Raw genomic sequence first — 72,089 nt, forward strand, 5'->3', positions numbered from 1 at the left:
AAATGATTTGATTTGAAAATGTGGTCAAATAATTCTGAACATGTGTTTATTGTGAAATTGAATATTTATTAGTGAAAAGTGAATGGAATTATATTGAATTGAAAAAATATAATTAATTAATTAAAATATGAATTAATTGAAAACTAAAAAGTGAATTAAATACCTATTAACTAGCGGGCTAGTCGGATATAGTTGGCATGCCATAGGATATGAAAGAGTACGGGTTTTTCCGACTTCGATCGAGCACTTATGTGCCGACTCATCTTATTATTACGAATTCTTATTCTCGATTCGACACTTTGTGTGTCGGATATTATTCTTATTACTATTCTTATTCTTGTTTGATTTGTTCCAATGAGGTACTCTGTGTACCGTATTGTTACTGTTTCGGATTTATTCCGATGAGGTACTCTGTGTACCATATTGCTCTTTATTCTTTATTCTTTATCGTTCGGCTTGGGCGATAAGGCACTATGTGCCGTCTTGGTGTGTTGGTTGGATCCGTGTATCCGTCTGAGTCCGAGTCATGTTAATAGGGGTAAATAAAGGAACTGGAAAGATCGATTCTTGAATAATTTAATTGTTCTTGAATAACTTATTATTATTGAATAATTGATTGTTACCGAATAATCGATTATTCTTGAATAAATAATCGTTCGATTGATTTGGTTGTTAATGAATATTCTTGATTGATTAATTGCTATTGAAAAATAATAAATGATTTTGAATTTAAAGTAGACCAAAACATTGGTTGGAAAGTGAATGTTTGAATTCTCATTGAGTTTGAATAGTTCAATATATAAAAATTAATATGTTTTATAATTGTTTAAATGTTCGGATTATAGAAATACCACTGAGTGTATACTCAGCGTATGGTTTGTTTCCGTGCGCAGGTTAAGGTTAGACCGTTGAATCAGCATCCCAGGTCGATCCTGAATCCAATGAGGTAAAGTATGTTGAGTATTGCTAATGGCATGTACCTAGGATGTCTTATGAGAGTCATTTAGGTTGTGAAAGTATTGATAAAATAAGTAAATTATGGTTGGCAATGGTATATAGTATGAATTTGAAATTTGAAAGAAAATTCGTAATAATTCAAAATTAGTTCCGAATTGATTTTACTGTTCATATTAGACCGCGAGGGCCCATTAAAGGGATGACATCTTAAAATTATGATGAGTCTGAACATTTATATTTAATTAATGTCTGTATTGTACTGTACTGACTGGTAATATCTCATAACCCTATTTCGACGACGGTATGGGGTTAGGGCACGTTACAGTAATGGTATCAGAGCTATCAAGTTTAGCCAATTCTCAGACTAAATCGAGCTCGAAATTGAGTTTAGAGGTATATGCCATAATTGAGTTGAAATTGAATCGGTATCGGATGCTGTATATTTGTTTGTCTCTGTTTTGTAGTGAAAATGTTAGACAAAAATATTGATAGTATTGATCTTGAAATGTATACTGAAAATGAAAAACCTTGTGAATTAGATAAAAACTGAATTGACAACACTGAGTAATAACTTAATGAGTAATTAACCACCGAGTGTCCACTGAGTGTTGAATAATATAATAATAGAGAAAGAGATAATATGTAACTATTTAGAATTATAACCGATGCTCTTCAGTGAATAGAAGAAACTGTATCTGTTATGATATTTGTCCCTCCTGTTTCTCAATCGATTCCTAAAGTGCTTCAAGGTACCGAATTTGTCTGAACGGGTAAGATATCGGCCATTAATAATCTGTACATATAGTGTGGAAGAATTGAAAATTATAGCTGAAAATGATTTTGAAAGAAATGAAATCTGGTTAGAGAATATTATCAGGGCTACAAATGAATTGTTTTGTTCGCCGAATAAATGTTAGGAAGGTACGGTATTTCTACTAAAGATTCAATTTATTACTGGTGGAAAATATTGATTTACGACTATGAAAGGGTTATTTGAAATTTTCTGAAATGAGTCCTGAAAGAAATATACGTATATCAGTCAGAGATTTCTTGATCAGGGATGCAAAGGGATTCTTGAAGCTTAAACAGGGTCATATGATTGTAACTGAGTATGAAGGGAATTTTTTTAATTAAATAAGTATATCAGAGGGTATATTCCAATAGAAACTATAATGTACAAGTGGTTTGAAGATGGTTTAAATGAAGACATAAAGCTGAAGAATGTAGAATAAAGAGTGGAATATGTGATTAGATATGATTCTTCTGAATATTATTTTAGTGATTGCTAGAAGAAAGTTAAAAAGATATTATTCAGAATTCAAGACCAGTAACACAGCTATCAGAGGCAGATTACTCTGTAACTCCGGAAATACGGGTGATTGTCGAAGTGTGATAAAAGACTTCACTGAAAAATATGGAGCATGAACATCAGCCACAGCATATGTTAATCGTATAAAAGAATATATTTCTCTGTCGGATGTCATTACAGCATCCATTAAAGATTTGCCTATTGAGTTCGCTGAATTTTTGGTTGAAGTATCAAATTTTCAGGTCAGTATTTATTGATTAATAGAATCTGCATGAACTATCTGATAATGATACTAAGGTACTGTTTTCTGATCGATTTGATGTTATTATTGTTCGATGTGATTCTGAGAATGGAATGGTTAATTTTGCACGATGTTTGTGATAAATTATAAGCAGAAGTATAATATGTTGCAAGATCAGGATGATGAAATGTTTTGTTTTGAACAAGAGAAGATTGAATGATTTGTTTATTGTGATATTAATTATGTCAACATAGAAGTGTGCCAGAAAAAGGTTCATGGTATTTACCTTGTTTATGTATTGAATATTAAAGTATTTAAGTTAAGGTTTAAATCAGTGGCAATAGTGTGAGAGAATTCTGATGTGTTTCCAGAAGAGTTTCCTGAACTACTGTTGATTGAAGAAGTTGAATGTGCTATAGATTTTGTGACTGAGATGATAGTGAAAAATATATTTGAAATCAGAGGTTTTCTAAAACTAGTCGGTTATTACAGAAAGATGTGGAATTAGACTGATCTGATAGACGTTAGTAAGGTTACGATTAGTTGAAAGCTCGATTAATCAAGTACTAGTTCGTTCGATCGAAATCCGATAAAGAAACTTGTGATTTACTGAGGATAATGATGTTTTGATGCAAAAAAAAAGTAAACTAATGGTTTATGTTACGAAATGTTAGAATCACATGGGAAGAATTATTTGATACCTGATTCAGAAGTGGTAGTTATTGTTCTTGCATTAAAAGATCAAGATATGATAATTAATTATCATCTGAGAAAGACAAATGAATGTATGTATATTCAGAACTGAAAGCTTTGTTTTGTGTTATGAGCTATGAACATCTGACTGTTATCATCTGAAGATGGATCAATTTTGGTAGAGATAAAGGTTAAACTGATTTCTTTATAGCAGATCTGCGAAGCTCAGAAATGTGGTAATAAGTTATCGGTTAAATGGGTATAGTGTACAGATGATTTCTGACTAAACATTTCGGATTGGATATGATGGTTGTTTGCAATTTAGAAATAAAAGCTGAACAGAGGGATTCAGAACTTATACAGGAGAATTTACGTGAAATTAGAGTAGTACTATGTCTATGCATTCTGGAAGAATAAGATGTACAGTGATTTGAGACAGATGTGTTGAAGACTGGGAAAAGAAAAGCAATACTTTGAAATTGTATGTAAATGTTTATATCAGATACAGATACCTTCAGAACTGTTACAACTAGAAAGGATATCAAAATGGAAATGGGATATAATTTCTATGGGTTTTGAATTGGAATTATCTCGATCTTCAAAAAAAGAAAGACAGTATTTGAATAATCGTCGAAGGTATGGCAAAGTCTGCATATTCTATTCAGGTATGAATACATTTCTTACTTAATAATTGTCTAAAATATAGGTTTCTAAGATTATCAGATTACATGGTATGGTGGTTTCTATTATTTCTGATTGAGATACGTGGTTTATACTCTAATTATAGAACAAGTACAAGAAGTTCTGGGTACGTGATAACAATTTTTAGCACTGTATGAAGTTCTGAATGATTATGAATATAAAACTGCATGGGATCTGATTGAATACTATGATAAAAGATATACGGAGCTGGTTGATTCGTGAAACTAAAGAAAAATGAAAATAATTCGAGATAGTTTAAAAACAGTATTTGATTGTCGGAAATTCTATATGGAAATTGAACAAAAATGATTCGAGATAGACTGAAAGCAATTTTGTCAGTCAGAAATTATATATAGACTTGAAACATTGGGATATTGAGTATTTTGTTAGTGATATGGTATTTCTTAGAGATTCACCTTGGAAGAAAATTTTGAAGATCGGGTTGAAAGAGAAATTAAGTTCTTATTCTGTTGAGCTATGTGAAGTTGTAGAAAAGTCGAACTGGTAAAATATTGTTTGGTTTTGCTTCTGAAGTTAGAGAAAGTTTATGATAATTTTTCATGATTTGAAGCTCAGAAGATGATATAGATCAGATCTCTTGCATGTTATATCGACAAAGGATATTGAGATTTGATGTAATCTATAGTATGAAAAAGAGCTGGTTGAGATACTAGCCTGAGCGGTAATGTCATAATATTGAGGAAGCAATACGGGAATCGAGAGAAACAGCGAGATCTTTGTATTTATAACCCCATCTCTCTCAGGTAAATTTCGAGGACGAAATTTATAAAAGGGGGGGAGAAATGTAACGACTCGAATTTTAAGGTTATCAAAAAAATGTATTTTCAGGTTTCCGTTTCTAAAAAAAATGGATTAGTAAATAATTATTAAAAATATTTATGAAGTTAGTCGAGTGGTTAATTAGAGTTTAATGAAGTAAATTTAGCTTAATTAAGGATAAATGGATAAAATGATTAAATTGAATGAAGTGTGAAAGTTTAATTATAGAATAAAGAAAATTGAGGGATTAAATAAGCAAATAAGCCAAAGTGAATACCAAGTGTGTGATAAAATAAAATACATGTGTGATAAATAATGTACATACATTTGTAATACATGTATGTATTTACTTATTATTTAAGTAAGTATTAAAGTATTTATTATTATTAAATTGATATTATATGGTAAATAAATAAAAGAAAGACAAGTGTATGAAAATGATTTGATATAAGTGTATAAATAAAATATACACATTTGTAATACAAGTATTTGATAATAAATAGATATTTATTTAAATATTAAATTATTGCTATAATTATTAATTAATATTAATATTATATTATATTATGAAATAAATTAAAATAGTGACAAATGTGTGGTAATTATAAAATACATGTGTAATAAATTGAATACATACATTTGTAATATGTATATTTAATTATTAGTAGATATTTATTATTTATAAAAGATATTTATTAATTAAATATTTATATTATAAGATTTTATGTAATAAATATATTAAATTATGACAAGTGTGTGGATAATAAATGGATACAAATGTAAAATAAATATTTGATATTAATTAGATATTTATTAAGTTAACATATTATATATATATAAAGTAAAACAAAAGAAAAGAAATGAAAAAAAGATAGAAAAGAAACAGAATGAAACGAAACAGAGAGCAAGGAAGGAAAGAAAAGAAAGAAAGGGAGAAAAGGAAAATTTGAGATTTCAAGGTTTGAAAGTTTAATTGGTAAGTCAATTTAGCCCTTTTTACTTAATTTTGATGTTTTAGAAGCTTTGGAACAAGATTTTGATGAAATTAAGTTGATATTTTGAAAGTTATTAGATTTCTAGATAATGTTCATGTTGAGTAAAATGATGAATTACGGGCTAATTTGATAGAAATTCAAGTTAGAAATGATGAATTTGAAATTTGAAAGAAAAATTCGTAGTAATTCAAAATTAGTTTTGAAGTGATTTTACTATTCATATTAGACCGCGAAGGCCCATTAAAGGGACTACATCTTAAAATTTGATGAGTCTGAACGTTTATATTTAATTAATGTTTGTATTGTACTGTACTGACTGGTAATGTCTCGTAACCCTGTTCCGGTGACGGTATAGGGTTAGGGGACGTTACATCAAATCATAGCCATTTACCTAATACATCCCACTTATATATCATGCATTTCACTCAACAATAATATTCAACCACAATTTCACATCATACGAAATATATACCATACACATATACTTTAACATAACTTCATCACCATTAGAAAATATATCAACCATGATTCACATATAAATATATAATGGCCAAAACGTCAAAACCACAACCAAACATAACCATAATTTGTTCAAACCTTGAAATCGAACTTAACAAAATAAACAAGCCATTTTTGCATGGCTTATATATATACACATACCAAAATCAAACATATCCAAATAAATCTAGCCTATACATGCCATAGGTTCAAATTCAAACTTATAAGGTACCGAAAAGAGTCGGTAGTGGGATAAACTTCGCTGACGATCCCCGACCTCATAACTTGACTCTAAAATCTATAAAACAGAGGCAAACATACACACACAGTAAGCTATCATAGCTTAGCAAGTCATAAGCAAATAAATAACTCAAAGACAATATTAACTCAATTAACCAAACCAATTCATGCTATCATAATCACATTTAATTTCAAGCTTACAATTTCATATACAACATATACTTTCATATATAAATTTTACCTTGGCCTAATATACATATATCTATTATCAAAGTAATATTCAATTTCAAAACCATGGTACCATTACATAACCGAATATATATACAATCATAAGCATATACTTTTGAATCAAACTTTAATATCACATACTTATACATAACATGTGGCCTAATATACTTCACAAATACACATATATTTACATTAGCATCATGTATAATTTGCATCACATATCAAATAACTATCTTACCTTATTTCCAAATAAGTAATCAACTATCTCATACCTGATCACTTTAGCTCGATTTATACATTCGATCACAACTTATCATTGCCCGCTGAACCATTCAGAATTGAATAGGATACTCGGATAATCACACATATCGTACAATGCCAATGTCCCAGACGTGGTCTTACATGTAATCACATATCGATGCCAATGTACTAGACGTGGTCTTACTCACACACATATATCGGAATCACATATCGATGCCAACATATTAAACGTGCTCTTACTCACACACATATATCGGAATCACATATCGATGCCAACATATTAAACATGGTCTTACTCACACACATATATCAGAATCACATATCAATGCCAACGTATTAAACGTGTAACGCCCCAAAATCCTAAATAATTATTTTCGTATGTTTGTGACACAACTATGTATCTGCTTCAGTGGTTAAGTGTCCTGGGAAGAGTCTAAGAAGTCTTGGGTTCAAGTCTTGGCTTAAGCAAAAGTTTTATTTTTAGAAGAATAAACCCTGTCTCTAGTCAGTAGGTCTTTTAAATTAATGTGTTTATAACATGATAGAATGGGCTGCTGGTCTAGAGGATAAGTGGCGTGTGGTAGTTACTTGAGGTTTGAGGTTCGAATCCTGGTAGGCACAGTGGGGTGTTTATTTTGCTGTTGTGCCGTGTAAGAGGTTGAATGTTAGTGGAACTCTGATGCTAGTGGGCGGTTGGAGTGTTTGAAGGGTGTGGGGATTGTGTAGCTGAATTTTGGAAGGATATTGTAGAGGAAATTATGGGAAGTGAAAGGACAGGAAGTAGTGTACCGAATTTGAACTGTGGCACTCTAGACTTTCGGCTTTGGTGAGTTTGAGTACTCTATTTTGGGTTTTGTAAACATTTTGGTTCTTTTCTTTTGTTCTCTGGAGGCCGAATAGTGCTAGGAAAATTTGATAGTTGTAACACCCCTACCAGTGTCCAACGCCGGGACAAGATGCGAGGCATTACCGGACTTTAACGCAAACCATCATGCAATCCGAGCTATAAAGTTTCGTTCCAAATTAAAACCAATCGAATATATTCATAGTGTCCCTATTATGGGCCTACGAGGCCCATAACATGCATTTAAAATGGTCCGGCACTAAACCGAGAACTTTGAAAAGTTCTGGGAAAACTTAGAAATTTTTCTCATAAAATAGGGTCACACGACCGTGTGAACACAAGAGCACGCCCGTGTGTCATCAACACGCCCGTGTCATCAGGCCGTGTAACTCTCTGTTTATGACGTCAGCACACAATTTGAACCACACAGCCAGGCCACACGCCCAGGTCACTAGGCCGTGTCCTTCACACGGATGAGACACACGGTCGTGTCTCAACCCGTGTGGCCAACATTTAGGCTATTTTCCAAGCCTTCATGTTACCCACAATCCCTTACATCTTTATACACATCAGAAACACAATTCATAGCAACATTTTAATGATTAAAACATTCTTTATTAAGACACAACATGATGTTTTCGAGGCCTCATACACGTTTTACATATTCTCACATTATACTGATTCTAGACATACCAAATCTCATTTATTTGACCAAGTCAAATACTTTACCACTTATTCTCTTATACCATGATTATCAACTTATCCATCCAGCATTCACGTTTAAGGCATTATTATCTTACTTGCCTTATTATACATTAACCATGGTCATGACCACTTCGAATGGTCATGAAGTATTCATCACACATGCATGTTACAACTCCAATCATGCATGGCCAACCATCATGCTCACATCATTTAATCACAAACATTATGACATAGCATGGATAGATAGATTTACAAACCATACTCAATATGAGCCACACCTTATGGCCATATACAAATAAATAAAAATAGGCCAATACATTTGGCCAAATCATAGAACACATATCATAAAAACTAATCCCCATACATGCCACTCACTTGAAACTTCTCAACCTATGTATCAATATCCCAAGGTGATAGCTTGGTAGTGTGATGTTGTCTCTGACGTTCTCCAACCCCGAGCTGACCTGACTACACTAAAAGAAATGGAAAGGAGGGAGTAAGCTTTACGCTTAGTAAGCTCGCATGAAAATAATAAGCAAGGAATTAATATGCTATTTCAATTTCTCTCTATTTATTCAAAATCCAGTCAAGCTGTTTTCTTGAGTCACAGTCACTAAATCATTTATATCTGGAGCTATGGAACTCCAAATTAAGATCCATTAATTTTTACAAAAACTAGACTCACATATATGTTTATCATAAAATTTTCAGAATTTTTGGTTTAGCCAATAAGTACAGTTTATTCTTTAAAGTTTCCCCTATTTCACTATTTGGTAGTTCCGACCTCTCTTCACTAAGAATTAATTATCTAATAGTATGGAACTTGGATGATGCTTTTGTCTATTTCTTTTGAAAATACACTCATTAAGGATTTTAAAAATATAATTTATAACCCATAATAAATTTTTTACAATTTTAATGATTTTACAAAGTTAAGATAGGGGAGTCCGAGATCAGTCTGACCCTGTTTCACAAAAATTCAAATATCTCATAATAAGAGATTTCTTTTCTTACACCGTTTCCTCTATGTGAAACTAGACTCAATAAGATTTTATTTCATATTTAATTCAGCCTTTAATTCAATTTCTACAATTTTTGAGTGATTTTAAAATTTGGACCACTGCTATTGTCCTAATCTGTTTTAGTGCAACATAATGATGACTATCACAAATTTGTCATAGAAATTATTCTCATATGTATCACTCATTTATTTGCATTCTTACCGCAAGTTCATTTCATTTCACATTTCAAACACATGCTCATGGGTTTTGAGTGCATACCTGTGCTATCTCTTAGCACAACCACTCATCCAAACAGGACAATCATATACATCATACTAGTATCAACTAAGCATAGATGAATTTATCATTTCAAGTATTTCCATTCCATTTCTCATATTAATCCTGTTGAATTTCTCAGAATCTCGATGGATATCTATTTACCATCAAATCATGCAAGTGATCATTATCAAGTATGCACTCTCGCGAACCTCACTCTTACAGCGGGATTACCAGGCCAGGCTAAATCCCCTGTAACATAAACTCATAGAGCAACGTTGGGATTACCAGTCCAGGCTAAATCCCTTACAATGACATATACTCCTATGAGTTTGGATCTGAATTACCAGTCTAGGCTAAATTCAGATCCTAATCGGATTACCTGTTTGGGCTAAATCCATTTTAGCACACATGTTCTTCAGGAATCTTGATCGCTATAGGAACACCCGTCCTGGCTAGATCCTTTTTACCGTCAATTCATTTCTAGAAATCCATCAATTATCCTTTTTATTCAACCGGGATTTTCTATTTTCATCAAGTATATCAATATGCATAGATGATCATGCAATGTACATTCAAATCAACACATTTTCATGTTTATTTGAGCATAAATCCATACAATCAAAATAACATGTTACCTTATTTCTATACAAACTTACTCATTTCCTTTAAAATATCATATTCCATCCAATTTCCATTAACGTCAAATTCGATACAATCACAGTAAGATATATTTCATGTATGACAATAATAACATGAATAGGCTTATTAAATCACGCGAACTTACCTTGAATACGAAAACGACAAAATTACCATTTTAATCCGTCACCTTGTATTTTCCTGAAAAGCCCAAATCTTGATTTCCTTGATCTATCATTTCAAATATAGCCTATTTAGGACTCACATTATTCAAATTGACCCAAAAATCATATTTTGGAAAATTTACAATTTTCCCCTAAACTTTCACATATTTTCAATTTAGTCCCTAGGCTCGTAAAATGAAATGTGTTCAATTTCTTGATTACCCAAGCCTAGCCGAACCATATTCAAGCTTATGGAAGCCCACATTTCTCATTAAAATATATTTTTAGTTACCTATTTTACACCTTTTTCAATTTAGTCCTTTTTAGGTTTTTTCATGAAAAATCACTTAGTAAAAGTTGTTAAATACACTGCAATCTTTCATATTCTACCATTAGAAATTAAAATACTAGCATATCATGCATGGGTAAATTTTTAAACATAAACCCTAGTTCAAAATAATGGTAGAAATGAGTAAAGCATGTTACTGGGATTTCAAAAATACATAGAACGTTAAAAATAAGGCTCGGGATCACTTACTATTGAGCTTGAAAGCTTGGAAACCCTAGCCATGGCTCCCCTCTTGATAAACACGGCCATGGGACGAATTTGGACACATTTGGCTTTTAATTTTTGTCTTTTAATTCATTTTACCCTTAAATGACCAAAATGCCCTTTTTACTATTATTTCAAAATTTACCCTTCCAATCCCATTTTTGTCAAAATTTTTAGAACTTGGTCAAATTACTCTTTAAGGACCTCAAATTAATATTCTAATTCAATTTCATGCAAATTGATTCTAGAACACAAGTTTTACAAATTATTCGATTTAGTCCTTAAAGTCTAATTAAGCACGTTTCGCATAAAATTTCCTCATGAAATTTTTACACAAGCATAAGGACATATCATAGACCTTATAATAATCATAAAATAATTATTACCATCTCAGATTTGTGGTCTCGAAACAACTATTTTGACTAGGCCCTAATTCGAGATGTTACAATAGTACCTTTTTTTTTTGCTGATTTCGGATTTTCACTCCTTTTCAGGTCTCTCATTATCATATTTGCTCTTCTTCCCCTCTTCTCCTTAGCCAAATGCTCTCCTTCCCTCTCTCTCAATTCTTTTGAGTTTATCAAACCTTCTCTTTTGCATCTTATTGTTTGGTCAATTCTTCTTACTTGTTCCTCTCTTTGGCTCAGTTTCGTTGTGACCGAATACCTCCTCCCCTTGTAGCCGAACATTGCTTTTATCTCCTCTTTCTTTCATGTTGTACCCTTTTCAGTTTTTGGGACTTCTCAAGGAGTAGGGGATTTTACATTGTTAGTGAAGCGATCGAAATCTTTCCCTTATCACTCGATCGAAGGCAACTCTATTTGTAGTCATTGTGTTCAACTGGGGTATGTTGGCTTGCATTCCTTGGTGTTGGCCGAATGCTTCTTTCCCCTACTTTTTGGTTTTTTGTTTTCTATAAGTTAGTATATGTTGTTGCAAGCCAGGTGTATAAGCAATCATAATTAATGGATTTTGCTGGTAATGCAGATATTCGACAAGAAGCGTGTGGTTAATCTTAGTCAGCAGCTTAAGTGGGCTAAGCCACATTTTTTAATCAAGGCAAGTATTAATGATAAGTTGGGTTTAGTATTAAGAGACGTTGTTAACCCTATTGTTAATGTTTAATAGAATGCCTTGATTGAATGTAGGTTTTGGCGCTCGTGGGCTATTCGCACATTTTCGTAAACAAGGTGTGTAAAACACTGCTTTAATTGTAGATCGGCAAAAGCCGAAATCAGTGTTCATTGATGCTACACGGGCGTGCGCTCTCTCGTGTGGTGGTCTGAGTGCCTAAACACGGGAGTATAATCATTGAGGCCACCCATGAGTGATTTCATGGGCCGAGGTTGTTTTAGGCCATTTTGGGCCGAATTAAGCTGTGTGGGCCCCATGGGTACATGGACCCCACATGGGTAAACCACACGAACGTGTGGAGAATATTAAGCTAGGTTGTGTAATCCACACGGCCAAGACCATTTCTGGGCTATATGGGCCACACGGGCATGTGGGCCCCACATGGCCACGATATGAGCCATGGGCCCATTTTTATTGTTGGACTGTTAAGGTTGCACAGGTCACCCAAGACGACTGTGGAGCTACTGTTAGGTCTGTAAGTGTACCTAGACCCCCTAATTGATAAAATGACTGAAATACATGTACATGGTAAAATGACTGATATGCCCCTATGAGTGTATGACTATGTTTGAGCATGCTATTTTATATATATGCTGATCACACGTATGATATTATGACACGATGCATGACATATTGCATGGGGATGGCTTTATTATGATTGGAGGAAGTGTACTGTACTGACAGCTCTGCTGCAAATACTGTTTAGTGCCCCAATTGGTACTACCTGAAGTGTAGGGATGGGTGGGTTGATTTTTTCCCCACATGGAGTGTAGGGCTAGATGGAGATGGAGTGTGGAGGCTTTGTTAGGTAGGATCTATTGATTGCATATTTGTACTGTATTGTCACTGAGATGGGTTTAGGCCCACATTGATACTTACCAACTGAAACTGAATCGTTACTGAATTGGGCTCAGGCCCAAACTGTTTATGCTCTCTGATTGGTTATTTAATATGGGATTACACAATGAGTTTTCATAACTCACCCATCTATTTATCTGTACAGATAATCCCCAGGCTTAGACGGGTTGGAGCTGCGAGGGATTCGAAGGTGGCCACGCAACTGCACGGACTTTTTTATTGGGTTTTAAGTTATAAATAGTTTTATTTTGGGTTTTTTAAATGTAATAAGGCCTCTATAATTTCTAATATTTAATTTTGGGGTTTTATTTATTTTGATTTATATATGCTAGTATTAGGATACGGGTTTTTCAGAAAGACAAACATTTTTCAAATCACCACGTTTACGCAACATGTTTTGAGAAGCTTCCACAAGAAATAATGTTTTAAAATTAATAACAAATTCAATATGGTTAACTTTTTCAAATGGCTTAAGCTTTGAAACTAAACGGGATATCCTTAAATTTTCACTAAGATCACAAAGAGGTTAAATATAAAATGGGTTTTTCAATGAAGTTATGCTTTGCGATAAACACTACAATGTGATATCGCCAGATTCGGTCGTAACGTCTGGGCCAGGTTAGGGGTGTTACAAAATGTGGTCCTCCTCGCACACATATATCGATGCCATGTTCTTACTCACACATCACATATTGGAATCCTATGTCATGACATATATATCCTATCTATTCCTAAGGCTCATACGGGGCTTTCGGTTGTTGAAACTCAATCGAATCGAACTCGTAACCATTGCTCTAAAACATATATCATTTCGGCACATTCTCAAACATTTATAACAATTCAGTTCAACATTTATAATATGCATATATTGAAATTTACAACATCAATTTACCTATAAACTTACCTCGGACAATAATAATCAGAACGAAATGACTAATCGAAAACTTTGGTTTTCCCTCGATCCAAATCTGATTTCTTTGGTTCTTGATCTAAACATATTCAAATTAAACTCATTCAAACATAATTTCATTCAATTTAGTCCAAAAACACATAAATAGGAAAATTACCATTTTACCCCTGACATTTCACACTTTTTACAATTTAGTCCAAATTGCACAAAACACAAAACATGCAAAATTTGCACACACCATGCTTAGGCCGAATGTTACCCATGCTCATACAAGTCCCTAAATTTTATTTATTTCACATTTTAGTCCCTCAATTTATTATGTTTTTTGCAATTTAGCCCTAATTACTCAAATTCATCAAAAATTCCAATACAAAACATATTAATCCAAAACATATATTTCATAATTCATCAACTAACATCACAAATCTCAATTATTCATCAATAGTATAACTTAAAATATTCATCAAAATTAGAAATTCAAGCATGGGCTTTGTACATTACACTGCAACGATCTTGAAAATGTAAAAATTATCAAAAACTGAGCTAGTTACATACCTTAATCAAGCTCAAAAATGGCCGAATACCCTAAGCTTTATTTATTTTCTTTCTTTTTCAAGTTTCAATCAAAAAAATATGAAGACAAATACATGGCTTTTAATTATGTTTTACTATAACATATATTATTTAATAATTTACCATATTAACCTTTACAATTTAATATCATAACTTTATAATGGTTGTCCACAACCGTCCATGCTATAACTTAATGGCCTAATTTCATTTTAAGGCCTCCATAATAAAAGAACAATAACAATTTGGAACTTAAACAATTATCTAGTCACTTTTACATTTTATGTGATTAAGCCCTTTTTATCAAATTGGCATTCAAATGGCAAAATTAAAACATGAAAGTTTCACACATATAAATTCACACATAATAAACACAAAAAATAAATTTTAAATTTTTCTGACTCGAATTCATGGTCCCGAAACCACCGTTCTGAATTGGGTCTAAATCGGGCTGTTACAGATAGTATGTGTTATGTACATTTGTGTGTAAGTTAAATTTGAGACTTTACTACCCTCACCCCCTTATCAGTGAAATGTTAAAATGAAATATATAAGATTTCGTTAAAAAGTTCACGAGTGTGGAGTTACAGAAGTCCATGTTCGGAAGATTAATAATGTGGTCAGAAAAGTGAATGAATCAACAAATGAAGACAGTATTAAAAGAGATATTGGATAGTTCTGGAGACTATTCAGATTATGCGAAGACACTGTTACAGAAGAATTTAACTCTGATTAAATGTTCTATTCAGGTTTGTTTTCTAAAGAAAATATTAGCTAGAAGCTTTTCTAAATTAACTTCTATTAGTGAAGGGATAATGTGAAAACTTCTGATGACATAATTAAATAGTTGAATAATGATTGAATTGTATTAACTTCTATTAATGCCTCTTAACCCTAATCTGGTGTCGGATACGGGTTAAGGGTGTTATATTTACCACCAAAACTTGATCGAATTCATATTATTTTTCATGTGTCCATGCTATGGTGGTATCGATCCGATCCTTCACATGTTATCTCTCCAACAGAGGTAGAGATTCAGCCGATATGACATATAGTGAAGAGCCGATCAAAATCTTAGCTCGGGAAACAAAAGAGTTAAGAAATAAAAAGGTAGTTTTAGTAAAAGTTCTTTGGCAACAACATGATATTGAATAAGCTACTTGGGAACCGGAGGACTCTATGAGGAAGCATTACCTGAATCTTTTTACTAGTAAGATTTTGAGGACGTAAATCCTTAAGGGGGGAGAGTTGTAACAAACCACTTTTAGTGAAATTGGAACAGTGGTTTTGGGACCACAAATTTGACCCAAAAATAAAATTTATTTTTATTTTATTAGGTGGTCTGTATTATGATAGACATGTCGTGTGAAAATTTTGATATGAAAATTTTATCAATTAAGTGTTTAATTACGAGAAGGACTAAATAGCATGAAATACGAAAGTTGAATTCTAGTAACTATAAGGATTAAATATCTATGGAATTTAACACTAGAGGTCCTTATATGGTAATTAGATCATTAAAGAAAAGTACATAGATTTTTGGTGACTCGTCCATGGAAATTTAGAAAAAGGGCAAGGACTAAATTAGGATTTGAAAAATAAGTAATTAATTAAAATATGAAAAGAAAATATCATCTTATTTTCTCATCTTCTTCAACCTAAAATACATGGAAACCCTAGGAGATAGAGAAGAAACTTTCATGGCCTACTTGGGTAAGTTCCCTTGTCCCGTTTTTAGTAATTTTGATATTTTTGAAATCGAGATAGCTTAAACTATCTATTTGCGGGATTAATTTGAAAAGTTATCAAAGTATGAAAAATGGGTCATCGATGTATATGCCGAAAATTAGAAATTTATGGTAGAAAATGAAAGGTTCTTGATAGATAAACAACTTTTACAAAGTGATTTTTGATGAAAAATGATATAAAGACTAAAATGTAAACTTGTGAAATTGAAGAAAAGTTCTAAATTTTTATGAATACATGTGCTTTAAATTTTCTAATGGGATTTTGGTTAGGCTTGGAATAGGGAGTAAATTGCACAAGTTTCATTTTTTGAGCCTAAGGACGAAATTGGAATTTATGGAAAAGTTAGAGGCAAAATGGTAATTTTACCTAGGATGTAAATTGAGTCCAAATAAGTATGAAATATGTGAAATTGATAATTAAATCTATTTATATAGATCCGAACAACACAAATTCAAGGTTAGAACGAGGGAAAGAAAAGGTTCCGAATTAGTAGATTTTATACGCGAATAAATGTCGAGGTAAGTTTGTGTAACTTAATCGAGCATGTAAAGATGTTTAATTGAATGATGTGTTGTATGGAAAGTGAGTTATATTGATGTAAATTACTTGAATGCTATAATGAGAAATTTAATACATGCTTGATATGGTGAAACAGGGTTAAGTTCCGATTGAATATTGAATTCCGATGAATATATGCGCTTTCCCAACACGAATAAGGTCCTGCATTTGTTGCGGACGGGATTTAACTCAGACAAGCAATCCTATTTACCTTGTTATAGAAAGGATTTAGCCCAGATGGATAATCTTGATATAATACCTCTTGAGCTCTTTTGAGCTTACGTTATATAAAGGATTTAGCCTGGACTGGTAATCTTGTTATACGATATGTGGCTCGAGAGTGTGTTCCTTGATTAAGTGCCTTAATGAGTACCCTCGAATAAGAATTAACGGATTATTAAATTGTACACCCTGAGTTTACTACTTGAGTATCCATCATAATTTCAATAATTCAATGGACATAACACTCTGGCATGGCATGAGAAGTATGAGATGAAATGATAATTTCTTGAAAGAGTATTACACGATCAGCTCATCTATCCTTACTTGATGTATATGTAAACTTTGTGACTAACATGTTTGATTGGATGCATGTGTTTAGGCAATTTTGCCAAATGGATGGAAAACATATTATTGTATGCTTAGATTTAATAAATGGGATTGGTAAGTTTAGTTTCCATTATATGAACTTACTAAGCATGTGATGCTTACTCTGGATTATTTTTCCCCTGTTTTATAGTGCTCAGAAGCTCGTGAAGGTTGGAGATCATTAGAGCATCATCACACTATCATCTAGCTTATTTTGGGTATACTTAGTAAAATCATTTTAGTAACATGTATAGGACAACTTGACCATTTGTAGCTTGATAATGATGCTTGTAATCTAGCCGTTGGAATAGCTAGCAATGGTTGTTTTGATATACTTGTAATGTCATGTTATGGTAGTTAAATATATGTTAAGTAGTTGATCAAATAATGTCTAATATATGGATTGAATCAAGGTAAGATTGTAAGCATGTATGCATGTATTGGTATGCCATGATGAATGATGGAAATTGCTTAACTTGAATTCTTAGAAATGGTTGGAATGTGTTTGGTATGTTTTAGTACAGAAAAATGGTAAATTTGGGTGACAAATGAACCTAGGAAATGGCTTTATTTTGTCCACACGGGCAAACACACAGGCGTGTGTCTAGACCGCATGTGAATACGGCCTTGTAACATGGGCGTGTGGTTAGGTCGTGTGTCCTTTGCACCTTAATTTTGAGAAACAAAATGCTCAAAATTGAGCACATAAACAGAGGCATGTGTCTCAGCCATGTGTGCTACACGGCCTAGAACACGAGCGTGTGTCTTGGTCGTGTGAAACCTACACCTAATTTCGAATTGAATTAATTAACCACATAGCCTAGCACACGGACATGTGGCATGGCCGTGTGCACAAGTCAGAGAGTTACACGGGGTTGAACACGGCCTCCAGCATAGGCGTGTCCTAGGGTCACATGGGCGTGTCTCTTGGACCATACGGGCGTGTGAGCCCTACACATTGGAAAATTTTTGAAATTTTGCGAAAAATTCTTAGAGCACCCGATTAGGTTCCGACTCGATTCTAATGCTTGTATTAGGCCTCGAGAGTCCAATCAAGGGACATTTCGAATGATCTCGGTTAATGAATAGTAATTTACATAAATCATTTAAAAAATTGTTCTGAAAGTTCTGGTAATGCTCCGAAACCCTATTCTCACTATGGATATAGGTTAGGGGTGTTATAACACGGGAAGAGATAAGGGAATGTGTCTTGGCCGTGTGAGACACACGGCCAAGTTACATGGTCGTGTGTCCCCTAGTGTTGAATTAGAAATTAAGTCAGTATGCTCCACACGGCCTAGCACACAGGCATGTGAATTGGCCGTGTGGAATATGTCAGTATACCCTACAGGTTTGGCGAGGCCAAACACACGGCTTGGCACACGGGCGTGTGAGGCCATTTTGAAGGGCACACGGGCTGGTCATAGGGGCGTGTGGTTGGCCATGTGACCCAAGTCAGAGAGTTACACGGGGTCAGACACGGGCTGGGACATGGACATGTGATCCCATTTCGAATGTCCACACGGCCTGGGTCACGAGCGTGTCTTTGGGCATGTGAGACACACGATCAGGCCACACGGACTTGTGTCCCTTATTTTTTGTAAAATTTTCTAAGTTTTCCAGAAATTTCTTAAGTTATTGGTTTAGTCCCAAACCACCTCAAATGCATGTTTAGGGCCTCGTAGGCTCGTATTAGGGACAATGTGATTGTTTATGAATGATATTTGTATGGAAATGAAAAATGTATATGAAATGTATGTTTAATTGTATAATAAGTTCGGTAATACTTTGTAACCCTATTCTGGAGTTAAATACAGGTGAGGGGTGTTACAGTATGTGCGTTGAAAATGCTTGGGTGAACTTAGTAAAGGTTTTGTGCACACATGTACAAATTAATTACTGATGATTACCTAGATTTAGCATTTGTTGCAGACTCAAATATATATTTGACACAAGTTTAGCTTGGATTGGTAACCTGATGTCGTTTTAAAGGTTTAGCCTGGAATGATAACCTGACACAGATATATATATATTTAGTTTAGACGAGCAATTGATGTATCAAAAATACTTCTGACACAAGTTTAGCCTTGACTGGTAACCTGATGTCAATTTAAAGGTCTATCGTGGATAGGTAATTGGACATGTGCATATATATATATATTCTGCTCGGATAATTGGTGTCAAAGGTTACCTGTATATGATATGAATTTGATGTTCAAATGGTTAAATTTTGAATTGATCATGAATATGGTATTGAAAATTTGGTCATAGTGAATTAAAATGATATATGTTTGAATTACCATTTGGTGTGATTATATGTTAAACTCACCTTATTGATATGTGTTGCCATGTTTACGCAAATATGCCAAGCTAAGTAGCTTATTGTGATTAGTTGTAATGTGAGGTAAGTTTTGTTTAATGCCTATGAACTTAATAAGCATGCAATATGTTTACCCCATTTCTTTTCCCTTTCTCTATAGACATCAAGCGGATAGTACAAAGCTCACATTATCCATTCACTGAACCAGTAGCTATTTGGTTTTTTGATTCGGAGGTTGTGGATTGTATATAGGTTTCATAGAATGTATATTTTGATATGTGGAAAAGTATACTTATGGCAAGTCTATCCTAACTATTGCCTAATATGTTTGAAATGGTATTTGATTTATATATGGTAGTGAACCTACATGCTAAAGATATAATGTTGTAACAAATATATGAAATGACATGTTTGTACATTAATTGGCATAGGTGAGGTTAGGTATAACAATGGTTAGTTGATTGAATAGATGACATGTGTTTGAATGAATTGAATTGATATTTTTTATATTGGTTGAGTTCGTATAGGATTAGTCTTGGTTAGTAATGGTTAAGTGACCTTTTTTTTATATGATTTTGGTAAGCTATGAATTAGGTAAAATTAATGTTGTGCACAAATTGGATAGGTTGTTGAAGCATTGAAATAGATATCAAATGGTTCATTTTTATCAAAAATAGAGTCCATGTCTTGACGAGCAATCTTCCTTATCGCAATGTCAGTCGACAGAGAGTAACGTCGTGACGTCGAGTGGCCTGAGGTCACAATGTGACAAATTGTTTGGAGATGTCACGACATGGAGGAAGTGAAATCACGAAGTTGGCTTTAAATTTCCAAAAGCTTTGCAATTTGGTCTTATTTTGTCCTCAAGTCAACAAAAGAGCTTTCGTAAGCTCAATTAAGGCTCAGATTTGATTATTTAACATAATGTAAATGTATTTAACATATAATTGCATGTTTAGAATGATTATTTATGTATAAATAACAGTTGTTGCTCTGATAATGAATGTGACATCTTGTAGCTTAGACCCGACGATCGGGTCAAATGAAGGGTGTTATAAAGAGAGTCAATTTCTGATATCGAAACCGAACATAAACCTAATCCTTTTGAGGAATCCAAGCTTCTTCCTCCTTTTCAATGGGCTTCGTATTGGATTTGGTACCCTAAGTGTAGTATTTTCGTCTATGTACACTAATCTGTTTTAATCTGATACGTCAAATTAGGCTCTCTAATACAACATGATTAGGCTCTCCCATACACTCGGAAAGCTTATTCTCATGTAATTTAAATTTCTTTTATATGTTTTTATTGATTTTTAGTTTCGAGCCTTAATAAATGTTTTTGCTTAGTTTTGTCCCTTTGGAGACCCCAATTGGCCAAACGATGCCATGGGGAACCTAATGATGTGATTGAATTTGTGTAGAGAGATGATAATGGCCCAACCTCGAGGAAAACATCATTTAGAGTGGGTGTTGCGACATTGATGCCATAGAAGTTGCAACACCCAAACCTTTCGCCTTGAGGATGCAAAACTTCGATGGAAAACCAACATGGAGGCTTTCTTTTGTGAGAGACGCAATATCAAGGGATGGATGTCATGACACTGAGCCAACGTCACGGTATCGAGCCCCCGAAGTCTTGATATCCTTGAAAGTGTTGAAGTGGAGAAATTGAGGCCAACTCTAGTAATGTCGCGACACTGATGAGTGGATGTTGCGACACTGAGACCCTCAAGATACACAAGTTAGCTATTGCTTGGGGTGTCGCGGCACCGCTACCTTACGGATGAAAAGCTAAAGGGGCAATTTTGTGTCCAAACAAGCTTAAGTCTTTTTTCATTCAAGGGCATAATGGTCGGTGTCAGGTTAAATATTAGTAGACTATAAATAATACTTTATAAACTTTTGAAGACAGATTTTGGTGGCTAGACATTTGTTTTTCATAGTTTTATGTTAGGTTTTGTTTTCTTTTTCTTTTCTTTTATTTTTTAGGTTAATTTTTCTCTTTTCATTTTAGAATAAATTTTATTTTTGTTGTTTAATTTTGTAACCCCCTAAACCTGGCCTAGACGTTATGGCCAAGTTTCAAAAGCCACATTAATTCCAAAAAAAGCTTTTCTATTTAAAACAATTATGTTTGAATCGTTCTTATGAAAAATTTAATTATTTCAAAAATATATATATTATCATTGAAAAACATTAAATAAAACTTAATCAAGTAAATTCTCTTAATAAATCAGATCATCGCTTTTAATCGTTTGAAGAAGGAAATTGTAAATATCAATTTAAAAACATTACTTAAAAATATTAGATATTTAAACAATTTGCAATGGATTTAATATACTTTAGAAAAATTATATTTGAAATTACTTATAATCGGGTGAAAACATATTTAAGTTCTAAAAATAATATTTAAAACGTTTAAAAATTCATCGATTATGCATGCATATCAGTTATTGTATCAAAATTATAAATGACAAAAAAATAATCCAAAGTCCAACATCCAAAAACAAACCCAAAGAGTTTATAAAGTACTTTATTAAAATTAAATCCAAGAGACTTTTCCAAATGTTGCATCCAAGTCCTACACACGGGTATTTTCTGTAAATTTTATGAAAACTAAAGAGTGAGCTAATAAGCTCAATGTGAGTTTTATATCAAGCTATATATCAAATATTACACTAAACATTTCAATAACATTTCCCTACACATAATAATCAAAATTGCAGACTTTTATGCACATGATTATGTCAATGCAAATTTTCAGAAAAACAATTATGCAAATTTTTCAAAACATCTTATCCGTCACCACTACACATCAAAAAGAGTTCCCCAGAATTTATCGATCCAAAACACACCAGCACATATGTGAACAAAGCCACCAAATTTGCAAACTAGTTACCAATACACATGATTATGGTCAAGTCACAAAAATTGCAGACAAACTGCCTAAACACATATGTGGGTAAACCACAAAAAATTACAGATTATTAATCTGTCACATTTTTCTTCTTACACATTGTCCCAACCGCATATAAATGTGTCATGCCATGCAATCTCATTATTAAAACACTAGGCATATTAAACATGCATTCATATACAAATTTAATATTGATAGTCATGGTATCTCATGCTTTACAAAATGAATATATATGTCATGATATCACATAACATGAGATTAAAATAAAATCACAAAATGACGCCACGTAATATAACATGCCAATAAGATTTAAGTAAAAAAATAACTTACCTTAAATCCTTATAATCACTTACATTATATTTTGTTATGTTTTATGTTTACAAAATATTTAGTTAATTATAACCAAAATCATCATATATTAAACTTGAATAAAACACACACCTTTAGTGATCCAAATCGTAAATCCTAATTGAACTCGTACACTTCCAGTCCAAAAGAATAGAAATTTGAATTTGCACCTAATGGAATCATATTTGTGATAAATATTCACTTAACTCTCATAAAAAGATTAATTTATTCCTCAAATTTATATCACTTACACTTTATTTCCAAAAAGCCCGAAAGAACCGATTCTATCGTTGATGATCAAGGTTGATGTCAGGATCTAATTTTGAAGAAAAAAGAAAGAATAGATTAAATGGATTTGCCATGAGAAGAAAATAGGATAAGTAGAGTTGAATATAGAAGAAAAAGGAATAAAAAATACTTTTATTTACCAATAGTTGTCAAGGATGACAAATCATGAAGAAACTCCAAAAATAATTGTAAAATTCGGTAATATGAAGAAAATAGAGACTATAGGTAATAATCAAAAGTAGAAAAGAATAGAGAAGAAGAGCTATAAAAGAAAACAGTTTTGAAGGTGGTGCAAGGGTGGTGGTTGGAAACACGGAAATTTACGCATTTTTACATACATTTTTTAACTTAAAATCATATAATTCTATAAAATTCTTGTCGAAAAATAATTAATTTTTATAAAATAATTAAAGTTCACTTAAAATATAAACATGTTGAATTTTAGTTAATTTCATAATTATTTTGATGAATTTTGGTTATTTTCGACATATTTGCACAAAGGACGAAAAATGGCTTGGCAGATACTGCTAGAAGCACAAAACTGAGAAGCAATTTGAAGTATCGAGGCGAACTATATTTCAGTCTAAGATGGTCCAAAATTATATGTATTAATTCATAATATAATTAATTTTAATTTATATCCAATTTAATTTGGGTTAATAAATTATTATTAATTAATTATGAAAATGTAGTCCAATTGAACCGAACCGAGTGAACCGAACTGCCCACGAAAAAGACAGCCCAAAACCATCTCAAGAGCTGATCCAAATCAGCTTATTAGCTGATTATTTAAGCTTGCAAAGAGGCCCTCGAAGACTTGTTCAAGTTACATTCAAACCCCTCCACAATTGGTGGCTTTGTAGTTATGCCCAAGCCAAATTTAGCAAAGTTGAAACCATCAACCTTGGCACATGTGTGGCCAGGCAAGGGATGGCTCTTTGGCTGCTATTTTTAGTTAATTTTAGCAGCCATCTTCAGCTATAAAAATCACCCTTTGGCTGATCATTCAACACACCTCAATTCATTCACATCTTCTCTCTCTGTTCTCCATTTTCTCTCTTTTTTGACATTTTAAATTCTCTTGCTCTCTTGCCGATTTCCTCCCTTGGAAAAGGGGTGTTCACCAGCCATTTTGGAGCAACATTGAAGTGTTCGTAGCAGCTTTGATCAACGAAGACAACAGAGAATGAAGAACGGAGCAAGCTAGTCAAGCCATGGAAAAACACCTGATTTGATTCTGAACATATCTATGAATATTTATGTTGTTGGAATGATTAATTTAATCAATTTAGCTTGAATTTAATTCGTGTTAGGTTGATTGCATTCCATCTTCTTAAATTGTTAAAATTGTGTTTATGTTGTTATAGGCCTCGGTAAGATGCTTGATTAAGTAAAATCATGACTAAGTTATTCTTGCATTACAATTGTTAGGTAACTAATGAATTAATTATTTAAACTGATTGAAATTGTAATTAATAGACACAGTACTTAATCAGTGCATGTTTAATCATATAAATAGCTAAGGGTTAAATTAGCAACGGTATCGGACGATACATTTGCCTTGCATAACTTGCAAGATTATTGTGATTAAACTGTTTCAAGGTAAGGATACTTCGTTACCTCACATAGACTTTTATGTGCTTATTAAATCGAGTTAATTGTTTGAATTGACATAAGGATATGTTTAAGAGATTATTTCAATTTAATAAGTACGTATGTGCTATAACATATTTGTCTATTAAGATTTGTTTAATCGATTGAATTGACATAGAGATATGTCCAAGAGCTGTATGGATTTTGGTAGGTGAGTATGTTCATAAGTTAGTAAATTACCGAGTTGTCGTGAATTTATTCATAACAATATAAACATGAGTTTAATAATTCTAAGATAAGAAATGTAATTAATCTAGCACAATTATGTCATCTTGATTAAACTTGTATTTTGAAATCGTGCATTTGAGATTTATTTATTTAGTTTACTTAGTTTAAAATCTTAGTTTTTAATCACCCTCTTCAAACAAAATATTTTTCTTCACCAAAGTGTTTTAAATAACATTCATAAATAGTTCTTTTCACAGTCCCTGTAGGTACGATAACTCGACATTTACTTGTCACTTTATTACTTGTTGCGATTGTGTACACTTGCACATTTCAGTCATTCCAAGTTTTTGGCGTTGTTGTCGGGGACTGTGTTTGAAAAAGTCATTATTTGTGAATTTTTTAGTTTTGAATTTTGGTTTAATTTTCTATTTAAATTTTAACTTAATTAATTTTTCTGTGATTATTTCAGGTGTTTATGAGTATTGACTAAATCATCGATTTACTCCCTGTAGACCCTGAGATTGAACGAACTTTCCGACAGCGAAGAAGACAAGCAAGTCAGAGAAAGACCGAAGAAATGAACTTTGAAAATCCAAATCAAGGAAACAGAACAAACCCTGCTCAAAGTCCTATCCTTATTGCTGATGATAGGGATAGAGCTTTAAGACAGTATGTCGTGCCAATGTTTAATGACCTTAATCTGGTATTAGGAGACCTGAAATCGAGGCACAATAGTTCGAGCTGAAGCCAGTCATGTTCCAAATGCTTCAGACAGTGGGCCAATTCAGTGGAATGCCTACCGAAGATCCTCACGTACAGTTAAGACTGTTTATGGAGGTGAGTGATTCTTTCAAGTTAGCAGGAGAACCCGAAGATGCATTACGATTGAAGCTATTCCCGTATTCGCTAAGGGACAGAGCTCGAGCCTAGTTGAACTCCTTGCCACCAGATTCAATTTCCACATGGCAAGAGTTAGCAAAAAGATTCCTTATGAAGTATTTCCCACCTAGCAAGAATGCTTAGTTGAGGAACGAGATCACTGCTTTCCAACAAATGGATAATAAGTCCTTGTATGAGGTATGGGAAAGGTATAAAGAATTATTACGAAAGTGCCCTCATCATGGAATCTCACATTGCATCCAACTTGAGACATTTTATAATGGTCTCAGTGCTCACACAATGGTGGTAGTGGACGCTTCTGCTAATGGTGCTTTCTTTTCTAAGTCTTATAATGAGGCTTATGAAATCATTGAGAGGATTGCCAGCAACAACTACCAATGGCAAACCAATCGAGCAGAGTCAGAAAGACGAGTTGCTGGAATACATGAAGTAGACGCTCTTACTTCACTCGCATCTCAGGTATCATCAATATCCTCAATGTTAAAAAATCTTCCTACTAATGGGTCTAATAGTTTTGCAGCACAGCCACCAAAATCAATTTGAAAATATAGCCAATGTCTATTGTGGGGAAGGACATTTGTTTGAAAAATGTCCATCAAACCCAGAATCCATATATTACATGGGTAACCAGAACCAAAATTGAGGAAGGTAAGGACTGCAATCCAATTTCTATAACCCATCATGGCGAAACCACTCGAATTTTTCATGGAGTAACCAAGGGGCTAGAACCAGTAACACTTACGCCCAACCTAGAGTGACCCAGCCATCTAGTTTTCCCCAAAAAGTTTAGAAACCAACCTAAGCTAAACCATCCAATGGCTTAGAAAATTTATTAAAGGCATACATGGTGAAGAATAATGCCTTAATTCAAAGCCAAGCAGCTACATTGAAAATTTATAAAATCAAATGGGTCAGCTTGCTACTGAACTCAAAAACCAACCACAAAGTGCTTTACCTAGTGATATGGAGAATCTGAGGAATCAAGGGAAGAAGAATTGTAAAGCATTGACACTGAGGAGCGGAAAAACATTAGAGCCCAACATCGTCGAAGTTCAAAAAGAGCTAGTTGATGCTCAAAACTTAAAGGAAGTTCAACCGAGTGTTGAAATTCTAGATTCACAAGAACCAGAATCTATAAAATCCGACAAGGTGACTTCAAAACCAGTTAAATCTGATCAACTAACAACTTTGTTAGATGCAGAATTGCCACATAAGACGAATTAACCAGTTCCAGTAAAGAAACCTTCACCACCCTACCCTCAAAGACTTCAGAAGCAGAAGCAGGAAATTCAATTCAAGAAGTTCCTAGACGTATTCAAGCAACTTCATATCAATATCCCGTTGGTTGAAGCACATGAACAAATGCCAAACTACGTCAAATTCATGAAGGATATCCTGTCTAAAAAAATGAAGGCTTGGAGAATTTGAGACGATAGCCCTAACAAAGGAATGCAGTGCATATCTTCAAGACAAATTACCCCCAAAGTTAAAGGATCTTGGATGTTTTACCATACCTTGCAACATTGGAACAACATATTGTGGTAAGGCACTATGTGACTTAAGTGCGAATATCAACTTGATGCCCATGTCAATATTTAGGAAGTTGGGGATAGGTGAAGTTAGACCTACTACAGTTACACTTCAATTAGCAACCGGAAGACCATTCTTAGCAACTGGAAGGACCCTTATTGATGTGCAGAAGGGCGAGCTTACTATACGTGTTCAAGATGATCAGGTAACATTTAACCTTTTTAAGTCGATGCGATTTCCTGACACAATTGATGGTTGTTTTGCAGTGTCTGATTTAAAGGATTTAATCATGGAAAAGGAACTCAACTATGTTGAGGACCCATTGGAACGAATGTTGACATCAGATCCTCCAAATAATGAAGAGGAGGATGAATACTTAGCTTTGTTAAAAGCTAATCAAAGGGGATTTAATCCACAATCCAATTTTGAATCTTTGGAATTAGAGAAAAAGGATTATGCCCAACCAAAAGCGTCAATCGAAGAGCCACCTAAATTAGATCTGAAGGTACTTCCCTCACATTTGAAATATGTTTATTTAGGTAACACTTCTACTCTGCTTGTGATTGTTTCAGCAGAATTAACTACTGAGCAAGAAGAGAAACTCATCTTGGTGTTAAAACAATTCAAGAAGTCTATCGGATATACCATAAATGATATTTGCGGTATTAGTCCATCTATATGCATGCACAAGATTATCCTAGAAGATGGCAAAAAAGGGACGATTGATGGACAACGAAGACTAAACCCCATCATGAAGGACGTAGTCAAGAAAGAAATCATCAAGTGGTTAGATGCGGGTGTAATTTACCCTATCTCAGATAGTTCATGGGTAAGTCCGATCCTATGTGTGCCAAAGAAAAGAGGTATCATGGTCATTGAAAATGAGAATAACGAGTTGATACTGGCTAGAATGGTTACGGGATGGAGAATTTGCATCGATTACCGAAAGCTGAACAAGGCGACTATGAAAGATCACTTTCCTTTTCTGTTTTTGGACCAGATGCTAGATAGACCTGCAGGGAAAGACGATTACTATTTTCTCGATGGATACTCGGGTATAATCAGATTACAGTAGCATTGAAAGATCAGCACAAGACAACATTCACATGCCCATACAGTACATTTGCAATTAGATGCATGCCATTTGGTTTATGTATTGCACCTATTACATACCGATCATGCAATCTGCAATCTCTAGAATGCCATTTACCACAATGCTTGCACTCGACTCTATTCTGTCAAACATTGCCAACAGTAGCTATTGAAGTGGCTCGTGAACTCATAGGGGGTCGGTCTCGATCTCGTCTAGAAAAGCCCGCAGTAGCCTTAGATCGACTAGAATCATCTTTGAACTTCTTCGATGCTGAGTGAAAAGTCTTACCTGATGATCTTTTATAGGAATCTCTAGCTTCAAAATCAGCTTTTCTTTTCTCTTTCCTGAGCTCTTCGGCTTTGCAAGCTCGGTCAACAAGTACTACGAACTCTTTGATTTCAAGTATACCAACCAGCAATTTAATGTCTTCATTCAAACCGTCTTCGAATCTTTTACACATGATAGCTTCAGTTGAAACACACTCACGGGCATATCGATTGAGTCTCACAAATTTTCACTCAAATTCTGTCACAGTCATCCGAACCTGTTTTAATTCGAGAAATTCCTTGCGCTCCTGATCAATGAATCTCTGGCTAATATATTTCTTACGGAACTCAGTCTAAAAGAATTCCCAGGCAACTCGCTCTTTCAGAACCACCGATACTAGTGTATTCCACCAGTGATATGCGGTGTCTCATAGTAGGGATATAGCACACTTTAAGCACTCATCCGGGGTACAAGATAACTCATCAAGCACACAGATAGTATTATCAAGCCAGAATTCAACTCGCTAAGCATCATCATCATCAGTAGCTCTGATTCTTCAGCCCCGTGTTTTCTGATTTTATCAACAGGAGGCTTGTTAAATCTCATTGGACCAATCATCAGAGGTACAACAGGTATCAGAGATGGATTAGTCAGGGGTGGGGGTTGTTGTGTAGTCGGGTTAGTTCTGATATATTGGGTAAACCAATCATTCATCATTTGATAGAAGGCTTGTTTAGCCTCCCCCTCATGGCTACTCGAGATCGGCCGAGATTCAACTAGCGTTGTCCCGTGCGTGAGAGCAGGCGCTACACTCTCGACATCATCAGCTACAGCTCTATCGGGATCCATTTACTATATGAAAACACATTTTCAAATGTCAGAAGTCAGCACACTATCGTAGTATATAATATGGCATGTATAGCTAGACTCACACACACTACGTTAGTCCTAGAACCGACTAACCATATCTCTGATACCAATAAAATGTAACACCCCTAACCCGTATCCTTCGCCAGATTAGGGTTACAAGCATTACCAAACAAAACACAACTCAGAACAAACTTTCATTTCAGTATTAATCATTTAAATAAAATTTTAAACCAAACTAGCATACTTCACTTCTATAATTCATATAATTTCCAAATTTTACAAGTTATTGGCACATACTTTAAAACATGCAAACATACATCCTTTCATTTTATATAAATAACATGTACCATATGTACATTTCATCTAACTACAAAAATATTTCATAACATGGATATATATATATATATATATATAACATCCACACAAACATATTTATCATACTTTTATATTTATATCACCTAACAAGCAATATATTAAAATTAAACATTCCTTTCTACTCAACACAAATTTATACACATATAATTATATCAATTTGAATCATACTCAAATTATTATATTAAATCATATCGTATATATATATATATATAACATAAACTTTTTACTTATTTACTCATATCATCTCACGTGACTATATCATCATCATTATGCCAAGTATACCATATACATATAACATTGCATGCGTGAAGCTTCCAAAATAGACTTAAACCATAACCATAATTACACAACCATTAGCAACTATGTCAAATACCTCACACATATATATATGTACCAAAACCGAAGTATGCTTAAACTTAAACTTTATACTTAGCCATTTTTGCATGGCTTAAAATATACACAACCTCAAAATCAAACATATTAACTAGCCTATACATGCCATAGTTTCAAATTGTAACTTATAAAATACCGAAGACGGTTGATAGTGTGATAGACTTTGCTGACAATCCTTGAGCTCGTAACTTAAATCCAAAATCTATAAAACAGAATGAACATGAAAACACAAAGTAAGCTATAATAGCTTAGTAAGTCATAAGCATATAAACATCCCAATGATATAATCAACTCATTTTAAGCTATTCCAAATTTCATTATCATTATCAAGCTTAACCTCAAATCTACAAATGAGATAAATAACACATTTCCATATACAAAATCTACCTTGGCCGAATGCTCACTTAATCAATTTGGCCTAATATTATTCAACCTTCAAAGCCAAAATGTCTTAATATAGTCAAACTTACACATACGCATTTATATAAACTCAAGAACCATAATATAACATCTTGTACCTATACCACTTATATGGCCGAATATACATTATCACATATATGCACATATTCAAGAATCAATTCTACAATATTCATACCATTTATTTACAAGGCTGAATACACATACTAATTTCACATGAAATCTTCATTAGTATCACACATAATTAGTAACAAATATCAAGTTGCTTATTTCCCTTATCTTAAGTAAACTAAAAGCTAACTCATATCTGATCATTTAGCTCGTTTAACATATTCAATTACAACATCAACATAAAGTCTTTTAGGCATAAACTTATAATAATTCACCGGCATAAAGCTTGCTAGGCCTAAGCTTGTATTTCACACCGGCAAAAGGCCAGCTAGACTCAAAGTCTGATTTTTATACACCGGCAATAAGCCTGCTAGGCAATAAGCCCGATTTAATTCACCAGAACAAGGCTTACTAGGCTCAAAGCCCGAATATCACTATTATAAAGTTGTCTCACAACAATTCATATATAAAAAATTCCAGATATTCCACATATTTCATACTGACTTTCAAATGTTATAACTCAATCGAATTAAGCTCAAATATATTATTTCCATGCTTAATCATATTCGGCTAACTTTATTATAAATCTATGAATTCTAAATCAGCATATTAAACTAAGTTACATTCAAAATTAACGATGTTTAATTGCTTAAAAACTTACCTCGGATCTTGACGAACAATATTAATTGACTAGTCCACTATTTTTGTTTTTCCCCGATCCAAGTCCGATTTCTTTTGTTCTTGATCTATACAATTTCAAATTAATCTCATTCAAACACAATTTCATTCAATTTACTCAAAAGATAAATGGGAAAATTACCATTTTACCCTTAAATTTCATACTTTTACAAACTAGTCCTAATTGCACAAAACACAAAATATACAAAATCTCACAACAACATAGTTAGGCTGAATCTTCCTTATACTCATACTAGTCCATATATTTTCATTTATTTCACATTTTAGTCCATCAAATTTTTATTTTTTGCAATTGAGCCCTAATTACTCAAATTCATCAAAAATTTCAATACAAAACATATTAATCCAAAACATATTTTTCATAATTTATCATCAAACATCACAAAAAACAAATATTCATTAATAGCATCACTCAAAATATTCATCAAAATCAAAAACTCTAGCATGGGTTGGATAGTATTCGAAGTAACGATCTCAAAACCGTAAAAATTATCAAAAATCGAAACCAAACTAACCTTGAATCAAGCTTGAATAGTGCCGAATGCCCTAAGTTTGTTTTCTTTTCTTTTATGTTCAGCAAGAACAATATGAACACCCAAAATGGCTTTATTTTTTTTTATTACGTTTTATGATATATAATAACATATTATATATTTTACATAATTAACCTTTTAAATGAAATATAAAACCATTTTAAGTCATGGTCACTACTGTCCATTGTAAATTATCATGGGCTATTTACAACATAAATACCTCCATTTATCAAGACAATAACAATTCAGCCCTTTTCCTATTTAACCATCAAATTTTCATTTTACGCGATTAAGACCTTTTATTTAATCTAACACTCAAAGGATAAAATTAAAACACAAAAATTTCACAGATATAAATTCACACATAATAAACATAGAAAATAATTTTAAAATATTTTTTCTAACTCAGATTCGTGGTCCAGAAACCACCATTCTGATTAAGGTCTAAATCGGGCTGTTACAGTTTGGGCCTGAGCCCATTTCAGTATCAGTGGCAGTCTGGGCCTTAGCCAATTTTAGTACAGTATGCAAACAAAGAATCCTACCCAATCCATCCACTACACACCATCTCCGTACCAGCTTTACACACCATGTGGGGATAAAATCGACCCACCCAACCCTACACATCAAGTCGCAGCTGTTGCGGCACTAAAACAGTATTTGCAACAGAGGTACCAGTAATAGGTTTATAGCCTTTCAGTACACTTCCTCTAAAATCATATATCCCACCCCATGCAATGCAACATGATATAAATGTACATAAAGTAAAAATGGCATACTCAAATAGTCATACATCACATAGGGGTAAAACAATCATCTTACCTAAATAAGGGCTCAGATATCCTTACCGGCCCAATAGTAGGTCCACAATCGTCTCGAGTGACTCGTGCAACTTTAATAGTTAATCAGTGATAATGGGCCTATCGCGAGCCCATGTGGGCTCACACGCCCGTGTGGCCCACATAGCCCAACCATGGCCTTAGTCGTGTGGTACACACAGCTGGCCCACTAACTACCACACTTTTGTACGATTTTCCCGTGTGGGTCCTACAGGCCCATTGGGCCTAAGCTGCCCAGTTCAGCCCAATATCGTTTTAGTCCATGAAAGCGCTCATTGCCATCTCATCGACCACACAGCCATGTTTTATCACACGACCTGCCACACGAGCGGTCATACGTCTGAGTGGTGTCGACTGTTTACTTTTCGGCTTTTTGGCTTTTACCGGTTTCACACCTAATAGTAGTGATGCTTACACAACTGTTATGAAACTGTAGCCGAAATGCTTCCGAGATCAACACCTATGATTCACAACAACCTCACCATCAATCCGTATTCATTGTTAATCCAAAACCATAGTATTGAAAATACTTTAACCAATTTATCGCTACTTACCAATTGAACAATCACAAAACCCCGTTTGTTCCAAAACCAACGTTTACCTCCTGCTGCTTTATCCTTAACATGAAACAGTTAACCAATTCATAAGAATCACTAACCCATCATAACCATAACTAAAACTTAAAGGACTTACCCCAAAAGTGGATAGATCACCTGAAATGCAAAGAGTAATAGGCCCAAGCTTCCACAATAGGGTCCACACTCCTAGCATGATTTGGCGAATCATAGTCGTTAGAAGAAAAATATACATTCAGCCTCCCTAAAGAGCAAGAGGAGGGAAAGCCAAAACTTGATAGCAGACCCAACAGAAATCCGACTAGGAAAAGAAATAATAAAGTGATTATAACTCACCCTTACCAATAAATCTAGTGAATTTCGACAATAGTCAATCAAAAAGATTCGGCCAAAGCAAGACGAACAAAAGATTTGAGAGGGGGAGAGTATGGTATTCAGCCCAACAGAGAAAGGAAGAATAAAAAAAGAAAAGGAAGTATTCAGTTTCAGAGAAGAGAAGGAGAAGAAGAAGAAAATACTCAATTGGGATAATCGACCTTCACTAATTTCAAGTAATCGGTTTGAATTAAAGAAAGGATGGAGAGTAAAATGTCACTTAGGTATATGGCCAAAAAGAGGAAATAAAAGACTAAGAAAGGTTTTCAGGAGTATTCGACTAAAGCCAATAAACAAAAGAAATAAAGTTTCCAACACGAATATTAAAAACGAAGTTAACCTTTTTTAGCTAACACAAATCGGCACCCAAAGCCTATAGCCGAATTTGACCAAAAGAACTCCACATAATCGGTTAGTCTTCAACATACTAAACACCCCCTCACAACTCTACACAACCAAACACTAAGTGCTAGAGTTCAAACCCAGCATGACTCTTCACCAAACTCAAATTTGCTTGATATTCTCCTTAATTTCCTCCCCCCTATATCCTCATATTTAGCTACCAAAAACTCCATTCAAATCTGTTCAAACCCTTAGTGTTTCAGTCAAACATAAACTCCCTCCATGGTCACCAGCCAAAATAATTTCCATAACCAGAAGCAGGGATTCAAACTTCAGACCCCCTTACTCACTCCACACGCCACTTACCACTAAGCTAGTAGGCTTTTTAAGTCATGCTTTACTTACATTAATTTAAGAGTCTACCAACTGGAGACAAGGGTTTATTCAAGTAGGAGAAATTTTTTTATTCAAGTAGGAGAAATTTTTTTTCTCAAGCCAAGGCTTGAACCCATGACTTCTCAGACACTCCCAGAGCACTAAACCACTAAAGGCTTGAACCCATGACTTTCCAGACACTCCTAGAGCACTAAACCATTAAATCAAACATACATCCCCAACATAAACATACAAAAATAAATTTAACAAGGGTTTTTGAGATTTGGGGCATGACAATTCTACCCTCTTTAAAGAAAATTTTGGCCTCAAAATTTACCTGGTCAGAATAGGTGAGGGTATTGTTATCGCATCGCCTCTTCGGGTTCCCACGTGGCCTTCTCAGATATGTGGTTCCACCATAGAACTTTCACTAACGGAATTGATTTCCTTCTCAAAACTTTCACCTCTCGATCCAAAAACTGGATTGGTTCCTCCTTGAAAGTCAGATCGGATCTAACTTCAATCTCCTTAACCGGTACCACATGCGTAGGACCTGAGTGGTAATGTCTCAGTATATAGACGTGAAACACATCGTGAATCCGCTCCAGTTCCAAAGATAGCTCTAACTGGTAGGCCACTGGTCCTACTCTTCTCAGTATGTGGTAAGGCCGAATAAACCTTGGGTTCAACTTGCCTTTATGCCTAAATCTTAGCACCTTCTTCCATGGCAAGACCTTCAGAAAGACAAAGTCTCCCACAGAATACTCAATTTCCTTGCGCTTCAGATCCACATATGACTTTTGTCTATTTGATGCCGCTTCAGTCGATCCCGAATTAATCTAACCTTATCCTCGGTATCAGATACTAGCTCAGGGCCCAGAACACGCCGCTCACCTAGCTCAGTCCAACATGAAGGAGTGCGACACTTACGACCATATAATGCTTTGTAAGGTGCCATCTGTATGCTAGACTGGTAGCTGTTGTTGTAAGCAAACTCTGCTAGTGGCAAGTAATATTCCCAACTGCCTCGGAAGTCAATCACACAACTCTTTAACATGTTCTCCAGTATCTAAATCACCCTCTCTGACTGACTATCTGTCTGAGGATAGAATGCAGTACTAAAGTCCAACTGTGTACCTAGAGCTTCATGTAACTCTCCCAAAATCGAGACTTGAAATGAGGATCTCTGTCAGATATTATAGAAACTGGTACCCCATGCAGTTTCACTATCTCGGATACATACAGCTTAGCCAGTTTTTGTAACGAATAATCTGTGCGAATTGGTATGAAATAGGAAGTTTTGGTCAATCGGTCCACGATGACCCACACTGAATCTTTCTTAGAAGGCGTTAGGGGTAGCCCACTGACAAAGTCCATGATTACTCTTTCCCACTTCCACAGCGGAATCTTAACTGGCTAAAGCAACCCAGAAGGTAACTGATGTTCCATTTTAACTTGTTGGCAAGTCAGACATTTCCCTACAAATTCGGTAATCTCACGCTTAAGACTCGGCCACCAATAAATCTCATAGAGATCTCTGTACATCTTATTTCCACCTGGGTACATAGCATAGGGGCTACTATGCGCCTCTCACAGTAAAGTCCGTCTCAAATCAATATCTTTAGGTACGTAAATTCTACCTCAGAAACAAAGTACCCTTTCATTATTCAGCCCAAAATCCACAGTATTACCATTCTCGATTTGACGGAATCGAAGACCCAATGACTCATCTTTCAACTGTTTACTTTTAATCTGTTCAATCTACACTGGTTTAACTTGAAGCTCAGCCAACACGCTACCATCATCAAATAAGCTAAGACGAGCAAACATTGCTCTCAGATCAGTCATAGCCCTACGGCTCAATGCGCCAGCTACCACCTTGGCCTTACAAGGATGGTATTCAATCGAACAACCATAATCCTTAAGCAGCTCAATCCATCTACACTGCCTAAGATTTAATTCTTTCTGAGTGAAGAGATACTTGAAGCTCTTGTGATCCGTGTAAATGATACACTTCTCACCGTACAAGTAATGCCTCCAAATTTTTAATGCAAACTACGACCAACTCCAAGTCATGTGTTGAGTAATCCGCCTCATGAGTCTTAAGCTGGCGAGACGCATAAGCTACCACCTTACCCTCTTGCATCAACACACAACCCAATCCAACGTGTGATGCATCATTGTAAACAGTAAAATTCTTTCCCAAATACCGGCTGAATCAAGATAGGGACCTCAGTTAGAACTTTCTTGAGCTTTTCAAAGCTCTCTTGTCACTCATCAGTCTAGTTAAACGGCACGCCCTTACGTAGCAACTTAGTTAAGGGTGCGGCAATCAATGAAAACCCCTCTACAAATCTTCGATAGTACCTAGCTAGCCCCAAAAAACTACGAATTTTTGACACAGTCCAAGGCTGCTTCCAATCTAAAACAGCCTCAATTTTTTTAGGATCAACCTTAATCACCTTAGCAGATACCACATGAACCAGAAACGTTACCTCACATAACCAGAATTCACACTTACTGAACTTGGCATACAGTTGCTTCTCCCTCAAAATTTGTAGAACTACTCGTAGATGTTCATCATGCTCATTTTCAGTCCTCGAATACACCAGCATATCGTCAATAAATACACAACAAATCGGTCCAGATAGGGTTGAAACACTCTGTTCATTAGATTCATAAAAGTTGCCAGTGCATATGTCAAGCCAAAGGCATTACGAGGAACTCATAATGACCATAATGAGTTCTAAACCCCGTCTTGTGCACATCAGCCTCTTTAACTCTCAATTGGTGATACCCTGACCAAAGATCTATTTTAGAGAAAACTAATGCTCCTTGCAGTTGGTCGAACAGATCATCAACGTTGGTAGAGGGTATTTGTTCTTAATGGTCAACTTATTCAGTTGTCTGTAGTCGATGCACATACGCATGGATTCATCCTTCTTTTTCATAAATAAGACTGGTGCTCTCCATGGAGACACACTAGGTCGGATAAACCCACGGTCTAGTAGCTTTTAAATCTGCCTAAAGCTCTACAAGCTCCCTCGGTGGCATTCTGTAAGGGGCGATGGACACCGGAGCTATACCAGGAAGAAGCTCAATCCTGAACTCCACTTCATGTTCTGGAAGTAACCCTGGTAGATCTTTAGGAAAGACATTCGGAAAATCCTTAACAGCCCTGATACCCTTTACCAAAGAGTCCCCAATATATGAAACACTAACATAGGCCAAGAACGCTTTACAACCCTTGCGAACCAACTTCTCCGCCCTTAGCGCAAAAATTACATTACTCAAGTAGTTCCATCGATCCCCAATTACTACTACCTCCTCATCTACCCCAGTTCTCAGTACAACTCGCTTAGTGGCACAATCCAAGCTTACCCGATGCTTAACTAACCAATCCATGCCCAGTATTAGGTCGAATTCTCTAAAAGGCAGCTCCATAAGATTAGCCAAAAAGATAACCCCTTATATCTCCAAGGGAACATCTCTAAACATCTTGTTTATCCGAACGGACTACCCCAGTGGACTTAGAACAGTAATCTCACTCATAGTGTTTTCACCCTTAAAACCCAATATCTCAGACACAGAGCATGCTATGTATGAACGTGTAGACCCAATATCAATTAATGCAGTATAAGGTACATTATGGTAAAGAACGTACCCATAATGACATCGGAAGTATCTCTATCTTTCCGGGGATGTGCAGTGTAAACCAGCACCGGCTGCCTTGCCTCAGTATGACCAGCACCTCTGCCCGGTGCTCCACGACCACAGCCCATACCATTTCCACCATTGGCCTGACCACGGCCTCTCAGTGGCTGCTGACCACCCCGTTGAACATTACCAAAACTAGTAGCTTGCATCTACTCTGTAGACAACCTTTGACACAGTGCTCCAATGATCCGCATCTCAAACATGCACCCATCTTTTTCTAACATTCCCCTTGATGGCGTTTCCCGCAGTCAGCACAAAACTACGGTCTAGTAGTAGCAGCAGCAGGGGTTCTAACTCTGGTTGGCCCATCAACTTTGGGCTTTTTCTTAAACCTCTAAAAAGAATTTGAGGGCTCAGCATCCCTCTTACCTCTACTTTTCTCTCTGTTCTGGTGCCCAGTACGAATCACATTCTCAGAGGAGCTATCAGAACCCTTAAACCATCTCTGAGGCCATCCTCAAACCAAACACACCGCTCGTATTTTGGTGCCACCATCCCTCGTGCATAGTGGCTCAAACGTAAAAATTTAGCCTCATATTCAGCCATTGTCTTATCTCTCTGAGTTAATTCAAAAATTCCCTCCTACAGGCATCCACATAGCTAGCACCCACATATTTAGCCTGGAAAGTAGTCTTAAAAAATTCCCAGGTCAATCGATTGGCTTGAGTGCCCTCATTGACAGTAAGCCACCACTGGTAAGCCTCGTCTCTCAAAAGAGATACTGCACCTTTTAACTTCTGTTCAGGGGTGCAATCAAGGTCATCCATGATCCTTTATATGGCCTCAGTCCAATATTCAGCAACATTAGGGGCCACTCCAGCAATACCCTTAAATATCTCTGCCCCATTAGATCTGAGTCGTTTCGTAATTGACCCACGGCCCACAGTACCAGTACTAGGCCCAACGACCCTTTCCAAAATCCTCAACATTACTTGGGACAGTGCGTCATCCCTAGCTGCTCGATTTTGAAACCCTGTCTCAACCATAGGTGAAGCTGGTGCCTCTCTAACTTCCTTATTAGACTGGTGTCTAGAAGACGAAGACCCAGCCCGAGCACCTCCACAGCCTCTGCTGCAGCCTCTACCACGAGTACCTCTACCGATATCTTATGAACAATATTATCTCAGAGTTTTGTTTTCACAGTTCGTATTCTTACTATGGTTCATAGTTTTCTCTAACTAAAGAGTTTCAGTACAGTTTTACTACCTAAAGTAGTCTCAGTAATAACATTTCAATATTATCTTTTCAGAATAACAATCAGAAAACTTACAGGATCGACGCAGAGACTCAGTGTACCACTTCTTCAGTAAAACATTACCAAATAATCTCTTTAAACCATTCTAAAACAATGTTGTTAAAATTTCCACATTTTTGAAAAAAACACAAATCCACAGTCGAGTTTTACAACCTAGCTCTGATACTACTAAATGTAACACCCCAAACCCGGCTTAGACGTTATGGCCGAATCTGTGATGTCACATTGGAGTATTTTCCCAAAACATAAATTGCGTGACAATTTGTTCTACATAAAAATGCTTTAAGTTCTGAACAAAAGTTTTAGATGTCTGGTTCATTGTGAAAACTCAAGTTGTCTTAGCAAAATATTAATTATATTAGTTTGTTATTAAATTTTAAAATGGTGTTTGTTGCGGAAGCTTTTAAAATGTGTTGCGTAAACGTGGTGTTTTTAAAAATGTCATTTGTTTATACTTTCCTGAAAACCCGAGACCTACCACTGCCAGTTTAAATTTTAAGTAACTAAATCCCCAAATTAAAATAAAAACAAAAATAAAGAGGCCTTATTACAAAATAAAAACCCCAAATAAACTCTTTATTTTAATAGTAAAAGAAACTTCGTCGAGTGGCCACCTCTGAGTCCTCCGTCACCTTGATCCATCTATGCCTGGGGATTTCCTGCATTGTTAACAGATGGGTGATTTTACGAAAAATTAGTGTGTGAAATCCTATAAAAGCATACAATCAGAGTAAACACAATTTGGGCCTAAGCCCTTTCAGTTTCAGTTAGGGCCTTAGCCGCTCTTTCTATAGCAGAAACAGTCTATGCCTGGGCCCATTTCAGTATCAGTGGTAGTCTAGGCCTTAGCACATTTTAGTACAATTTGCAAACAAAGAATTCTACCCAATCCATCCGCTACACACCATCTCCGTACCAGCCCTACACACTACATGGGGATAAAACCCTACATACCAAGTCGTACCGGCACTAAAACAATATTTGCAGTAGAGCTGCTAGTAGTAGGCTTATAGCCTTTCAGTACACTTCCTTCAAAATCATATATCCCACCCCATGTAATGCAACATAATATAAATGTACATACAGTAAAAATGACATGCTCAAATAGTCATACATCACATAGGGGTAAAATAGTCATCTTACCAAAATAAGGGCCCAACCATCCTCACCAGCCCAATAGTAGGTCCACAGTTGTCTCGGGTGACTCGTGTAACCTTAACAGTTAATTAGTGATAATGGGCCTACAGCCCATATCAGGGCCCATGTGGGCTCACACACCCGTGTAGCCGACATAGCCCAACCATAGCGTTAGCTGTATGGTATACACAGCCTAGCCCACTAACTACCAGACTTTTATGTGATTTTTCCATGTAGAGCCCACAGGCCCATTGGGCCTACGCGGCCCAGTTCGGCCCAAAATGGTACAATGTCGTTTTAGTCCATGAAAGTGCTCATGGCCATCTCATCGACCACATTACTATGTTTTATCACACAGCCTGCCACACGGACGGTCACACGCTCGAGTGATGTCGACTATTCACTTTTTAGCTTTTCAGCTTTTGTCGGTTTCACACCTAATAGTAATGATGCTCACACATCTATTATGAAACTGTAGCTGCAACACTTCAGAGACCAACACCTATGATTCACAAAAACCCTACCATCAATCCATATTCATGGTTAATCGAAAACCATAGTATTGAAAATACTTTAACCAATTTATCACTACTTTCCAATCGAACAATCGCAAAACCATGTTTGTTCTAAAACCAATGTTTACCTCTTACTGTTTTATCCTTCACATGAAACAGTTAACCGATTCATAAGAATCAATAACCCATCATAACCATAACTAAAACTTAAAGCACTTACCCCAAAAGTGGATAGATCACCTGAAATGCAAAGATTAATCGGCCCAAGCTTCCACAATAGGGTCCACACTCCTAGCATGATTTGGTGAATCACAGTCGTTAGAAGAAAAACATACATTCGGCCTCCCTAAAGAGCAAGAGGAGGGAAAGCCAAAACTTGATAGTAGAGCCAACAGAAATTCAGCTAGGAAAAGAAATAATAAAGTGATTATAACTCACCCGTACCAATAAATCTAGTGAATTTCGGCAATAGTCAATCAAAGAGATTCGGCCAAAGCAAGACGAACAAAAGATTGAGAGGGGGAGAGTATGGTATTCGGCCCAACAGAGAAAGAAAGAATAAAAACGGAAAAAGAAGTATCCGGTTTTAGAGAAGAGGAGGAGAAGAAGAAGAAAATACTCAATCGGGATAATCAACCTTCACTAATGTCAGGTAATCAGTTTGAATCAAAGAAAGGATGGAGAGTAAAACGTCACTTAGGTATACGGCCAAAAAGTAGAAACAAAAGACTGAGAAAGGTTTTCAGGAGTATTGGACTAAAGCCAATAAATAAAAGAAATAAATGTGCCAACACGAATATTAAAAATGAAGTTAACCTTTTGTTAGCTAACACAAATCAGCACCCAAAGCCTATAGCCGAATTTGACCAAAAGAACTCCACATAATTGGTTAGTCTTCAACACACTAAACACCCCTTCACACCTCCACACAACCGAACACTAAGTGCCTGAGTTCAAACCCGGCATGACTCTTCACCAAATTCAAACTTGCTCGATATTCTCCTTAATTTCTCCCTTCTATCTCCTCAGATTTAGCTACCAACAACTCCATTCAAATTTTTTCAAACCTTTAGTGTTTCGGTCAAACACAACCTCCTCTCATGGCCACTAGTAAAAATAATCTCCATAAGCAGAAACAGGGATTTGAATTTCAGACCCCCTTGCTCACTCCACACGCCACTTACCACTAAGCAAGCAGGCTTTTTAAGTCATGCTTTACTCACATTAATTAAAGAGTCTACCAGCTGGAGACAAGGGTTTATTCAAGTAGGAGAAAAAATTTTGCTCAAGCTAAGGCTTGAACCCATGACTTCCCAAACACTCCTAGAGCACTAAACTGCTAAATCAGACATACATCCCTGACACAAACACACAAAAATAAATTTAGCAAGGGTTTTCAGGATTTGGGGCATTACAACTATGCAAGTTAAACTTTGATAGGAGCTTAAAGGAATTATAGGGTAACAGAGAAAGAGTTACTTACTCTTATGTTTGTTTTTGACAACTTTCGATCTTATCTTGTAGGTACCAAGGTGACTATCTATACAGACCACTCGGCGATTAAGTATTTGCTTGCAAAGAAAGACGCTAAGCCGAGACTGATCCTATGGGTACTTCTACTTCAAGAGTTTGATTTAGAAATTCAAGATCGAAAGGGAGTAGAAAACTAAGTAGCAGATCACTTGTCTAGATTAAAGCCGCAAGAAGGGAATTCTCCACTTATACCCATTTAGGAAACATTTCCAGATGAACATATACTGAAGGTAAATCATGTCCATAATACCTCTTGGTTTGCTGATATTGCTAACTTTTTAGCTTGTAGGTTGATGTCGATTGATAAGACGTATCATCAAAAGAAAAATTTTCTTCACGATGTGAAGTACTATTTCTAGGAAGAACCATACCTGTTTAAAAAATATGCAGATCAAATGATCATGAGATGCATGGCAGAAGATGAAGTACATAAGATTTTATACCATTGTCACTCAACTCCAAGTGGGGGACACTTCGGAGGTGCACATACTGCAACCAATGTATTGCAAGCCAGATTCTTTTGGCCAACACTATTCAAAGACGTATATGCTTACATAAAGAGTTGTGATTGATGCCAAAGGTTCAAAAATATCACTAACAGAAATGAGATGCCTCGAACAAACATCATTGAGGTAGAATTATTTGATGTTTGGAGTATTGACTTTCTTGGTCCTTTCCCTCCGTCTTTTGGTCACAAGTACATATTAGTAGCAGTAGACTATGTGCCTAAGTGGGTTAAGGCAGAGGCATATCCGACAAATGATGCTAAGGTTGTGATGAAGTTTCTGCAGAAGCATGTGTTCACAAGGTTTGAAACCCCAAGAGCCATTATCAGTTGTGAAGGGTCCTATTTTGTGAACAAGTGGTTGAAATGGTTATTTGACAAACATGGAGTCAAGCACAAGGTTGCCTCAGCTTACCATCCGTAGACGAATGGGCAACCTAAACTGGCAAACAAGGAGATCAAAGGCATCCTTGAGAAGGTAGTTTGCCCAAACCGACGAGATTGGTCCAAAAGACTGGATGATGCTTTATGGGCTTACAGGACAACAGACAAGACACCTTTAAGGATGTCACCCTATAGGTTAGTCTTTGGGAAAGCCTGCCATCTACCCTTGGAGTTAGAACACAAAGCTTACGAGGCTTTCTAACAACTCAACTTGGATCTTAAGCTTGCTAAAGAGAAACAGATGCTCCACATCAATGAGTTAGAATAATTTTGAATGTTCTTATACGAATATGCCAAATTACTCAATGAGAGACTTAAAAAATGGCATGACAAGCACATTCGAGTTCATGAATTCGAAGTAGGTCAGCCAGTTTTGTTATTTAATTCCAGATTAAAGTTCTTTCCAGGTAAGTTAAAATCACGTTGGTTCGGTCCATTTATGATTCAACGAGTCTATCCGTACGGAATTGTTGAACTTCAAGGTAATGGAGGTAATTTTCAAGTTAATGCTCAACGCTTGAAACATTACCAGGGAGATAAAATTGAACGGAATCCAATCTCGTTCATTGTATCAGATATTTAATTTTTCTTGTTGTAACACCCCTAACTCGTGACCGACGCCGGTGTCGGACACGAGGGGTTAACGAGACAAATCCTCTTAAAGTACCGACCAATTTGGCATTTCTGGACAGGCTGGAAAACTGCGTCACCGTCGCCTTAAAATCATATCTCGAGTTCCAAAACTCGAAACTGGTTTCGTAAATTTTCCTGAATTTAGACTCATATACCCATCCATGGATTTATTTTAGAATTTTGGTTGGGCCAATTGGTACAGTTTATTAGTTAAAGTCACCCATGTTACAGGGATCGACTGCTCTGACCTCCGCGCGTTACAACTTGAATATCTTTCTGTACAGGGCTTTAATACTGGTGCCGTTTGTTTCTAATGAAATTAGACTCAAAATGGAATCTGTACATATAAGGCATGACTCCTAATTCTTTCTGGATAATTTATGGTAAATTTTCAAAGTCGCGACAGGGGACCCAGAAATCGTTCTGGCCCTGTCTCACGAGAACTTTAATATTTCCCAGTATACTGCTCATATGGTCGTTTCGTTTCGTCCATATAAAAATAGATTCATCAAGGTTCAGTTCCATAATTTACTCACTATTTAATTCTACTTCTACTATTTTTAGTGATTTTTCAATCTCATCTCACTGCTGCTGTCCGCAACAGTTACTGCAGTAGACTATGCCAATTTCATGAATTTTTCCTTGGCCTTAATCATCCATCATACATGACACAAATTATGGCCACCTTAACAAAATTTGAGTTTCTAAGACTCGTGGCTATAGGTTCTAGCATCCCACTCGACGACCACATAGGCCATTTTCACATGGCTTAAAGTTTACAACCCACAATTCGACAAAATATAATAGCCTATACATGCCAAATGTTCTTCAACAACAAAAAACAATACCACAAGATTTCAGCCGGTGTGATGACTTCAACGACGGTTCCGAGCACGCAACAATACGAGTCCAAGAGACCTAAAATGGTTGACAAGAAAACACCGAGTGAGTTTACAACTCAGTAAGTCATAAGCATTCGTCAATCCACTGATAAAGTTACTACTACATGTACAACAAATGAGGCTAGGTACTCGTCCATATCGAATCTATACCATAATACCTCGGACCTTTCGGTCCAATCTCGTACCAAGTCATACATCCACATTTCATATTCTACACAACAAGATAATCGAAGCATTTTTACACATTAACTCATTTTCCACCACAACCATACAATTTCAATCATCACATAGATTTAAGGCTTACCAAATTCAACCCCGAGCATGAACATATTTTCTATTCGTCAAGAGCTCGAGGTACTTACCCGATCCGCTGTCCGGATTAGCTCAATAATGTCGCACACTCAGTGCCAATTGTAATGCAAGAACATATAGTGAATCCGCACACTTAGTGCTATATGTATTCAACTCGCACACTTAGTGCTATATAATCAAACTCGCACACTTAGTGCTGTACAATTTTAAACCCGCACACTTAGTGCCAATCTTGTCACCGTGTCCATTTATACCCGCACACTTAGTGCCGAGACCAATACCTTATGTATTTTGCTGCCTTTATACATTCAACAATGGCATCATTCCATACACATACATTTCCATTTACACACCAACTCATTTAAACACATTTGCATATATATATTGATCATTTAAATCAACACCAAATATACGCTTAATGACTTACCTTGTGTTGGGTAAAACAGTCCAAGTCGGCTACTCGATGACCTTCGTCTTTCCCTTGCTTGATTCTCCTTCTTTAACTCCTTGAGCTTAATCAATAAATCAACTAGTTTAACCCTCTTGCTAAACATTCATAATTCAATTACACATGCATATGTATGTTTGTATATTCGCAACCATCCTCACTTATTACCCATTTGGTCAACAATCTAAGCCAAGATAAGGCTTCAATATGGTTGCCTCTAACCGAATACATGCACACCAATCTACTTCCTTTGGCGAATATGCATGTCTATGTGGAGGCTAATTTTACACTAATACTACACAAAAAAACAGCATACATTTTCCTAATTAACGCATTACATATTGTAGTTCTATACACATCTCTCATTTATTTCATAACCGAAACAACATCACAAGCAAATAGACACCTTAAAATAGTATACATGTAGGTGCAATGGCCGAATTCTCAAGTGGCTTATATCCAAATATACACACATATCCAAAGCTTAAATCTTACTTACCATGCAACATGCATGAATCATACTTATGGATACAACATGGCCGAATACCACAACACCATACCGTTTCAATTTGGTCATGGTTAAACAAAGAACTTAGTATCTCATTCAAAAATGCTAAAAGAAAATCTAAGAATCCTCAATCTACCATCACATGAATCATTATCAAGCTTGATATTTAGCATGCAATGGCATTAACACCATATTCACTTTGGCCGAATTTCATTCCCATGACATAACAAAGATTTGGACCATGGGCTAACAAGAACATCAAGCTAGCAACTAAAATATACATGAATCTCATGGCAAAACATCAAACTTACCTTAATCTAGGTACAAGTATGGCCAAACCTCCTCCTAAACCTCTTCCAAACCAACATGAAACAAGAATTCCTTCCTTCCTCCTTAGAATTTTCAGCCCAAAGGAAATGAAAATGATGAACAAAAATTCTTCTTTCTTTCTCCACACTCACGGCAACAAGGGCATCCAAGCTCATCTTTCTCTTTTTTTTTCATTTTTTATGCTTATTTTATTATAATACTTCCTACATAACTCACTAGCCAAACATGTTGGAAACATGTTTTCCTTGCCCATCATGGCCACCTTGGCGGCCACTATAGTCAAATTTGGGGAATTTGACATGCAAGGACAACATTTCCTAGTGTGCATCAATAGACCACTTCCACATTTGCCTATCTCAATTCTAAATTTTCTCACACAAGTCCTTTCTAGTGAAATTCACCTTTATAACACTAAATCAATCATCATAAAATGTCATACATGAGCACACACATATTATAGGCATCAAAATAAATTTTAATTATTTTTATGCCTCGGTTTTGTGGTCCCGAAACCACATTCCGACTAGGGTCAATTTTGGGTGTTACAACTCTCCCCACTTAAGAAATTTTCGTCCCGAAAATCTTACCGTAAATAGGTTTGGATATCGTTCTTTCATAGAGTTCTCGGTCTCCCAAGTAGCTTCTTCTATCCGTGCTTGAGCCATAACACTTTCACTAGCGGAACCCGCTTGTTTATAACTCTTTCACTTCGTGATAGGATACGAATCGGTTCTTCCTCATAACTCATATTAGCTTGAATTTCAATTTCTGATGGACTAATCACGTGCGATGGATCGGATCTATAGCGTCGAAGCATCGAAACATGGAAGACGTTGTGAATCCTTTCAAGTTCAGGGGGCAAAATCAAACGATACGCGACTGGACCGACTCGTTCAGATATTTCATATGGCCCGATGAACCTCGGCTCAATTTTCCTTACGGCCAAATCTAAGCACCTTCTTCCAAGGTGAAACTTTGAGAAAGACCTTGTCTCCAACCCGATATTCAATATCTTTTCTTTTCAAATCCGATACGACTTTTGGCGATCCGGCGAGCTTTCAAACTTTCACGAATTACTCGAACTCTTTGCTCGGCATCCTTAACCAAATCAACCTCAAGAATTTACCTTCACTAAGTTCAGTCCGAATAATGGGGTACGGCATTTACGACCGTATAAAGCCTCGTAAGGCGCCATCTTAATACTTGATTGAAAGCTATTGTTGTAAGCGAATTCAATCAAAGGCAGATACCGTTCCCATGAACCACTAAACTCAAGGATACAACATCTCAACATATCCTCGAGTATTTGAATTATCCGTTCGGATTGACCATCGGTTTGGGGGTGAAAGGCGGTGCTGAAATGCAACTTGGTACCCAAAGCTTCTTGCAACTTTTTCCAAAATCGCGAGGTAAATCTCGGATCTCTATCCGACACGATAGAAATAGGCACCCCGTGTAATCTCACAATCTGAGAAACGTACAATTCCGCTAATTTGTCCATTGAAAAATCCGTACGTACGGGGACAAAGTGGGCCGACTTAGTCAATCGATCTACCACGACCCAAACCGCATCCTTCTTACTTGCTGACAATGGCAGTCCGGATACAAAGTCCATTGTGACTCGATCCCATTTCCACTCGGGTATCGTGATTGGTGAAGTAATCTCAAGGCACCGATGTTCGCTTTCACTTGTTGACATATTAGACATCTCGAAACAAAGTCGGAGATGTCTCGCTTCATACCATGCCACCAAAACCGACGTTTCAATTCATTGTACATCTTCATACTCCCGGGTGGATTGCCATTCGGCTACAATGGGCTTCATTCGAATTATCGAAATGAGTTTCAATTCTTTGGGACACTGAGACGACTTTTGAACCTCAAACAATCGTCATCGTCGATTTGAAACTCCGAGTCCTTGTTCGAACACATGCAGCCCGTTTGCAACCAACTCGTCGTCGACTTTCTCGAGCTTCTCGAATTTGGTGTGTCAATAATGGTTTGGCTTTCAATTCAGCCACTAACACATTGTCGGATCGGACAGAAAAGTGCACATTCATCGCTCGTAAAGTGAATAACGATTTACGACTCAAGGCATCCGCAACCACATTCGCCTTTCCGGATGATAGTCAATGATCACTCATAATCCTTTAACATTTCGAGCCAACGTCTTTGTCGCAGATTTAAGTCTCTTTGGGTCATCAAATATTTGAGACTTTTGTGATCCGAGTATACATGGCACCTTTCACCAAATAAGTAATGTCGCCAAATCTTTAAGGCGAATACGATGGCGGCCAATTCGAGATCATGAGTCGGATAATTTTTCTCATGTGGCTTTAATTGCCTCGGACGATAGGCCACAACTCGACCTTCTTGCATTAATACGCAACCTAACCCGAGTAGAGATACGTCACTATAAATGACAAACTCTTTGCCCGATTCGGGTTGCACTAGAATTGGGGCTTCAGTCAAATAAGCTTTCAGTTGATCGAAACTTTTCTGACATTTCTCCGTCCATTCGAACTTAACATCCTTTTGGAGTAAGCCGCCATTGGCGTGGCTATCGTCGAGAAACCTTTACAAATCGTCGGTAATAACCGCAAGCCCCAAAAGCTCCTAACGGTAACATTCCTTGGTGGTTTCCAATCGACTATGGCGAAATTTTGTTCGGGTCCACCACGACACCGTCACGGACACCACGTGCCCCAAAAGCTAACCTCTTTCAACCAAAATTCACATTTCTTGAACTTTGCGTATAATCGCTTATCCCGTAAGATTTGCAACACTAGCCTCGGTGTTCAAGATGCTCGGTTTCATCTCTCGAATAGACCAAAATGTCATCGATAAATACAACTACGAACCGATCCAAGTATGGCTGAAAATTCTATTCATTAAATCCATAAACACCGCAGGGCATTAGTGAGCCCAAACGGCATCACCAAGAATTCAGAGTGACCGTACCTCGTTCTAAAAGCGGTTTTGGGTATGTCCGATTCTCGGACCCTCAACCGATAGTACCCGACCTCAAATCTATCTTTGAAAACACCGAGGCTCCCTTTAATTGATCAAACAAATCGTCAATTCGTGGCAATGGATATTTATTCTTTATCGTCACTTTATTGAGTTGACGATAGTCGATGCACAACCTCATGGTTCCGTCCTTCTTCTTCACAAACAATACAAAGCGCCCCATGGAGAAAAAACTCGATCGGCGAAACCTCTATCCGTCAATTCTTGCAATTGAACCTTCAATTCCTTTAATTTCGTTAATGCCATACGACACGGGGCTATTGAAATCGGCGTAGTACCGGTACAACCGATGCGAATTCCACTTCTCGAACCGGTGGCAATCCGGTAACTCCTCGGAAAAACATCCGAATACTCACAAACCACTGGTACCGATTCGAGTTTCCTTTCCGTCTCTTTACTTCCAAACACATACGCAAGGTATGTTTCACACCCTTTTCACATACCTCCGAGCGGTCATAGAAGATATTATCATTGGCGCTCCTTTTAAATCGAGACTCGACTCGGACTACCTCATTATTTGCACTCCTCAAATCAATGGTTTTCCTTTTGCATCCACCTTTGCATCATGTACGGTCACCAATCCATACCAAGAATAACATCGAATTCATTAAATGGTAGAAGCATCGATCGGCCGGAAAACAGATTCTCGAATTGTTAGGGGCATCTCTTGCACACTTTATCAACGAGCACGTATTGACCCAAAGGGTTTGACACTGAATTACGAACTCGAGAGACTCAACGGTAGAGTCTTCTTTGGATGCTAAGGTTTCACATACATATGAGTGAGTAGAGCGGGGTCAATCAATGCAATCACAATAGTATCAAAGAGAGTAAAAGTACCAGTGATAACGTCAGGGGAGGATGCCTCCTCTCGTGCGCGGATGGCATATGCTCTAGCAGGAGTACGGGTCTCGGATCGGACAGCCGTGTTAGAGGCTCCTCTCTGATTACCACCCCTACCTCCAGAGATTCTCGGGGGCCTACCTCCACCGTCGTTCCACTAGGTCTTACACCTTGCGTCTTATTCCTCTCATCTAGCTCCGTGCAATCTCTAATGAAGTGGTCCTTGAACCGCATCCATAATGAGCCCTATTAATGGACTTACCCCAACATTCACCTAGGTGTCGTCTTCCACATTGGGGGCATTCAGGTCTCTCTTGACGATTATTGCCCACACTAGCTACTGAAGTAGCTCGGGAGTCCGTCAATGGTCGGGCTCTAATGGAAATTCCCGATCGTCCTCGACTTCATTGGTGTCCTCCCGAACCTCTTTACAGGTGAGAACGGAGCTTTACTCGTCGATCTTTTACGGTAATCTCTTGCTTCAAATTCAGCCTTCTTCTTCTCCTTCCCAAGTTCTTCCGCCTTGCGGCTCGTTCGACTAGTGTCACGAACTCCTTTATCTCCAAAATTCCCACTAGTAACTTTAACTCTTCATTCAATCCTTCTTCAAATCTTTTGCACATCGCAACCTCATCAGCCACACACTCCCGAGCATACCGACTAAGTCTTACGAACTCATGTTCAGATTCAGATCTGATCATCCGCCTTGCTTGAGTTCCAAGAATTCCTTACGCTTCGATCGATGAACCGTTGACTAATGTATTTCTTTCGAAATTGGATTGGAAGAAATCCCAAGTAACTCGTTCATTTGGGACTATGGAAATTAAAGTCCTCCACCAATAGTAAGTCGAGTCTCATAACAAGGATATAGCACACTTAAGACATTCGTCGGTGTGCATGACATTCATCTAACACTCTAATGGTGTTATCGAGCGAACTCGGCCCTTTCGGCATCATCGGTAACTATGGCCTTGAACTCCTCGCCCCACGCTTCCTAATCAAGTCCACGGTGGTTTACTCACCTCACAGATTAGTAACTGGAGGCATTATGGCTCTTGGGGTGGAGTATTTAAATTCGGGAATGGTTGGACAGCCGGGTTGGTTCGGGCATATTCGCGACCCACTCATTCATCATGGTGAAGAAGGCTTGTTTCGCCCCTTCATTTTGATTATTCGCGGATGATCGAGGCTCAACAGGCGGTGTCCCTTGCGCAGGAGCAGCCGCTACACTTTCAACGTCATCCGCCAAGGGTCTCTCTACCCGGGTTCCATTGCTAATCAAAACAAAAATTCCAACCGTCAAGTCATCACATTATTAAGCGCTAACAATTTGGCATGTATAGCTAGACTCACACGCGCTATGGTAGTCCTAGAACCGACTAAACCATAGCTCGATACCAATAAAATTGTAACACCCTAACTCGTGACCGGCGCCGTGTCGGACACGAGGGGTTAACGAGACAAATCCTCTTAAAGTACCGACCAATTTGGCATTTCTGGACAGGCTGGAAAACTGCGTCACCGTCGTCTTAAAAATCATATCTCGAGTTCCAAAACTCGGAAACTGGTTTCGTAAATTTTCCCTGAATTTAGACTCATATACCCATCCATGGATTTATTTTTAGAATTTTTGGTTGGGCCAATTGGTACATTTTATTAGTTAAAGTCATCCATGTTACAGGGATAGACTGCTCTGACCTCCGCGCGTTACAACTTGAATATCTTTCTGTACAGGGCTTTAATACTGGCGCCGTTTGTTTCTAATGAAACTAGACTCAAAATGGAATCCGTAAATATAAGGCATGACTCCTAATTCTTTCTGGATAATTTATGGTAAATTTTCAAAGTCGCGACAGGGGACCCAGAAATCGTTCTGGCCCTGTCTCACGAGAACTTTAATATTTCCCAGTATACTGCTCATATGGTTGTTTCGTTTCGTCCATATAAAATAGATTCATCAAGGTTCAGTTCCATAATTTACTCACTATTTAATTCTACTTCTACTATTTTTAGTGATTTTCAATCTCATCTCACTGCTGCTGTCCGCAACAGTTACTGCAGAGACTATGCCAATTTCATGAATTTTTCCTTGGCCTTAATCATCCATCATACATGACACAAATTATGGCCACCTTAACAAAATTTGAGTTTCTAAGACTCGTGGCTATAGGTTCTAGCATCCCACTCGACGACCACATAGGCCATTTTCACATGGCTTAAAGTTTACAACCCACAATTCGACAAAATATAATAGCCTATACATGCCAAATGTTCTTCAACAACAAAAAACAATACCACAAGATTTCAGCCGTGTGATGACTTCAACGATGGTTCCGAGCACGCAACAATACGAGTCCAAGAGACCTAAAATGGTTGACAAGAAAACACCGAGTGAGTTTACAACTCAGTAAGTCATAAGCATTCGTCAATCCATCGATAAAGTTACTACTACATGTACAACAAATGAGGCTAGGTACTCGTCCATATCGAATCTATACCATAATACCTCGGACCTTTCGGTCCAATCTCGTACCAAGTCATACATCCACATTTCATATTCTACACAACAAGATAATCGAAGCATTTTTACACATTAACTCATTTTCCACCACAACCATACAATTTCAATCATCACATAGATTTAAGGCTTACCAAATTCAACCCCGAGCATGAACATATTTTCTATTCGTCAAGAGCTCGAGGTACTTACCCGATCCGCTGTCCGGGATTAGCTCAATAATGTCGCACACTCAGTGCCAATTGTAATGCAAGAACATATAGTGAATCCGCACACTTAGTGCTATATGTATTCAACTCGCACACTTAGTGCTATATAATCAAACTCGCACACTTAGTGCTGTACAATTTTAAACCCGCACACTTAGTGCCAATCTTGTCACCGTGTCCATTTATACCCGCACACTTAGTGCCGAGACCAATACCTTATGTATTTTGCTGCCTTTATACATTCAACAATGGCATCATTCCATACACATACATTTCCATTTACACACCAACTCATTTAAACACATTTGCATATATATATTGATCATTTAAATCAACACCAAATATACGCTTAATGACTTACCTTGTGTTGGGTAAAACAGTCCAAGTCGGCTACTCGATGACCTTCGTCTTTCCCTTGCTTGATTCTCCTTCTTTAACTCCTTGAGCTTAATCAATAAATCAACTAGTTTAACCCTCTTGCTAAACATTCATAATTCAATTACACATGCATATGTATGTTTGTATATTCGCAACCATCCTCACTTATTACCCATTTGGTCAACAATCTAAGCCAAGATAAGGCTTCAATATGGTTGCCTCTAACCGAATACATGCACACCAATCTACTTCCTTTGGCCGAATATGCATGTCTATGTGGAGGCTAATTTTACACTAATACTACACAAAAAACAGCATACATTTTCCTAATTAACGCATTACATATTGTAGTTCTATACACATCTCTCATTTATTTCATAACCAAACAACATCACAAGCAAATAGACACCTTAAAATAGTATACATGTCATACCAATTCATCATGCAAACATATATTCATGTAGGTGCAATGGCGAATTCTCAAGTGGCTTATATCCAAATATACACACATATCCAAAGCTTAAATCTTACTTACCATGCAACATGCATGAATCATACTTATGGATACAACATGGCGAATACCACAACACCATACCGTTTCAATTTGGTCATGGTTAAACAAAGAACTTAGTATCTCATTCAAAAATGCTAAAAGAAAATCTAAGAATCCTCAATCTACCATCACATGAATCATTATCAAGCTTGATATTTAGCATGCAATGGCATTAACACCATATTCACTTTGGCGAATTTCATTCCCATGACATAACAAAGATTTGGACCATGGGCTAACAAGAACATCAAGCTAGCAACTAAAATATACATGAATCTCATGGCAAAACATCAAACTTACCTTAATCTAGGTACAAGTATGGCCAAACCTCCTCCTAAACCTCTTCCAAACCAACATGAAACAAGAATTCCTTCCTTCCTCCTTAGAATTTTCAGCCCAAAGGAAATGAAAATGATGAACAAAAATTCTTCTTTCTTTCTCCACACTCACGGCAACAAGGGCATCCAAGCTCATCTTTCTCTTTTTTTTTCATTTTTTATGCTTATTTTTATTATAATACTTCCTACATAACTCACTAGCCAAACATGTTGGAAACATGTTTTCCTTGCCCATCATGGCCACCTTGGCCGCCACTATAGTCAAATTTGGGGAATTTGACATGCAAGGACAACATTTCCTAGTGTGCATCAATAGACCACTTCCACATTTGCCTATCTCAATTCTAAATTTTCTCACACAAGTCCTTTCTAGTGAAATTCACCTTTATAACACTAAATCAATCATCATAAAATGTCATACATGAGCACACACATATTATAGGCATCAAAATAAATTTTTAATTATTTTTATGCCTCGGTTTTGTGGTCCCGAAACCACATTCCGACTAGGGTCAATTTTGGGCTGTTACACTTGTTCTTCATTTTGAATAAATTATTTAGGGTATATTTTCGGGATGAGTATGTTTAAATAAATTCTGTTTAGGAGTTGGAACTTAAGCGGGACTGCTTGTGACCCTTCCAATCTTTCCTGGGAATTGATTTTGACATAATTTTCTGAGAAATTATCCCCTAAATGGCAAAATAAATTTTTAGTTTCAAATATAAGGGTCAATTTTGATCCAAGTTTTAAATTGAAACTCAATTTCAGATTTTCTTTAAGTCTAGGTACTTAATTAAAAAATTTTCAAAATGTGGTTGTTCTTTTTGTAAATATTAAAAATTAGATGCCTCTTTTGTAAATATTTTTAAAAGGCTTCTAGAATAAATGTTTTTAGTTTAATAAAAAGATGATAATTGTTAATATATAATTATATTCGTTATAATATATATTAATTATTATCAACTTTATATAAAGTTAAGATTAGTTTTAATTTAATCATATTTTATTTGATAAGTTTTATCTTAATAAATTAATAGCAAATAATAATTTAATATGCATTATATCAATTATTAATTGTTATTTACTTTGAGTAGAATTAGAACTTAGAATTATTAATTATTAAATTGTACTAAGAATTCTACTCTAGTTCCTACTCCCTTCACTATAAATTCCACCGACCTCTTTTTACTTTTTTCATTCATACACCATTCCCTCTAAACACCAAATTTCCTAAGTGTCGTAGCTACCTAGTAGCCATTCGGCCAGTAGCCCTAGCTCCATAGCATGCCGCACGCCCACCTCGTGCACGCCTGCTCCATCGCACGATGCATTGTGCACAGCTGCTCCTTGGCGCACCTGTTGCTCCAACCCCAGCTGCTTAAGCTATGTCCCACACCAGCGCCTAACTTCTGTGTGCGCCCACACCAAGCCTTCTCAACTATCTGCACGCTACTCACATCCCCTGCTGCGCACTGCTGCTTTGCACACCCGAGCAGCACACCACCCTTTCACCTATCCTTAGCCAAAAACCTCCCAACCTCTTTTAATTTGCCATCTTTTGATTCAAAAATATTTTTCTTAAAAGTTCTTAATTTTTACAAGAAAAGGTTAATCATGCCTCACAAGAGAACTCGTGCATCCTCTCAAATTGATGAATCACAAAACAAGTTCCACTGTGAAGAAGCCAAAGCAAAATACAAGAGTATCTTCAAGAATCAACAGATGTATCCAGAGAAAGGCTTCACCTTGAAAGAAAACAACTATATTGATTTTATGGTGCGTATTCATCAGATTTCTGAAACTCTCAATTGGAAATTATTTTGTGAGAAGAGACTTAGTGTGGATGAGGAGTTAGTGCACAAGTTCTATGTGGATTTAACCTCAAGCGAGTTGACTGAAGTTTCAGTTCACGGAATAAAGGTACCAATAAATTCAAATGCTATTAATGAGTTCTTTGAATTGCCTGATTTTGAAAAAGACGAATATTCTTCCTTGATGAGCAATATAGAGCCTGAAAATTTGCAAGAAATTCTCGAGGAACTTACAATTCCAGGTTATAAGTGGACTGTGTCCACACTTGTCGAAGAGAATATTTGACACCACTTGCAAAGGTATGGTTCTATTTCATCCGTTTCAGCCTTATGCCTAGTTCACATGGGACTACAATCTCATTAGAGCAAATGGTCTTATTATACTCAATTTTAACTGGAAAGACCATTAATGTGGAAAAATTCATCCTGAGAGAAATGCGAAATTGTGTCGTTCAACGTTCTGGCCCAGCCTACTTTCCCTTTACGATAACAAGTTTGTGCTTGAAAGCTAAAATTCTTGCAAACGTAAAGAAGACAGGCTATAGCTAAGGCACAATCACAGATTGGGACCTCTATCGAATAGCTAGAAGTCTGTTCTACAGCAACGAGTTAAAGAAAGTGAGGACCCCGAAGAAGAAGAAGAAGATCCCACAATGCAATCAGCTGAAGTCCCAGATAAGGCGGAACTAATGGAACCAGAAGCTGAACCAGATGTCGAAACTTCAATGTTTAAAGCTCAATCACCTCGCCCAGATCTTCGAGATGAGCTTTCAAAGTTGATGGACATAATGCAACATATGTAATGGCAGCAACAAGCTTACTGGAGATACTAAAAAATAAGGGATGACTCAATGAGAAGCGCTTTTACAAAAATATACAATGACCCATTTATTTTTGTGCCTGAGTTTTCAGATTTCATATTTGAACCAGGGAGTCCACTATCGAAGAAGGAGCGAAGCGATTCATGCAAAGGCAATAATGATAGAGCAATAGATATGTAAAATTCGGAAGGATCTACAGATAAATAAAAGGGGGATCTTAACTTTATTTTATTTCTGTTCTTAGGTCATTTTAAGATTAAGCTTAATTAGGAATTTTTATTTTTGCAGAATAAAGCAAGAGATGGAAATCATGAATAAAAATGAACAAGTCGCAAAATATAAAGTGTGGCAATAGGTATGTACATGTCTAGAATTGGATCTTGAGAGGTCTTGGTATTTAAGCAGTCAATTTGACTCACCTCCTCTTTTCTAGAATCCTACCTGGTGTATAGTACCTATTCACTTTTAACAATGAGGACATTGTTCATCTTAAGTAGGGGACAAAAAAATTATTTCCACTCAGAATAAATTTTCCTTTTAATTATGATTAGGATATATTTTGTTCAATAAATTTGAAATTTTGTTAAGTATGCTAAACTTCAGTATAAATAAAGTTCGAATATTTCAATAATTATTATGTTAGCTTAATAATGACATAAATGTATTTTTAATAAAGTATGCAAATCATACCATAAAATTTTTTAGTTCCTTAGGAAAGTTAGACGTGCATTAAAGTTTAAGTCTTTAGAATTGACTTAGTAGTTTCTTGAGGCAAAATCCTAGGAAGCATGGAACGTTGAAAATGATTTAGGCAACTATTGTTTGGACAGTTTGAGCCTTTTAAGCCAACCATGATGAAATTTTTATCCTTTGAAACCCAATTTTGAGACTTATGGTCTAATTTTATTTAAACCCATGCAAATTTAGCCATCACTTCTCTCTTAACTATCTTAAAATTTTCCCAAACACTAGCCTCAGTACTATTCAAAGTCTTCTTTGAAATTAAGTTAGGGAGAGTTGAAAAGAATATCAAATGATCTAAAATTGTAGTACATTTAGTAAAATGACTCAGTTGAAAAAAAAAGAGAGCAAGATTTCTTAAAATAAGATGTACAAAAGAGCATGTGAAAGCAAAGAAAGTTGATGTATTGAAGGTAATTATTTCAAAGATCCGATGTAAGGTGAGTCTAGGGTTTTTAGCCTATAATTATCTATCTTCTACCTACCCCTAAGCCCAGCCATGTTACAACCTTGTTAAAGACATATTGATTCAAGTTCCAATACTACCTACATTAGTGGAGAGAAATTTCTACGTGCAACATATGAAGGCATAAGTTAAACTTAATGATTGTAGCTTAATATTGAATAAAGGAATGAAATTAAATTGGTAAGGGTTAACATGAGAATAATTAAATTTGAACGATTGAGATTAATTTAGTCTAATATTTGGCTATCATAAGAATGATTGAGATTAATTTGAACGATATGTATACTTAAGTAAGCATAACTATCAAATTTCTTGTTTTTGAGCATAAGTATATTAAATTCATAATTCTGGGGAGATTGTTGTTCTGAAGGAATTTTTCAAAGGTGTTTCCAACTAATTCTTTTTAAACTTGTGCATTACTCGGGACGAGCAATGAATTAAGTTTGGGGTGTGGAAACACGAAAATTTACGCATTTTTACATACCCTTTTTAACTTAAAATCATACAGTTTCGATAAAATTCTTGTCGAAAAATAATTAATTTTTATAATGCACTTAAATTATGAACATGTTAAATTTTAGTTAATTTTATAATTATTTTTGATGAATTTTGGTTATTTTCGACAAATTTGCACAAAGGGCGAAAAATAGCTCGGCAGACACTACTAGAAGCACAAAACCGATAAGCAATTTGAAGTATCGAGGCGAACTAAATTTCCGCCTAAGAGGGTCCAAAATTATATGTATTAATTCATAATATAATTAATTTTAATTTATATCCAATTTAATTTGGGTTAATAAATTATTATTAATTAACTATGAAAAAGTGGTCCAGTTGAACTGAACAGAGTGAACTGAACCACCCAAGAAAAGGACAGCCCAAAACCGTCCCAAGAGCTGACCCAAATCAGCTTATTAGCTGATTATTTAAGCTTGAAAAGAGGCCCTTGAAGACTTGCTCAAGTTGCATTCAAACCCCTACACAACTGGTGGCTTTGTAGATGGCATTAAGCCAAATTTAGAAAAGTTGAAACCATCAACCTTTCCACATGTGTGGCCGGCCAAGGGATGGCTCTTTGGCTGATATTTTTAGCTAATTTTAGCATCCATTTTCAACTATAAAAACCCCCCTTTGTCTGATCATTCAACACACCTCAATTCATTCACATCTTTTCTCTTTTCTCTCTTCTCCCCATTTTCTCTCTTCTTTGCCATTTTAAATTCTCTTACTCTCTTGCCGATTTCCTCCCTTGGAAAAGGGGTGTTCATCAGCCATTTTGGGGCAACATTGAAGTGTTTGTAGTAGTTTTGATCAACAAGGACAATAGAGAACGAAGAATGGAGCAAGCTGGTCAAGCCACGAAAAAACACCGGATTTGATTCTTGTTCCCTATCTCTTTAATTTTTGTTATTGTTATGATGAACATCTATGAATATTTATGTTGTTTGAATGGTTAATTTAATCAATTTAGCTTGAATTTAATTTGTGTTAGGTTGATTGCATTTCGTCTTCTTAAATTGTTAAAATTGTGTTTATATTGTTATAGGCCTCGTTAAGATGCTTGATTAAGTAAAATCATGACTAAGTTATTCTTGCATTACAATTGTTAGGTAACTAATGAATTAATTATTTAAACGGATTGAAATTGTAATGAATAGACACAGAAATTAATCAGTGCATGTTTAATCATCTAAGGTAGCTGAGGGTTAAATGAGCAACGGTATCTGACAATACATTTGCCTTGCATAACTTGCAAGATTATTGTGATTAAACTATTTCAAAGTAAGGATACTTTGTTACCTCACATAGACTTTTATGTGCTTATTAAATTGAGTTAATTTTTTGAATTGACATAGGGATATGTTTAAGAGATCATTTCAATTTAATAAGTATGTATGTGCTATAACATATTTGCCTATTAATATTTATTTAATCGGTTGAATTGACATAGAGATATGTCTAAGAGATGAATGGATTTTGGCAGGTGAGTATGTTCATAAGTTATCAAATTACCGAGTTGCCATGAATTTATTCGTAACAATATAAACATGAGTTTAATAATTCTAAGATAAGAAATGTAATTAATCTAACACAATTATGTCATCTTGATTAAACTCGTATTTTGAAATCGTGCATTTGAGATTTATTTATTTAATTTACTTAGTTTAAAATATTAGTTTTTAATCACCCTCTTCAAAAAAAAATATTTTTCTTCGCTAAAGTGTTTTAAATAACATTCATAAATAGTTCTTTTCACAGTCCCTGTGGGTAAGATAACTTGACATTTACTTGTCACTTTGTTACTTGTTGCGGTTGTGTACACTTGCACATTTCCGTTATTCCAGTGGTACAGTAGGTGCTATGGTGGTGGTGTTATGGTGGTGGTATGGTAGTGCTATAGTGGTGAAGTGGTGGTAATATCTAATTATTCAAAAAAAATAAGGAAAAGTAAATAAAATGGCAAGGAGGAGAAACTAAAAGGGGCAGTACAAGGTAGTGAAAAGGGAGGAGCAAAGAGAGAAAAGATGAAACAAAATTCAAAAAGAAAAAGATAAGAAAAGTGATGGAAGAGTAAGTGGGATGGCACATAGTTGACATTCATCCAATCAATGCATTCAAGAGGGGACAAAGGTGTTAGAAAGAATTAACAATAATTAACTTACTTGAAGTGAGAGTTACACAAGCACATATGCATGGACGGTTTGGCATGGATAGATTGACCATCTTTTATTTAAAAATTTATAAAACAAAGATAATAGCATGGCAATTTGAACTTAGTTCACCAAGGAGTTATGTAACACCCCTAACCTGTATACATCGCTGAAATAGGGTTTCAGAGCATTATTGGACTTATTTCATAAGTGAATATACATTTCTCATACATTTTTCCAATCCAAATAAAAACCATTCTCAATCAATCATATAGTCCCTAATATGAGCCCTCGAGGCTAAAAAATGCATTAGAAGTGGTTCGGGACTAAACTGATAACTCAATAAATTTTTGGAAAACTCAAAAAAATTCAAAATACAGGGGACACACGCCCGTGTGGCCTGGCCGTGTGACACGCCCGTGTCACAGGCTGTGTGGACATTCAAAATGGGATCACATGGCCATGTCCCAACCCATGTCCGACCCCGTGTAACTCTCTAACTTGGATTACACGGCCAACCACACGCCTGTGTGACCAGCCCGTGTGCCCTTCGAAATGGCCACACATGCCCGTGTACCAAGCCGTGTGCTAGGCTGTGCCAAAACTGTAGGGTATACTGACTTATGCCATATGGCCAAGTCAAACACCCGTGTGCTGGGCCATGTGGAGAATAGTTATTTGATTTTTAATTAAACACCAGGGGACACACAGCCGTGTCACCTAACCGTGTGTCACACACGATTGAGACACACGCTCGTCTCTTTGCTCGTGTGGACAAAAATAGGCTATTTACCAAGCTATCTTGCTCACCCAAATTTTCATTCACCTACACAATTCAAATGACATATAACATGGCATAAATAGGTATTCAAACCAATCTCAACCAAGCCTAATTCATGCTAATTATAACATCTCGAATTAGGCCTAGTCGAAACAGTGGTTTTGAGACCACAAATCTGAGATAGAAATAATTATTTTATGGATGTTACGAGGTCCATGATATATATGCATGCCTGTGTGAAAATAGCGATGAGAAATTTTACCGATAAGGTGTCCAATTGAGTTATTAGGATTAAATTGCAATAAGTGAAAAACATGTGTTCTAATTGATTTAAGGGCTTAATTATGATGAGATTTGAAATTTTAAGTCCTTATTTGGCAATTAGACCATTATATGTCATTATGGACAAAAATGGACATAGGAAGGATAAAATATCAAAGTTATAATGGAAGGGCATTTTGGTCCATTGGTTAATAAAAGAATTAAAAGGGAAAAATAGTCAAAATTTGCATCCATCTTCATCCTCATTGGTCGAATTTCACAAGAATCCATAGCTAGGTTTCTTTCTTCTTTCAAGCTCAAAGTAAGTGCATTCTATCCCAGTTTTTAATGTTCTTTACATTTTTGAAATCCTCGTAGCTCAATTCAGCTATTTCTACCCTTAATTTGAGTTAGATTTCATGTTCAAAAACATACCCATGAATGACATGCTTGTGCTTTGATGTCTAATGGAAGAATATGAGTTTGAGGTGTGATAAACAACTTTTACTAGGTGGTTTTTTGGTGAAATTGATAAAAAGGACCTAATTGTAAAAGTTGTAGAAACTATGTGTAAATGTGCGAATAAATTAAAAATGTGGGTTGGCATAAGAGGGAAAATGATTTGGCTAGGCTTGAATAATGAGAAAAATGGGTACTTTTCATTTTACAAGCCTAGGGGCAATTTTGTAATTTTGTAAAATTTTAGGGGAAAAATTACAATTTTTCCATATCGTGATTTTTGGACTGAAATGAATAATGTGTGTATTAAATAAGCTCAATGTGCTATTATAGATCAAGAGGGACAAGGGATAGACCTTGACCGAGGAAAAGGCATGGTTGTGGACTAAATCGCAAATTTGCCATATTTTGCACCGAGGTAAGTTATGTGTAAGTAATTCAACAACTCCAATATTACGTATCTAATATTTGACATTATATGATACATGTATGTATGCCTTAATGAAATTGACTTGTGATGATCTAATGGAAGTTTAGTGATAGCCTAGTGTCTCAGAAGCCCAGGTGACCCAAAGGAATACTTAGGACTTGGATGTCATGACACCGTGCTAAATGTGCCTGTGTAAGACCATGTTTGGGACATGGTATCGGTGATGATATGTGTGCCAGTGCAAGACCATGTCTGGGATATGGCATTGGCGATGATATGTGTGCCAGTGTAAGACCATGTCTGGGACATGACATTGGCGATGATATGTGTGCCAGTGTAAGACCATGTCTGGGACATGGCATGTAACGCCCCAATTTTTGGGAATTCTGTGAATGTTGGAATAGGTTTAATTATGTTAGTGGGCCTCTAGAAGGCCCAAGCTTAAGATAGAACCCGGCAATTTTAGTTAATTTTTGTTCCATAAGAAAAAGGGGGTGAAATTACGAAATAGGACCTATGTGAAAATGTTTGAAAATGCTATAGGCTAAATTGAAGTGGCCAAATAAATAGGAGTGCAAAATAGGAGGATTTGCATGACAAACCTCCAATTTTACATGAAGTGGCCAGCCATCATGTTGTTGTAGACAAAATGTGCACTTGATATCCATAATTTATGGTACAAATTGATACAAATTGATAATGGTCAGGTAAATGTTCCATGATAATGGGTTAGGTAAATGTTTCATGATAATGGGTTAGGTAAATGTTCCATGATAATGGGTTAGGTAAATGTTCCATGATGGGAATTTCATGTCTTTTGTATTAAAGAATTAAATGGATGAAATATGAAATTTTATTAAAAGAAAAAAGGGGTGAAAAGAATAAAGTTTTGTCCATCTTTGTTCATCATAGCCGAAAGTTAGAGAAGAGAAAGGAGATGAGAAAGCTCTTGAATGTTCGGTCACTTGGGGAAGAAAATTGAAGGTAAGTTCATGGTAGTTTGCTTCTATCTTGATGTTCATGAGTTCTTCTTGATTCTACCTTAAATCTTGAAGCATATTTTGGTTTTTAGTTGTGTTGTGAGCATTTAGTCATGAATTAAAATGAAGGAAATTGTTGTTGTTTCATGTTCTTTTGATGAAAAATGGAATATAGGTGAAGTTGAGCCAAACAAATGAGCATGCATGTGCCTTAGATGCTAAGGGGAAAAATCGGCTAACATGTTGTGCTTTAAAATGATGAAATGGAGATTATACTTAAGTAAAATCATAGATATGTGATGATTGATTGGTGATATACATGTTTAAATAACAAGCATGCAAGTTAGGTGTGAAAGAGTGATTTGGTAATAAATCTGCTTGGGACAGCAGCAGTAACGTGACTTTGGAAAATCACCATAAATTGTGGGAGATGAGTTAGAAGCTGCATAAATTATTTAATTAAAGCTTAACGAGTCTAGTTTCAAATGGAATAAACGAGAACATATTTTGAATTCTGTACAATGAGAAATTTGATTCATAATGAAGAGTGGTTAGATTAGTCAAACAGTGAAACATGGGAAATTTTGAGAAAAATCTGGTATTGATTGGCTAAACCAAAAATTCTGAAAATTTTATGGATAGAAGATATATGAGTCTATTTTCAAGGAAAATTAGCGGCACATGCTTTGGAGTTTCGTAGCTCTAGTTATAAATGATTTAGTGACTGTTGCTCAGGAAGACAGCTTGCAGTGAAATTATGATTATGTGGTAAACACTGACAAAAAATTGTTAATGAGTTGCTTATTGATTTCTTATAAGCTTACTCTGGTCTGTAGGTGTGGTTGGCCGAATATTGTAAGGGGTTAATACATAGTTTGTATTTGAATAGTTAGATTAACGTGTTAATAATCCAATTGTAGGCGGTTCATGTGTGGATCTCGTCAGCATATCGTCGCAAACAGGTGTGTAACTAACACCCTCTTATAGACTAGATCGGCACAAGCCGAAAAGCCAAAATACCGAAAAGCCGGTATTTTGAGATCTTGCGAGTGTGTGAATGCTCATGAGATTAATAGTTTGATGTATATGGTAAATTAAAGTGATAAGACTGCAGAGTGTGCGATTCTGTGCATTTCGATATTTTTGGGCTTAATGGGCCAAAAACGGGATAACGGGCCAACGGGCCCAAATTTTTTAGAAAATGCGGTAAGTGTTTCTGATTGTATGTAAATGGCTATGTTATTTATGAAAACCTTAAGAATAGTTAAATTACTTGAATACCCCTATGTATGCAAAATTACCATTATACCTCTAGGGTTACTTTTGACTGAAAAGCATGATGATCTGATTCTGTATGATGTATGCCATGATTATATATCTGTTGCATGGGTACTTGGGTTATACTATGGAGGAAGCGTCCTGGTGGCTATGCCACAATTATCTGATCTGGTGGCTCTGCCACATATATCTATCCTAGTGGCTATGCCACAATTATCTGATCTGGTGGCTCTACCACATATATCTGTTCTGGTGGCTCTGCCACAATATCTGTATCTGGTGACTTCGTCACAATATCTGGCAGCCTCGTTGCGATTTCTGTGGTGCGTAGCGGTTGGGTGGGTCGAGTAGTCTCCCCACATGGTGTAAGGCTGATGCGGGGTGTTATGGATGAATCTAGGTTGGGTTTACGCATAAACATGTAATATCTATTACGTTACATTATGGGCCTATGGGCTTTATTCAATTTACATTGCGGGCTAAAGCCAACTTATTTTGTTTCGTGGTTTGAGCTGATATAGGCTATGGTTGGGTTAATTTACACTGAGTTTCCCAAACTCACCCTTTTATTTTCATCCACGCAGGTAATCCCCAACCATAGTGGGCTTGGAGCTGTGGGGGAATTCGGAGTCGCCACCCGTTCTGAAAGTTTGATTTTCTCCTGGTGAACTGGTTTATTTAGGTTTGAAGTTTTGGGTTTTTAAATGTAATAAGGCCGCTTAATTATTTTTGATGGTTTTAATATGTATTACTAAGATAGGTATTACTTATTTTAACTGTTGAAATTGGATAGCTTTAGGGCGACAACAATTGATTTCAAAATAACGCGACAACAAGCAAAGCTTCCGCAATGAAAGTATTTTCCAAAATTAATCACTTTTCCTAAAAATGACTTAATCAAATCGGTTTCCTAGAAATATCCATGACGTTAAGGTGTGGCAATGGCGGTATGCATGTCTAGGATTGGATCCGAAGGGAGCTTGGTACTTAAGCAGTCCGATGGACTCACCACCTCTTTTCTGATTTCCTACCTAGTGCATAGCTTCCATTCACTTTAACCTATAATGAAATTATCTTTTAAAACACTAAGTAAGTTTTTTCTGGATCAACAATATAAAATGTTTTGAACGCTTCGATGTGGCATGTCGGATCTGGCCATAACGTCTGGGCCGGGTTTGGGGTGTTACATGGCATCAACGATGATATGTGGATTCATGTAAGACCATGTCAGAGACATGGCATTGGTACTTTATTTGGTGTATGATAATCCCGAGTATCCTTTAGTATTCCGGTGGTTCAATGGGTCATTCAAGATGTTGGGTTAAAAAGTGAAGTGATATGAGTAAGAATGTACGGTACAGGTATGTACGTAAACCTCATGAGTATTGAACTCAATTCATGATGGGAAATTTAGCATGAATAGAAAAGAGTAAGATAAGCTTGGTGTTTAATGATATTTAATGTCAATTTTGACTACGTTCATGTGTGTAGTATGATATTGTGGTGATAATTGATAATATGTTTAATCTATGAATATCTTGACTTATGTTGTTTATTATTTACATGCAACTTACTAAGCCTTATGCTTACCCTTCTCTCCTTTCCCTTTTCTTTTAGTATCGTCAAGCTAGCTTGAGGATCGTGGACATCGGAGCTTGAGTCACACTATCAACAAATATTTTGGGGTATAATTAGTTTACTACATTTAAGTATGGCATGTATAAGGGACTTAGTATTTTGTTATATGTGTCATATTTGTTAGCCAAAGTGATGGCTCCTTTTGGTATATTATCCCAATTTGTATATGGCCATAAAAATGGCTCATATTGATTATTGGGTTGAAATCCCTAAATATTGTTACATGCATAAGATGTGTTATTGCTTACCATGTCATTCACTTTAAACATATTTGCTTACCATCCTGTATATAATATACATTTTTACATTAACTAGAACTAGACATGCTAAATCTTATTCTCATTTTATACCATCATAATGTAGTTACCAATTTGTCCATTAAACATCCATATTCAAGGCAACATTACTCATTTCCATTTAATTCATGATCCACTGGCCTGCATTTAACTTACCTGATGTATTACCAATCATGCATAACAAACAAAGCTAACTATATCATCACATCAAAACATAAGACATGGCATGATTAATTAAACTTATAAACCATAATGGATAAGGACCACATCTCATGATCATATACGATAACTCAATGCATACTGATACATATGGTCAAAGTCATAATAATAATAAATATCACAAACCAACTTCCTATACATGCCACTTACTTGATATTTCTAATATTTGAATTAATTCTCCCAAAAATGATAGTTTGATAGTGTGATTTTGCCTCCGACAATATCCAACCCTGAGCTGACCTGCCAATACTAAAGAAATAGAGAGGATGGGTAAGCTTTACGCTTAGTAAGTCCATATGAAATTAATAAGCAATTACTAACATGCTTTTCAATATAAAACACTATAATTGTACAATTACACATGTTTAGGTCAAGCTATTTTATCGAGTTATAGATACTAAATCATTCATATCTAGAGCTAAAAAACTCCAAATTTAGTTTCGTTAATTTTCCTTGAAACTTCACTCATATACCTTTCTCCCATAAAATTTACAGAATTTTTGGTTTAGCCAATTAGTAAAGTTTATTCATTAAAGTTTCCCCTATTTTGCTGTCCAACAGTTCTGATCTCTCTTCACTAAAAATTATTTGGGACTTGGATGATGTTCCTGTCTATTCCTATTGAAAGTATACTAATTTAGGATTCTATTCATATAAATTATAACTCATAATTATTTTTGTACAATTTTTAACGATTTTTCCAAGTCAGAATAGGGGATCTCTAATTCATTCTGACAATGTCTTACAAAAATTAGAATATCACATAATATAGAACACTTTTGCTCCCCCTATTTCTTTTATATGAAAATAGACTCATTAATATTTAATTACATATTTTTTTGAAAATTTAATTCAACTTACACAATTTTTGGTGAATTTTCAAAGTCACGCAACTGCTACTGGCCAACATTGTTTTACTACTAAAATTCACTCTTACATAATTTCACTTAATCCATTTTGTCTTATTGAAGTTCACTCAAATATCGAGCACATTGCTCATAATTTTCATAAACATATACCTGCACTTATTCATCATAAAATCATGTTCACATGTATTTTTACTTAAAATCGATTTTCCCGTAGAACTCTTCGGAATAATAACTGATTTCAGTTGCCTACACATATTTTCACACTTGTAGACAAGGCTATCTGGTACCCATAGTAGCCTGCACTTAGTACTACACATGTGACCAATTATCTGGTATACGCAGTAGCCTACACTTAATACTACACACATGACCTAACCATCTGATACACGTAGTAGCCTGCACTTAGTACTACACACGTGATCGAAGTTATCGAGTACGCAGAGTAGCCTGCACTTAGTACTACACATGCGACCAATTATCCGGTACACGTAGTAGCCTGGACTTAGTACTACACACGTGACCTCACAATAGATCATTCGTATCATTTCTATTCCGTAGGCTTAACCGGGAAATTCCTCACTTTCCAACATGTTACAATTTTATTCATAGTCCTTTTTCAATTTGCAATTTACAACAAATAATCATTCTATAGGCAGCCATATTTCATATGATAACAAAACATAATAAAATAAAAAGAATTGATAAATTATTTACGTACAAAATTGTCGAAATCTCATCAGGTACAACCCACGTAATAGTAATTTAACATTCAATTCATGTAACAATAATTTGCCATTCAATTTCACATGACACAACAAGCATCACATTTTCCATATTATACACACCATCCATCAACTTCTCCTAAATATATTAAATCAGACAATTTATGCCATAACAATAGAAAATTACAATTTAAATATGGTATTGCATTATTATTAACACACGAACTTACCTCATATACGAAAATGGTCATTTTTACCATTTTGTCCACGACTTGGTATTTTGCCGATTTTAGCCCAAATTTCAATTTTCCTTGTTCTATCATTACAAATATAGCCTAATTAGGACTCACATTATTTAAATTGACCCAAAATCATATTTTGGAAAAATTACAATTTTTCCCCTAAACTTTGCCAAAATTACATTTTTTCCCCTAGGCTCGTAAATTAAACTTCATCCTATTTTCTTATGTTTTATGACATGCTAATCATTTTTCCCTTCTATAGCAATATCAAATTCACACTGTAACATGTACTTATGAACATTAGGTATTTTTACTAATTATGTCGTTTTACTGGCTTTCACGTAAAATCGCTTAGTAAAAGTTGTTTAACACAATTTCAAGCTTCATATTCTACCATAAAACATCAAAATAAACACATTTCACCTATGGGTATTTTTCCAAATATAAATCCTAGGTTAAATTATTGCTAGAATAATCTTAACCAAGTTACCGGGATTTCAAAAATGTAAAGAACTTTAAAAATAGGGCTAAGGAGCACTTACAATCGAGCTTGGGAGTTTGAAAAAACCTTAACCATGGCTGGTTCTGGTAGAAACGGTTGAATGAAGAAGATGATAGTTAATTTGGCTTATTTCCCTTTTTAATTCTTTTAATTATTAGTTTACCAAAATACCCCTAACTTAAAAATATTTTATTACACTCATTTCATGTCTATTTTTGTCCAACAATTAACAAATGGTCTAATTACCATTTAAGGACCCTCAATTTAAAATTTCATAACAATTGGACACCTCTAGTATGTAGAACTCAACTTTTGCACTTTTTATGATTTAGTCCATTTGACTAAATTAAGTGCCCGAACGTTAAAATTTTCGAAAGAAATTTTCACGAAATTATTCTGTGAAATCGTAGACCATAAAAATATAATAAAAAATAAAATTTTCATCGTCGGATTTGTGGTCCCAAAACCACTGTTTCGACTAAGCCCAAAATTAGGGTGTTACAAGGTAGTTGTAATTAGAGAGCGTCGGAACTACTTGTCAAATGTTATTTCTGTATTAAGGGCCGATAAATTGGTTCGTAAGGGCCTACATTAATGTTTCATATTCTGGGGTTTCTTCTGTTAAAGATATCAGAACAGTTAAAGACTTTTCGGATGTTTTTCCTGATGAGCTACCTGGGTTACCTCCAAATCGTGAAGTTAAGTTTGGGATTGAGCTCCTTCCTGGTACAGCTCCGGTGTTTATCCCCCCTATAAAATGGCACCGAAGGAGCTTGTGGAACTTAAAGCTCAGATTCAAGAGTTGTTAGACCGTGGGTTTATCCGACCTAGTATGTCTCCGTGGGGAGCACCAGTTTTGTTTGTGAAAAAGAAAATGGATCATGCGTATGTGCATCGATTACCGGTAATTGAATAAATTAACAGTTAAGAATAAGTACCTCCTATCAAGGATAGATGATTTGTTCGACCAGTTTCGAGGAGCTTCAGTTTTCTCTAAGATTGATCTCCGATCGAGATACCACCAACTGAGGGTCAAAGAGACTGATATATACAAGATAGCGTTTAGGACTCGTTATGGTCATTACGAGTTCCTAGTGATGTCGTTTGAACTGAAGATTGCACCAGTGGCTTTTATAGATCTGATGAATCGAGTATTCCAACTCTATCTAGATCGGTTCATGGTGGTTTTTATTGATGACATTTTGGTGTATTCAAGAATTGAAGATGAACATGATGCACATCTCTGAGTTGTTTTGCAGATTCTAAGGAAGAAACAATTGTACGCCAAGTTCAGTAAGTGTGAGTTCTGGTTACGTGAGGTAACATTTCTGGGTCATGTGGTATCTGCTAAGGGGATTAGGGTTGATCCTCGAAAAATTGAAGCAGTTCTGGATTGGAAGCGACCTAAGACTGTATCTGAAATTCGCAGTTTTCTGGGACTGGCAGGGTATTATTGGTGATTTGTAGAGGGGTTTTCATTGATTGTAGCACCTATGACTAAGTTGGTGTGTAAGGGTGTGCCGTTTAACTAGACTAATATGCAGCAGGAAAGTTTTGAGAAACTCAAGAAAGTTCTGACTAAGGCTCCTATCTTAATATACCAGAGTCTGGGAAAGAGTTTACTGTCTACAGCGATGCATCACATATTGGTTTGGGATGTGTGCTGATGCAAGATGTTAAGGTCGTTGCATATGTGTCTCGTCAACTTAAGACTTATGAGGTGAATTATCCAACGCATGACTTGGAACTAGCCGCAGTGGTTTTCGCACTGAAAATTTGGAGGCATTATCTATACTGTGAGAAGTGTACCATTTACACTGATCACAAGAGGCTCAAGTATCTCCTCATTCAGAAGGAGCTAATCTTAGGCAGCATAGATGGATTGAGCTACTTAAAGACTATGACTGCATGATCGAATACCATCCTGGTAAGGCCAATGTAGTGGCGAACGCACTAAGTCGTAGAGCTATGA

The 72,089-nt window shown here is 35.9% G+C and overlaps 1 non-coding gene across 1 annotated transcript; it reads right to left on the reverse strand.

The window, feature by feature from the left end:
- Positions 1-26,168: 26,168 nt before the first annotated feature.
- LOC128292314 (small nucleolar RNA R71) lies at positions 26,169-26,274 on the reverse strand. The gene has a single exon (XR_008282299.1). It is a non-coding gene; the product is annotated as a small nucleolar RNA R71 (small nucleolar RNA).
- Between the last annotated feature and the right edge of the window lie 45,815 nt (positions 26,275-72,089).

The sequence above is a fragment of the Gossypium arboreum genome, chromosome 4, assembly GCF_025698485.1.
Source record: "Gossypium arboreum isolate Shixiya-1 chromosome 4, ASM2569848v2, whole genome shotgun sequence".
In the NCBI taxonomy this organism is placed as follows: Eukaryota; Viridiplantae; Streptophyta; class Magnoliopsida; order Malvales; family Malvaceae; genus Gossypium; species Gossypium arboreum.